The 51,672-nt window shown below is 38.8% G+C and overlaps 3 protein-coding genes and 2 pseudogenes across 3 annotated transcripts; all 5 read left to right on the top strand.

Annotated features, from left to right (window-relative positions):
* The first annotated feature begins 4,285 nt into the window (after nt 1-4,285).
* Nucleotides 4,286-6,408, top strand: LOC115747053 (cytochrome P450 81E8-like). The gene is made up of 2 exons (XM_030683084.2): nt 4,286-5,194; nt 5,800-6,408. The coding sequence occupies exons 1-2, from the start codon at nt 4,286-4,288 to the stop codon at nt 6,406-6,408; spliced, it is 1,518 nt and encodes a 505-aa protein (XP_030538944.2).
* Nucleotides 6,409-12,911: 6,503 nt separating this feature from the next.
* Nucleotides 12,912-17,554, top strand: LOC115747085 (cytochrome P450 81E8-like). The gene is made up of 2 exons (XM_030683128.2): nt 12,912-13,932; nt 16,801-17,554. The coding sequence occupies exons 1-2, from the start codon at nt 13,000-13,002 to the stop codon at nt 17,410-17,412; spliced, it is 1,545 nt and encodes a 514-aa protein (XP_030538988.1). The 5' UTR covers nt 12,912-12,999; the 3' UTR covers nt 17,413-17,554.
* Nucleotides 17,555-26,556: 9,002 nt separating this feature from the next.
* LOC115747086 (isoflavone 3'-hydroxylase-like) lies at nt 26,557-31,260 on the top strand. Its single transcript, XM_030683129.2, has 2 exons — nt 26,557-27,531; nt 30,492-31,260. Exons 1-2 carry the CDS (start codon nt 26,623-26,625, stop codon nt 31,101-31,103), a joined length of 1,521 nt encoding a protein of 506 aa, XP_030538989.1. The 5' UTR covers nt 26,557-26,622; the 3' UTR covers nt 31,104-31,260.
* A 667-nt stretch (nt 31,261-31,927) lies between these two features.
* Nucleotides 31,928-33,597, top strand: LOC125314444 (annotated as a pseudogene).
* Nucleotides 33,598-40,119: 6,522 nt separating this feature from the next.
* On the top strand, nt 40,120-49,843 carry LOC115747054 (annotated as a pseudogene).
* Nucleotides 49,844-51,672: the final 1,829 nt, after the last annotated feature.

The following is a 51,672-nucleotide window of genomic DNA, read 5'->3' as shown; positions in this document are numbered from 1 at the left end:
AAGATGAGAAAGAGAACGTAGACTCTTACAAAGATATCAACCACATTAGTCTGTGTTACTCACTAATAAAGGAGAGCCAGAAACTTATGAAGAGGTTATGTCATGCGATCAAAAGAATAAATAAATAATAAATAATTACAAATTATTTTGTGATCTACTCTTTTAAGAATTTATGACTTACAGTGAACTATTATTCTCACAATTACTCAAAAACTATTATACTAACATAATTCTTTATTTTATTGGCTAAATCACTCAAATAAGGAAGCCCCAAAGTTTCGACCAAAAAAAAAAAAATCCCAATAGCAAGAACCTGTCATTTGACGATGTTTCTTTGATCCATATTTAAAACAATATTTCCACTACATAGAATCCGGATTGCCAAGGCGTTCTTCCTAGAAACCTTCCATTTTATCTCTCGACTCTCAACTAAGTTGACAATTCAAAGTCTTTCAATCGCTACAATATGAGTCTGACCAAAAAAAGAAAATTGCTACAATATGTGGCTCGGGTCAAGTCATAAATAGTTAGACCCAAATTGGATCATATAACCTGTTTATGACTCATTTATTGTAATAGAGATTTCCCAACCTATATTGCTAAAATACTTATGCATTTAATCCAAATCTAGGAAAGCTTGTTTCTTACGATTTTTTAAAATTATTATATTGCTAAAAACACCGTAGACTATTTTTATGGCTTATAAAAATTAAAATAAAAACTGAATTTTTTTATTTTTTTCTTTTTTCATTTTCGTTTTTTAATTCTAAATCCGGTGAGGGTCGTCGATCACAAGCGAGGGCCGTTTGACCCTCTCCGATCATAGGCGAGGGCTAGCGACCTTGCGAGGGCCGTGAAGCCCTCGACTAGATGTGGAGAGGTCTTCGAAGCCCTTGCTTGTTGTTGGTGAGGGCTGCCTCGGGGCTAGCCGGGGTTCGCTGGCGACCCTCGCCATACTTCGTACAAAAAAATAAAAATAAAAATGATTTGTTTATCATGACTCGCTTAAGATGGTTAGGTAATACATTTTTAAGCTATTTAAGACCTATTAAGTTGTTAAGTAATACATTATGACATACTTGAACTTGTTTTTAAAATTTAAGGCAACTCATTTGTGTCCCACACCATTAAATATGGGTTACAATATAGGTTTTAGACCCATTGTGCCCCCTCATATAGATTCGTAGAGTTTGTCCGTAGATTCCACCATACAAGACGACGATAGATAAAATAATCTTATCAATGGAGATGATATTTTGACAACTCCATGAATGGCCTTTCTGTAAAGCCATTAAACTATCGAGTTATATTCCAAAGGAAATGGTTGATTAGCATCAATCTTGCCCGCGAGCAATTTAGCTAATTTCAACTGGGTCCACCTCATGATAATGATTGTTGATGATGACTTCGCTTGTCCTCTCACTATTGAGAATATTCAAGTCAGGCTCGATTGGCATAATCCTGTATTTGGTGAGGAATTTATGTAACCTCAACTGCGTGTCCATTCATGATGATGATTAATGACAAAGAATTATTCCGTTAGCAGCATTAGCATCAAAAAGTGCCGATTGAGTACAAAACATGCGACATACGTGAAGATTAAGTTGGTAGCTGAGGCTAGCTAATCTTCTTCTTTATTGGATTTTCTAAGTAACAATTTATTTCCATGGCAGCCCCAAGAGGTTCCCAGTTCTTACATCACTGAGGAAACGAGTTGCATTCTCTCGTGGGGACTGAAGTGAATACGCCACACATGATGGGCAACCTTCCCTGACTCCTGCGCCTGTGAGAGTCTGCAATCATGTGGCCCGCCATCTTGCAATAGTGGGCATGTGATCGCAGACATGTCTCGTTGGCTTAATGCACCAGCAGAGCTTTTAAATTGAAGGCCCCGACCTTAAGTCTGATATCCCTAAGCACGTTCAACTGCAAGAACCTGATAAGCACCTGAGGAATAGTCGATCGCCCTGAGACTCTTGGAGAATATTTTCTATTCTTTGGTTATGTACAGAAAGATAAAAATAAAATGACCATGTAGAGGAATTAACTATGTAAAAAACAGGATGGGGATTCATCCGAGCATTTATTAAACTATCAGTTACAGTTTGACACGTCACTTTATAAATGAATTTCGTAAATCCATTTTAGTTACCGAGCACTGCTTTGGCAATGTATATTATAAGATAAATATGGAAAACGAGAGTGCGACAGCACCTTTGCTCCTAGTGGAGGAATGGTGCTGCCTCCGCCGCATATTTTCTCAAGGAAACCAAACAATCGAGAAAAATGTGTGGGATTGCTAGCCTTGCAAGTGGGATATTCTAATTCGAAAGGACAATAAATCAACCAAACAAAAACTAAGGGAATAGAAAACACGCTTATTAGAAACATCATCAATATAAATACCCTTCACATTCAATGTAAAAATAAAGGTATAAACATCCTTTTTGTAAGGCAAAATAAACGTTAGGTTTACTATTAGCAACATCACCAATGTAAAACATTTTTCGCACTTGCAGTCGTGAGAGAAAAATATCCATCAATTTAACAAATGAGCAACGTTGTCAAAATATAAACTTGAATACGTGTTAGAATCTTAACTTTGCTTGCAGAGAAACTCTCATGTTGCTAATGTATGTAGGTTGTAAACGTTCGTAAACCAAGTGAAGTAACAATTATCTGTGTGCAATAAGCTTGCAAACATCTAGTACTTGGAAGCCGTGGAACACTTGCCAGCCATAAGAGTCCTTGTCGATATTTATGTTTTTCGAAGACGACTGGTTGACGTTTACCGTGATAATGTTGGTCGACCAAGATACTGATCAAGAAGAGTTGATAGATAACGGCAGGAGAGACCGACTTTAAAGATAACAATTTCGTGGGTGTTGAATTCAGGGGTGGAGGATCAATTCGCAAATTTAAGGACAAACTAACCGGGGACAATAAATCGTGGCAACATGAAGGTATGTGGCAAAAAAGTTCTGGAGATATAAAAAGCAAGGCCAAAACTGCTGAAGAACTGCTTATAAGAAGTTATGTCATGAATATCATAATACTAGTATTGGTGTACTAGAGACCTAACAAGACATGTTATCTTTCAATTATATTTCACCTCGTGTATCGTAGCTGTAGTTTCTAGATATCTCGCGGTCGATCAAATTTCGGTATGTATTTTAGTTATAGCTTTTAGATCCTCATCTATCGATAAAATTCTGACATGGTATCTTTATGTTGTTAGGCTTTGTAGTTGATTAAATTATGAAAAAATTTGCGTACTTTTGATTCTGTTCAAATGTGTTTATCGGTTTCCTCTTGTATCTCTTATATTTCCTAACGAGAGTCACCGCATAACCTATCTTCTCCTATGAAAAAAAAAAAAATCAAACAACGGCTTTTGCTGAAAGGTATTTCGTCATCGATGCGAATTCCGGCGAAACAGTTGTATATTTATTGTTATGATATATGTGATATTGAGGAAATAACGCAAACGGTCTATGTCCTTTGATCCAATGTGTAATGTTCTTTTTAGACTTTTAATCTGTTCACTATGGTTCTAAAACTATTAGTGTATGTTCTATCTAGTCCCTAGACTATATAAAAATGTACAATGTCGTCCTTTCATTAATTCAAGTCAACAAAATCTTTTAATATGGCTTCCAAAGCATTAAGTTTGAATAATAAACAACAACAAAAAGTTACGTGTAGATTATTGAAGTAAGATATTCATATCAAATCAGGATAAAATAATACACATCGTGAATAATGATGAGCATGTTAATGCCCTTTTGTATAATTTTTTAAAATAGATGGATAAAAAGATGGGACATATTGACTCATCATTATTAAAAGTCCAATTCAACATGTAATAATCAATTTCATCAAATAACAGCCGATTTGTCCTTTGATCAAATGGAAGGGCTACATTGGACGTCTACTAACACTTCATGAACCATATTAAATGAATTAAAAATCTAAAGGCGACATTACACATTTGGTCAAAGTTCATATAGCATTTATGTCATTTTCCTCTCGAGATTCAATTTCATGGCTGTTGGAAGCTGTTATTATGTGGTTTTTGAGTAGTATATGCCGTTTAAAAGCGGTAGTTCAATTTGTTGTTGCACTGAAGGATGTCATTGCCGGTTGCCCATCTCTTGCAAATTCAAACATAAGGCCACAACAGCTCCGTCAAAAATTAAGATAACGGCACCGTCATGCGCTGGTCGGGCCCTATAAATATCCACGTTCACCGCAAGCTCTCGAATCAAGCAAAAGCCAAACAAAAATGGAGAATCACAGCTTGCTAATCTTGCTGACAATCTCTGTGATGATTATCGCATTTACTCACAAGCTCTTGCGCAGATTAATCACAAGAACGCCCAAGAAGAACCACCCGCCAAGCCCACCTTCCCTCCCCGTCATCGGCCACCTCCACCTGCTCAAGAAGCCCATCCACCAGACCCTCCTCGCCCTCTCTCGCGTCTACGGCCCAGTCCTCTCTCTCCGCTTCGGAGCCCGCGCCGTCGTCGTCGTCTCCTCCGCGTCCATAGCCGTGGAATGCTTAACCCAGAACGACTTCGTCCTTGCGAACCGACCCCCCTCCAGCGTGAATAAGCTCGTCGGGTACAACAACACCACCCTCATGGCTGCCTCCTACGGCGATCACTGGCGCAACCTCCGCCGCATCAGCGCCGAGGAGATCTTCTCCTCGCACCGCCTCAATGTGTCACTCAGCATCCGTCAGGATGAGGTCAAGCGCCTCCTGAGGAAGCTGCTATTGTGCCAAAGTGGCGGCGGCTTCGCGAGGGTGGAGCTGAGAGCGGTGCTGACGGAGCTGGCGTTCAACGTGATCATGAGGATGATGGCGGGGAAGAGCTACTACGGGGAGGACATGAGCGATGTGGAGGAGGCGGTCAAGTTCAAGGACATCATCAGGGAGCTCGTGAAGTACTCGGGGATCTCATACCCCGGGGACTACCTGCCTCTGCTGAGGTGGATCGACTACGACGGGTACCTAAAGAGGGTGTTCAAGCTTGGAAAGAAGACAGACGGGTTCTTGCAGGGGCTGATCGACGAGCGCCGGAAGAAGGGGGAGAGTGAGGTGGAGAAGAAGAGCATGATCGATCACTTACTGGTGAAGCAGGCGTCGCAGCCGGAGTATTACACGGACGAGATCATCAAGGGCTTCTTGCTGGTGAGTTTTTCTAGATTTCTCTGATCAGCCCTTTCTGATTTTTCTTTTAAAGTTGCTGTCAAGTGGTGTCTTAGATTAATTGACATGGCAGCGATTCTACTCGTAAGTTGGTAAATTTTTAGGATCAAGCATTGCTTAATGGCAACCTTACCAAATCATGTTGAAAATTAAGTTTTTTAATAGAAAAATGCTTCCCTTGCAGTATTGTCAAAGATGATACAATCTCAACCATAGATCCACACATTATCATCACATGTTTGGCATAAAACACTAATTGATTAGAAGATCGTGTGGTACAAAATAATCGACCGCACTGTTAGCCCGTCGGACTAGCAGCTTTCTTTTTTATATACTACTTAACCCGTAGAACTTATTTGTTACACGCTATGTCTCCATAATTATTGATATGCATAGTTAACTATTTGAAGAAGATATGGATAGTTGTAGTTTAAAAAATTAACTAAAATCCAATTCGCTGGCAATGGATGATAATCGCCTAATATATGAGTTACACAATCCAAGTCATGATATGGTGCCTTTTCGCTAGGCTTCTTTGTGAGCCTCGAAGAGGATATGAGTTTAATGTCACGGTTTTAAATAAACAGATACAACCGATTGGTGGAACCGATGCATCATCTATTACAATTGAGTGGGCGCTTGACAATTTGTTCAACCATCCCAACATCTTAAAAAAGGCAAAAGCAGAGATTGATGCCCACTGCGAGGAGCGTTTGGTCGAAGAATCGGATCTCTTGAAGCTACCTTATTTACAGAACATTATCTCAGAGACGCTTCGCTTACATCCACCTGCGCCGCTTCTGATACCTCACTATTCATCGGATGAGTGCGTAATAGGAGGCTATGACATGCCCCGTGGGACAATCGTGCTGATTAATGCTTGGGCCATTCACCGAGACCCCAAACAATGGCCCGATCCAATGGCCTTCAAGCCAGAAAGGTTTGAGAGTGGCGATGGTCGAACGAATAGGTTGATGTTGCCATTTGGGATGGGGAGGAGGTCATGCCCCGGTGAACCTTTGGCTCATAAACTGGTGGGCTTGACTTTGGCTTCGCTCATTCAATGCTTTGAATGGAAGAGGATTGGTGAAGAGGAAGTTGACATAGGGGGGGTTGAAGGTGTGACAATGCCCAAAGAAAAGCCATTGGAGGCTTTGTGCAAAGCACGAGAAATGACGACTGGAGTTCTCTCTTAATCATGTCATGATGTACGAGTGTGGCCCTTTTACGATGTAGTTTCCAATAAGAGGTCGGTTTAAATGAAGTAACCGTGTGCTAGGATTGATTGCTTCTGTTTTACTTCCTAACCGCAGCTAAAGAAATATGCATGTTTGGCGGACATTGCAGGCCCCTTTTTTCAACAACTTTCCAGCGAGGTGGTCTCTTTAAGACGGAAATCGGAGATAGGTCAAATGTAAGGAAAAAGTACTAAAAGAGTTATAAACCTATGGTATTGGGGTATCAATTCAGACACGAACCTTTCAATTGAATCATTTAAGTCCTAAACCTTTTCACATTGGTAGCAATTGAGTTTATCCGACCAATTTATGTTAGAAATTGCTGACGTGAATGTTGATGCTGACATTGATATTTTTTAATAATTTTTTACATTTCTTTTTGATTTTTTGCCCTTGGCCGACCCTTGCCTATGGCACTCGCTCAATCAAGACCAGCCGTTCCCAGCCATGGCCATGAAAGAAAAAGATAGCAAAATAATAATAATAATAATAATAAAATAAACTATTAAAATGATAAAAAGTGTTCACGTCAGCATATATCGTGACACGTAAGATAGCCGAAATCCACATCAACTTTCGACCTAAATTGGCCGAGTGGACTCAATTGGTATCGGTATGATTGGTTTACGACTAAATTTGTCAAATTAAAAGATTTATAATTGAATTGATATCAAAGCAATAAATTTATGGCTTGTTTTATACTTTTTCAGTCAATTCCAATATTAGAGAAAGAAATCAATCAAGTCCTAGACCTTTCTTCTCAACCATGCAGTCAAAATCCTCCTACCAGATAATGACTACGTGGCAGCAGAATACTAGGTAAGTGGGTAACCCTAAAGATGGTTACGATAGGAGACCGAGAAGCGACAATTGAAAGTATCTATTTACTAATTACATCTTTTTGGGCCAATCACACCACCTGAACAATTTTAGGACTTAAATTGCATTCCATACTTGAAGCTTGAAGATTATATGAATTGATAAACTCATATTTGAGGTAAAATCAAGATAAAGAAAGAGGCCGTTTGGTTATGTTTACTTGTGTTAGTTCTAACTAATTTATATTTATTTTACTTATATAGCTTGCGAAAGTCATAATCCTGTCGTAAAATAAATAAAAACTAAATTACTAGCATTTGTACATGAATACCATCGTTCATTGATATTATTTGACGTACTCAAATATTGTTTTTAATCAGAAAAAAGGCTTAGATAAACTAAGAGCAACTTAAATGATTTGCAAATATGAAAAATGAACGCAACCCAATGGCCTCAAGATTTCAATAAGAGTCTCTCCTCGCAACGCCTCTCTCGACGTCCGGAGGTAAGAGATCAGCCTTCTCCTCCTAAATCCTTTTTGAGGGTTGAGCTGAAGTGTCAACAGAGCTGACACTTGTTGGGTTCTTTTCAAAGGTGAACCGCCACAATGGATTACTAAGCCAAAGACTTAGCGTGGACACTCCCAAGATCCATCCCAATTGCAACTCTAGAGTTTTGATTAATTAATTAATTAAACATGCAATTCAATTCATTTAGGAGCCACCAATAATATATTACAGGCCGATTAGAAACCCAAGTAAAGTATGGGAGAACATCTTACTTTGCAAACTAGAGATGTCATAATTTAAAAAAAAAAAAAAAGAAACTAGAGATTTCATAGATACATGGACTTGATTATGCTTGATAAAATCTAACACCATTTCGGTACATTTTCACTTCACTTAAATAATAGTTTGCAACCTATCCTGGTCAATTTTAATCCTAAATCACCAACATGTGAAAGGTGATCATGCTGATGCGCAACTAAAAAAGTAGAACTCAATAATCAAAACCGTATGTAAATCGCTTAGGAAGATAGAAAAAACTTGGATGTGCTAAGCAAATTATTGTACTATGGTACATGCTAGAGAAAATCTCAAATTCCACCATATATGACCAATTTTGGTGGCCAAACATTTGTAGCACGATATGAGAATCTTCCCAATCATGCTCCCCTTATCAAATGCGTATCAAACACCATTATGGGTCATTTATATAATTTAGACGTCACATTCATTAGTCTAAAATGGCCCAAAAAAAAAAATGCATGCATATGTGGAAGATAAGAATGTACAACTGATGCAACATAGTAAGGACAGTGACCAATGAAATTACATCCTCGTATATTAAAGTAAGTTTGCAGCGCTTTACTTTCTGAATTTTTTTTTTTTTTTTTGCTTGTATATAATTTATCTCTATGTTCAAGAGGAAACATACGATAAATATCATCATACAGTATAAATTTATTAACGATTATAGAAAACTAGGGCACGGAACACGCATCAGAGGCTAGCGTGGGTGTTTCTCTGCCTCACGTGCTGCCCTCATCTTCTTCCTTCGGCCGGGTGTCGCGCTCCGGTTCACGACGCGTTTGCATACGACAATTGGAAATCCATCAAATAAAGGTCAATTTTAGGCCATTTAGATCGTAATTGTCATGTTTTAGTCGATTATCAGTAGTGGGAGGCCATGTTTGCAAGAATTAATATGAAATTAAACTCGAATTTGACAAATTGTAACCGAAAATATTTGATGAACTAATACAAATAAATCTGACAAAAAAAAAGAGAACTAATAGCATTAAACTTGTATCGATAATGCTCCATTTATTTCACGAAAAATATGACGTTTTGGAAAAATATTTTCCAATGTTTGGTTGAAATATGAAAAAAAAATCCTAAAATATTTTCTATCATTTGGTATGGAAAATCGGATTTGATTTTCCTCCTTGCAATCCTTTGAACAATTTTTTTGGTTCTTTTTTTGTTTTTTCTTTTCATTTTTTTAAAAAATAATTTTTTATTTTTTATCTTTATCTTTTTTAATTTTTTCGTTTATTTTTTTTTTTCCCTTCTAGTTTCGGCCGGTCTCGGTGGTCTCTGGCTCGCCTGAGGCCTTGGAGCTCTAGCCTTGTCATTGATTAAATTTTGACAAAGTGTTATGTAATTCGTCTTTGATTAACTTCCAACAAAACATATCTATTACTTGTGATTCGCTAATTCAGTCCAGAATCGCCTTAGAACCTGACTCCTCTTAATAGAACCGAAGAACCAATTTGGTGAAAGGTCTTTTCATTGACAACCATTTTCGGCGAAACAATAACAGCCAAGCTCGATGGCACGAGGTTGTCCGGGCAAAATATATATCATTCGAGGACGTGTTCTCTGCATCTGAATCATTAGCATAAAAAGCAACGAGTTTTCACCTTCTGGAGTTATGTTCCTCCTCCTCAAGCTCAATCCCGTGCCCCATCAGAGTACCAATAAGCCTCGTCCATTGAGAGAGGTTGAATCCTGAGAGCTTCCCGAATGGAGATTTGGGTTCAAAGTAGCTTGTTGACATCTTCTGTGTTTGTGTATGTCTACCCTTGGCTAACAAAACCATTTAGGATGTATGTGTAGTGCGTATACATCTTAATGGCGTTTTCATGCGGCTTCGTCTTGGGCATTTCGTAGTTGTCCGGTGGAATGTTCATTTTCATCTCTCTGACTCTGTCTGTGCCACCGTAAGTCCCCTTGCCTGTTCTTCTAGGGATATGATTGCAGGAGCCGGGAGGTGAATGTTGAAACCAAAACAATAACAATGACTTTGGGAAATTTAGAACAATGGCACAAAATAAAGATCGAAGGGAGAAAATCTCATATTGGAATGCTTTCTAATGGATACTTAATATAACACTCGTCCTCACGTCCTCATATAACAGTAGAACACGTGAAATATCTTTCATGAAGACAAATTTTCAACACTCATTAAATGAGCCATTGAAAAACATGTTCTGACCTAGACTAATGAAAAATGTCCACAAAATACACTAACAAAAAGTCAAATAAAGATATTTTTCAACATTCATTAAATTTAACTTTTTGTTAGTGTATTTTGTGGACATTTTTCATTAGTCTAGGTCAGAACATGTTTTTCAATGGCTGTGGGAGGAGCACTAGCGATGAGCAACCCTGTGGTGGCAGCGATCACGCACGTGCTGCACAACAATCAGGAGTTCCCGTTCGTGCGAGGGATGGAGGACCTGTTGAAGAAGACGTGCTGGAGGAGATGATGAACAGGAGGGGAGGGGAGGGAAGGGGAGGAGAAAAAAAAGAAAAACAGAAAAAAAAAAAAAAGGTTAAAAGATTAAAAGACAAAAATATCCTTCAATTAGGCCTTTATTTAAAACGATTTGAGCCATTCAGACTCTTATTTAAAATGATGTTCACTTTAAATCCTTATTTCGAACTCTTTTTTTAAAATCTCACTAAATGAAATGCATAAAAGACAAGACAAACGTGGCCCTTTTTCTTCGTTCTTCAACAATAGCCTTCCTACATTTATGGTGAATAGTATTTTTTGTCTTTTTTACTATTCGTGAATAGTTCTTACTATTCATAAATAATTTTCCTACTATAGCTGCAAGAATCCTTCGTCTTTTTCCTATCTTCATTCTCCTTTCCTGGCCCTACCATGAAGCCATCAACACCTAAATTCAAAAACTGCGACAAATATGCTCAAATCCAAAATCAATTTTACTTTAGTCAAACAGCAATGGCGGTTTTTTCTGCACCACTCATTGCAATATGCTGGGCGCATTCCCAACATATTGCAGAGCTCTTTCTACAAAGCACTTGGGAATGGATCAAAGATGTGACGAGCAAGACTTCAAATCTCTATTGATAATGCTTATAACTGCTCTCTAATTTTATAAATTCTTATGTTGCCCCTATCAGATCAAATCGCGAGGTGTAGTATAATTTATAATATATACCCATCATCTAGAGGTGTTAAAATGTTTTTTTTTAACTCATTTTATTAAATATGAGTTACTCAAGATTTAAAAAATAAATTGTTAATAGGTTTGAGTTGCAAACTTTATGATGTGTGGGTTTTAAATGAGTTTAAAAACAATCCTATATTTTAACCCATTTATAACTCATTTAGTTTAAGAATTTGCTTACGTGACAGTCCCCCTATGTCAGACAGTGGGACGGTCACTGTATTGCCACACAAACTTGATTTGAATTTTGACTCCCCATTTCCTTTTTTTTCACTTTTATGTATTTATATTGAAAGCTATAATTAGAAGACAAAGTATAAAAGATAATTATGTTTCTATTTTTTTTTTTTGAGTTATTAAAAATTGAGCAAAGCTAAGATGACAGTCTATGAGAGTGTGAACTCACGCGAACCATATATTCGCATGATATACTTGTCGGCCAAAAGTCCACGTTTGACATGTACGCATTCTATATCCACGTGATATACTTATCGCCCAAAAGTCTACGTCCGACATGTACCGTTCAAGTTGCACCATTGAGTAAATGTGTGGGCCGTCTTATGATTTTGTTTTCCAATTTTAGTTAACAATAAAAACACATAAAGTAAATAAAGAAAAAAGAAAAAGAAAAATGTGGAGTCAAAATGCTGAAACCGAATCAGCAAGTGATCGATTTCCACAAATCAAAATTGTGGCCATAAAGTGACTGTCCACTGTCATTTTTTGAAGGACGATCAGTTTAGCCAAATCCTTTAGTTTATAAAAGTTATTAGTTAAGTCAACTCATTCGTGTGCCTCTTGAGCAGTTACTATATCGTATATATTCTTTTTAATGTATGTTTTTTTAATGTGTTATTTTTATTTTTTATTTTTTGCTCTTTTAAATAACAAATTAAAAGTCTGATCGGCTTGATCGCCGGCCAGCCACCGGCTGTCGCCAAAAAGGAAAAAAATGAAGAATGAGGAAAGTAAACTTGAATCTTGAGCCCCACGCCTCAACTTTGTATCATCATCTACTAAGAATATCCTGTTCCCACCCCCGGACAAACACTACACTACAAAAGGCACAAAAAGGTAAAGAAAGAGAGAAACAAAACGTTAGCAATAATCGTTTATCTAGGGACGTCCCCAAAAGGAGAGGTCATTTTCCTGTCTATCTTTTTTTTTTTTTTTTAAATGGGCACAATTATAACATATTTAAATTTTTTTGTTAATTCTCCATTTATTTCTCCAAAGTGATTGTTGAACAAAAATTTTACCTTTTTTTTTTCAATTCTTGTTCCTGCTTCAAATCTATTACCGAATTAGATAATTTGAGAATCAAAATCATTTACGAGAATAGAATTAGAGGATTAGAATCGTTGTCAAACAAGTCATAAAAATCTTACGTTACCTCGTTGCATCAACTTGATTAATATTTGTACTAGACCACCGTACCATCCATGGTGACAGTAAATAGCACCGACCACTTTGCAAATACTTTATTTTGCACCACAATTACCGAGCAAATTGATAACTACGGTGATCATTGACATCGATGAATCCTTTGTATCTTACGTGAATCCCATCATATAAAAAGAAGTCAAGATAATGAAAACTCATTTTTCAGTGAGCACTGCTTCCTAATGTGCTGCGTATTGTACATCAAATATTTTTGTGTACCTCAACTAGTGTCCGGCAAAAAAACATACTCCATCAATCTTTGCTCATCCTGTCCAAACCCTTCCAAAATTCAAAACCCAGACATGGAATTTTCTCCATCCTCCACCTTCTATTCTCTGGCTCTCCTCCTCTTCATCGCTCTCAAGCTCTTGTGGCGATGGCTAAACCAACCCAAAAGCCTCCCACCAAGTCCACCTACCATCCCCATCATCGGCCACCTCCACCTCCTGAAATTCCCCCTCCACCACACCCTCCACGCCCTCTCCCAAACCTACGGCCCCATCTTCTCTCTCCGCTTCGGCTCCCGCCAGGTGGTCGTCGTCTCGTCGGCGGAAGCCGTAGAAGAGTGCTTCACCACAAACGACGTCGCGCTCGCCGGCCGCCCAGCCCTTCTCGCCAGCAAGCACCTCGGCTACAACTGCACCTCCGTCGCCTCTGCCTCCTATGGAGACCACTGGCGCAACCTACGCCGCATCTGCACCCTCGAGATCTTCTCCACCACCCGCCTCAACGGTTTCTTGCCCATCCGGAGGGACGAAATCAAGCGGCTCCTCCTGAAACTCCGCAAGATATCATCCTGCGATCAAGCGCCTGATGAGGTCTTCACAAAGGTGGAGCTGCAATCGATGCTCTCCGAACTGCCGTTCAACATCATAGTGCGGATGGTGGCCGGGAAGAGATACTACGGCCAGGACGTGACCGACGCCGAGGAGGCAGCATCGTTCCGGGAGATGATGACGGAGATGCAGAGGTACGGCGGCGCTTCGAATCCAGGGGACTTCTTGGGGGTTCTGAGGTGGGTCTTCAGGGGATTCGAGAAGAAAGTGGTGAGGTTGAGCAAGAAAACGGACGCGTTCTTGCAAAACTTGATTGAAGAACACAGAGGGGGAAAGGATGAAAATGGCGGTCGTGGTGGTAATTTAGAGAGCAAGAACACTATGGTGGATCACTTGCTGGCGCTGCAGGAGTCTCAACCGGAGTATTACACCGACCGGATTATTAAAGGGCTTATGCTGGTACGTAGATAACTACAAATCTTTCCATCTCATTGAACCTAAGTTAAGCATGTTGATAGTCGACAAATTAAGTTCTTAAACTAAGAAGCTTTTCGCTGAGTTGGTCGTTGCTCGTTTTACTATACTTCCCTCTGCGTTATGCTTATCAACAGATATGTTGATAATAAATCCGTAGTTGAATCTTCCACACACACACACACACACACACACAATGGCGTGCGTGACTTAAATTTATTTTGTCCTTTTTCTTACTTTTGTCATTTTCCTTTTTTTTTTTTTTTGTCCATTTCCATTTTTTTTTAAATTAGATTTAGACAGCTGCCCTGCGGGTATGTGGATAAGGATTTTCACGAATAGGAAAGTCCATTGGAGATAATAGACACGACGATCTTGGCCAGAATGACCCGTGACCTGTGCTGCATTTCCTAGTTAGGTCAGAATAATCTGGAACTTCCTTGTCTTACTTTTTTTTGGTCATATCTTCCTTGTCTTACCTGAGAGGGCAACTTTCGTTCGAGGACTAGATAAGGTTATACGTGGATCCAGCAAGACAATCAATAGCATTCGGCTATTAAATAGTAAACTAGTCTACTAATAGGCTTTTTTATATAATTATTTAAGACAATAAGATAAATAATACCAAAATAATCAATCAAGAATATGTTATAAGAGATATGCATAATCAAGTAGGTATCCTAATATCGCTAGTATTCCCTCAAACACAAAGTGAATTAGAAATCAACTTCGAGTTTGAAAAAGAATATGGACAATATCACAAAATCTTGGATTAAAATGAGCTCAACGGATCCGAGGCGAGGCGATGTGTGATGACACCAGGCTTCCATTAACGAGGAGATTTCAAAATGTTGGTCGTTGAGTCTATTAGTTGTGCTGACTTCTCGAAATGAGAAGTGAAAAGTCGAGAATCAGAGAGGAAACAACAGCTGGCCGATGCGGCCGGCTTGCAAAATAGTAATTGAGTGACGCAGCCTATACGGCCGGCGTCGTAGCATCAAGTGACCTATACAGCTAGATTGAAAAAATAGTTATTAAGCGATGCGTATGGTATCAAAGAAAAGCCACCTTCGTAAAAAAGGGTCGATTGTGTGACACAACCGGTGCGGTTGGCATCGAAACACGACATCATTGAATGGACTCGACTAAGTACTTCTTCATATGGACTCATGTGCATGGAATGAATGTTATTGAGTGGCGAGATGAATTTATTTTGCTATAGGGTGCACCGAATGCAAATTGCACCTAGTACACTAGGGTTGACTCGGAGAAAATGAGGCTCTGATATCAAGTCAAGAATGGTTATGCGGAATTGAGGATATCCTCACTTAGAATCAAATGGTGAACCCCATCAAACACCAAACTCATTGACCCATATGAATTATTGATGGCAGTACCAACAAGATTTCAACTATCAAGTAATGAGAATAATAGAATCAAAGCACGTATCTCATTATCAAAGTCAATCTTAATCGAAACCAATTATCTAATATGATCGGCAACCGACGCACATTTGCCCATGTTTAAGTTAAACAAACATCACACTAAGTAGACCTTGTTGATTGCGATGTGCTTTCGTACATGTTCGACATGGCCTTCCTCAAACCCGCAAGGGTATTCTCTTTCAAGATATTAAACGTGACATTACAAGCTAACATCAGCCGAATAACACCCGATACTTGTATATCTAGTAATTCTCAATCAGTTTGCTTTATTGACTTTGGATTCTTCCAAAACAAGGGTCAGTGCAGATTCTTTTGGTACAAATAATTCTTAATTTGCATATTCCAATAACGATAATCCTTCCCATCTAATTTTTTTATTCTCACTTTTCCTTCTTTTGTCATCATCATTGCCAAACCTAGCTCTAATATTAATTGTTACGAAATTAAGAAATTGAATAATAAAATAAACATAACAAGAAAATAAATTGGACACCAAATTTATGTTGTTTGGTTAGTGTGTCCTGCATCCATAAGGAGAGCAGAACAAAATTTCATTGTTAGTGAAGTAATATAATGGAGATTACAACCACACTCGAGTCACCCAAACATTCTCACTATTTCTTAGTTCCCAATTACACCCACAACTCAATAGTATTTAACCCTTACAATTTGTTGCTAAACAATCTCTCAATCTCACAAAAGCATTATCTAAAATCTTAACACTAGATTTTCCGGACTTCAAACACTTGAGATGTAATTCACGGGCACAAACTCTTCTTGGATGCTCTTCACGAAGAAATCCCGCTACTTATACAGAAGAGAGTTGGATCCAAAATAGGAAACTTCCTTTTCAGGAAACCTATGCATTCGAGGGAATCAATGAAATTAGAAAACCTACTTAAATTCATTTTTTAGCTTGAACTTGAGACATATATTCAACACCCATCCAGCTATAATGAATAATGGTTTCCATGGTGGTCCCATTACGAGTATATTTATCTTTGCGTACCTAATTTAGTATTCATGACTCGTGAAATGGATATGATGATTAACTTAGCGTGGACATTGTAAAACTTAATTGAGAAGAACATCAACTTATGATGATTCTGAGAATGGATTGTTTTAGGATGTGCTTAACAGAGCAATGAACTCGTGTATTCGCATTCAAAAGCAATATAATGATATAATGAATACAAGATATATGAACAAACTTAATTTTGTGAATCAGCCCTAGTCTACCTAGCATCATTTTCACACTGTTATCTTCTTCTTTTTTTCCCCTTCCGGTGAATATTAACCCCCATCCACAAGGACGACAATGTCACTCTCTCGTTAGATGATAACTTGTGAAGTCTGTTCAACAGATATGGCAACGACCTATACCTCTTATATTTTCAGCATTACGCAGGTTATGATTGTAGCCGGTACCGACACTTCAGCCGTGACGCTTGAATGGGCAATGTCGGAGCTACTCAACAATCCTGATGTTCTAAAGAAAGCTGCTGAGGAGTTGGATAATGTAATTGGTGAGCAACAATTGATAGACGACGCCGACGCTTCGAAGCTTCCCTATCTACAAAACATTATATTGGAAACTCTGCGGTTACATCCAGCAGCTCCACTTCTACTCCCACACATGTCCTCCGAGGATTGCTCCATAGGTGGATACAATGTCCCTCATGACACCATAGTACTTGTCAACGCATGGGCCATTCACAGGGACCCGAAACTGTGGGATGACCCAAAGAGTTTTAGGCCGGAGCGGTTTGAAAATGGTGAAGTTGGACCCTACAAGTTGTTGCCGTTCGGGGTTGGAAGACGGGCATGTCCTGGAGCGAACTTAGCCCACCGGGTCCTGAGCTTAACTTTAGGGTCTTTGGTTCAATGTTTCGAATGGAAGAGAGTGAGCAACGAACTGGTGGACATGACTGAAGGAAGAGGCGTGACTATGCCTAAGGTGGTGCCCTTGGAGGCCATGTGCAAACCACGTACGATCATGGCCAAGATTATCGACCTGTGAGTAGCTATCGACACATTTGCTTGTCCTACTATATATGTTTTTACCAAATGTGTGATGTAATGAGACCTGAAAGTATGGTAAAATTTAATCAGACAGTGCAGCGTATTGAGACTCATTTATAACATATTGCTTAGTCTTTACAGTCATTATGACTTGGCTAATTGTCCCATTAATTAGTTGTCGATTTAATATAGGTGATTAATTAAGAAAATCTGGAAAAAAAAGCCCCAACGTAGACGTTAAATACTTCTAGATCTCTAATTTGGAATGCATTAGTCTTAGGACACTCATTCATGTGTGCATTGTCCGCAAAAGAAAGGAGGACGAGGAGGAGGAGGAGGAGGGGGGGCAGGTGGGGGGTGTGGTGGGTGGTGGGGTGACTGGTGTGGGGTGGGGTGGGTGAAGGGGAGGAGGAAGAAGGTAAATACTACAATTGTGGTGGGTGGTTGGCAGAATAATTACTTAACAATGATCATAGCAATAGGGAATTATATTTGCTAATTCAAGTTTTTATATAGGGTTAAAGATTAAACTTTTATAGAGAAATATATTTATTATACCGCCAAACATTCTATAAATATATATTTATATTATATAACAGAATCCCCTTTGAGTGTTGTTTTTAATTATGCCACGTGGGATTGTAGTTTGCCAGTATTGCCTTCTCCACATGGCAAGAAAATGTTTTACTGCTTTCTCCACAAAAGTAGCGCCACGTAGACGCCACCTCAGCCCAACATTCAAATTTTCAAGCTATTAATTTAATTCCTTTTCATATTCATAACCTATATAATGTTCATTCACTGTTCAGTTATTCTTCTCAGAAAGATTAGAAGCTTTTCTAATCGTCTGATTCTTCTCTTAAAGAGCTTCAGCTTCCCTAAAAAAGGTAAAATCAACCTTTCACCATTTCTCAATGTGCTTGAAAGCTATCTTCCTCCAGAATAATCGCATATGCAGGACAATTATTTCCTATGCAAAACAAGGTAAGAACTAAGAAGAGAGGTTTTAGGAGATTGTTATAGGTAGCATCCTTAATTTTGGTTTAGGAGATTGTTATAGGTAGCATCCTTAATTTTGGTTAAAAACCCGTTTGGGTGGAACTTATTAGAAACTTTTGGCTCACAATTTAGAGGTTCTTGATTTATTTAGGGAAAAAGACCCCCAAAACCTTAAACTATGGCCACCGTGATAAATTTACTACATTTTTTTTGTGATACAGAAAACCGCAAACTTGTACCTATATAATACATTTATCCCAAACTTGTACCAGTGTGACTTATTTACTCCAAACTTCCAAAAACTCTAAATTTATATCTATGTGACACATGTTACCTTAAATTTGGGTTAAATGTGTTACATGCCTACAAGTTTGGATTTTTGGTGTAGCAAAAAAATAATTTGGGATAAATGTGTCACACTGGTACAATTTTGATGTCACAAAAAAAGTTTAAATTAAATGTCTCACAAGGGTACAGTAAATATGTCACATGGAGCATAGTTTAGAATTTTTGGTGGTTTTGTTGCTTTATTTTATGCTTTTGTTTTTCGTAGCTATATAATGGACCTAAATATAACCTTTTAAATTTTACTTCACTCTTTAATTCCTAGTAGGAAAATGCTTAGATGACTACACTATTACTTTGCAGTCTACACCCCATAAATGAGAAAAAAAAGTTGCTCAATGTAAGTTTAAAGGGAAAAATATTAGATAATATAAAAATGGGAACTATTGGAAATCTGTTTAGAAAAGACAAGAAGGTAAGAACAATGTCAGAGGCGTGCAAGCATTTTCCTTAAGGATAATTTCACCCCTTGGAGCACGATACTCGATGGGCAAAGCTTCTAGTGGATATCCTTCCAAGATATAGCAGACTTTCTTATACATTCCACACTGAATATTAAAAAGAATATGAACAATGTTATGTGTATAACCCAAGAATAGAATAAAAGATGTGTCGAGGAAATGAAATTCTCTATCTCAATTAGAGAGTCGGGATTGTGGTTTGAAATCTAATTTATATCCAATGAAAAAGAATCGTGTTATGACCGTTAGCAGGCCATTATATGACCTATGAAAAGCCGTTACAAAACCGCTACATAATGATTGGCTTCCACTTTTGTCATAGCTACTATTAAACTTTTTATCAAATATTTCAAAACTGCTGAAATATTCAAAATTCATATAACCGCAAATATGAAATTGTATGCAGTTGATTTAATTCTTGTATTACATTTTAAGGTGATTATCTTTTCTATTATTTACTTCAATCTTCAATTACATTCTAAAGAATTATACTTTCATACTATTAACCTTTTATATGATTTTAAAAATCTAAGCTAGTAATCCCTTGGATTGGACTACATTGAACTATTTGACCAATAATTCTGATTTTAATAGAAATTATTAAGTATAAGTACTAAAAACAATGCAAACATGATTGTCTGCGTTATACAAACATGTTGTGCTTTATTCAGGTCACGTACAAGAACTGCAGTTCTCTTTTTTTTTTTTTTCAAATATTGAAGGCTATTTTCTTTTATTGAGCTTTTTTTTTTTTTTTTGTCTATGCCAGTTATACTCCAAATATGCGATGGTGAATTAGTTTTCATTTTCCACCTTGCGCGATGTCCCCGAGAACCCTTGCTTGAGGTTGCACGATCTTAGGCGATGGCAACTTGCGGTCACAGGACCCTTTGATGTCGTGCAATCTCAAGTGACAATCGCCAGTGTCAGATTTGGCTCGCTAGCAACCTGATCCCTTTGTTGGATTCTGATGAAGCGTTAGTTCATTTATTTTATATAATGAATAGCTAAAGTCCTTTATAAGTACGATTTTTTCAAATATCATTTTAACCAAAATTACTTCCTAGTTTCTAATACACTTTTAAGTTACACTCTACCAAACCCTCTTTATATTTCAGCAAACCCTTTTAGCTTAATGTCCTTTGCATTTCTGAAAAAGAAAAAAGAAATCTCAAAGTCGAATCAAACGTAGTCGGTAGTCCTAATAATTAATTATCACGAAAATAAGTTCACATGTAGAGATGGGAGAGAAACCAAGGGGAGCAGGTCTTGATTCCAGAAACTGTCATTATCTACTGTCAGCATTCAACACACGGTTGAATGGGTGCCATGTGTACACATAAATCTGCCGTGTGAGATTGCCTTTAAATTCTAATCGCACACCTCCCTTGAATTGGTTGGCAACTATTGAAAATTTTTAAATTCAATTTGATTCAAGCAAGTCGTAAGAATGATCTAAAAGCCTTGTTATTGACAAGAAAAACTGGACCAATCTTTCAATAGTATTATGACGTGGCTAATTGACGCATTAGAAAATCGTTACCTAATCCAAAAAGTCTAGATAAAAACAGTAAGAAAAACTTCACGTGCGATTGCTTTCGCAATGTAAGATATTTAAAATATTCGAATATAGAACTTGAAACGGTCAAAGGATCTATTTTCTTTTTTTCTTTTTTCTTTTTTGAAAAACACATACCAAACTTCCGTGACCTTCCACGCCTTTGAATTAGAAAAGTTGTTGGGTAATAAAATGCTTTTCTCTTTCTCATTTTTAACTGGTTTGAACCAGCCATCTACATTTACTTATAGTTCTTTTGCTTAGAAATGAACTTTTTGAGTGAGATTAATCGCAGCCCTCGCCTGCTCTCGTTGCAGACATCAAGGGCCACCATGCCCTCGCTTCACCAGATCTAGCAAGGGAGGCGAGGGCCACGATGCCCTCATAGTGGCCCTTGAGGACTCGCGATGCCCTCGCTAGCCTCAGTGAGGGGCCGCGAAGCCTCTCCCGCAATTACCGGGTGCTTCACGGCCTTGCCCATGGGCCGAAGGGGGTCGTACGCCCTCAATCATTGGTCGATGGAGGTCATCGACCCTCAACCAATGTTCAGCTCGTTGAGCCAAAAAAGAAAAAAAAGAACAAAAAAAAATCAACAAAAAATTAGCAAAAATTATTCATGTCAATACTTGTGCTGTAACATAAGACAGCCGATGTCTATGTCAGCGATTTTCGAGCAAAAATTGATAGGATGGACTCAAGTGAAAAAACATGAAAAAGTTTAGGATTAATTGGTAAAATTAAAAAGTTCAGCACTGAATTGGCAAAGATGCTTTTAGGATTTTTTGGATAACCTCCCCTTGAGATTTGCAAGCTATTAATTTAATTCCTTTTCACGTTGATAGCCTATATTAATTTCAATTCGCTGTTCGATTATTCTTCCCTAATTATAAACTTTCCTAATCATCTCATTCTTCTCGCGAAGACTACGAACTTTCCTGATTATCTGATAGAAGTAGTACAGGCACGCAATGTAAAACCAACCTTTTACCATTGCTTAAAGATTATTTTCCTCACGTACAGTCGCATATGCAAGGCAATATTTTTCTATACAAAACAAGGTTAGTACGAGAGTTTCTCAGGAAGATTAGTAGAATGACATCCTTTATTTTGCTTAAAAAACTCGACTGGGTCAATAATATTAGAAACTTCTTGCTAGCACGTTAGAGGGTCTTGATTTCTCTCTCTCTCCTTTTTTTTTTTTTTGGGTCGAGTGAGTCGATTATATTACTGATTATACATATCTTTCGATATCCCTTCTTCAATTCAGAGGGCGTGTTTGTTTGGGAGAGAACTCTATGGAAAAGAAAGGAATCATTTTTCAGGAAGACGGTTTTTTTTCTTTTGTTTGATGATGTGTTACTAAAAATGTTTTCTGGTGTTTCGTTCTCATTTAGAAAACAATTTCAAACGCACGACTTTATCCGAGGCAAAACAAAAAATTCAAATTTTTAGTTAGTTTTCATATTATATTAATTTTTGTCTTGTTGTCTTTGTGTTCTTTTTTTGCCGGTCGCGGGGACTCGGCGATAGCTGATGACGGCCACTTGAGGTCAAGCCTCAACAAATCCTGGCGAGGTTTGACCTAGCCGGCATCCTTAAGAGCTCAAACCGGAGCTTGCCGGCCTCTTGGCGAGCTCGACCTCGCGTGGCCGGTCATCGGCCTTTGTCGAAGCTGGGCAAACCGTGGAAGAAATAAAATAAAATATCAAAAATTCAATATTAACAATTTAGAAAGTGTTTTCACCTCTTTAGATTTAGGAATTCACTTTCCTAATTTTATACATGAATTTTCTATTGATAGAAAAGTGTTTTCCGTTGACTAAGTCTTGTTTGGTGAACTAAATTGGTAAAAGTCCAAAAAATCAATTCCCTAATAACAGTTTCACTCAAACAAATGCATCCTAAATAACCACTCATTTTAGCCCATGGAACAACCATTTAACTTTTCACATGCATGTCACGGATGGCCAAACAGTAGTTGTGTCACGCCCTGATCTCTAAGCCCGCAACAACCCTACCAAATCACCTCAAGTAAAAAAGGACGACATCCTAGACACGTCATCGACCCATTATTTTTATCTTATTATTAAGCGCATACAGAACGTATGCTCCCAAACAAGAAATCAAAAGCGGGGATAGAACCATAGGAAGTCAAATCAATCAACATCAACCAAAGATCACTTTTATTTTATTATCTTGTTAACCTTGGTAAAATACATATACACAAGCCTTATCTCTAGGTCACTTTCTACAGTTCTAAAAAATATATCAGTTCATGGTTGGGAGTTAACACTACTCTATACTACTCAAAAAGAAGTCGCGCTCACTTTTAGCTTTCCATAGCTAAGGCCTAAAAAATGGTTAACAATAACGGGATGAGATATAAAATCTCCGTGAGTCAACACCTAAATCCGAGTAGGAAATTGACTCGCTCAAGGCAACCTAAACAAGCAGAATAATATCGATAATAGATCAATAGCGTGCGACTCATGCCACGCTATAACTACCACATGACTAAGAATCACAGTGAATCCTCAATCACATGCAAACTTACCCCGCCTTAGTTCATACGACAAACAACAGGCAATTATTTGCATACAATCAAGGCAAATAACTAGGACACTTATCACAACTTGCATACGTAATGCACCACATGTGTTCCAATTATTAGAGGTCATTAGGCCTATCACACTAGTTAGTTGGTACTCTTCTGGCATGACCGGACATCGTCCCATTCCTTCGGCGACGGTGACTGTCAAACTGTGTGATTCCGATCGTCACGACACGGCTAACAGGCATTCCTGTAAGAAGCGTCGATCCGTCACAAGCCGCAACCGATATCCGATCGGTCCGGCTTCACGAACCGTCATGCATCTAATAAGTTGTGTGTTTCTAATCGTCATGGCACGAGCTTATCAAGTTAACTCTCGTGTGACCATACAAGCGCGCCAAATAATCAAGCCAATTTATATCTTCACATTTAATTCAATACACATACACAAACAGTCATGCTCAAAACTTGGTCCAAGGCCATTTTAATGCTTAAAATTCAATCTACACATGGTCACACAAATACACTTGTCATCCACAAGATTTTGCATCTATAAAAGGGGTGATCAATTACATCAATCCGGATAAGCAATAAACAATATACAGTCACCCAATAATAATCATATAATAATCACCCAATAATAATAACAATCGCACAGTAATAATTAATTAACAACAATTAATTATCTAGCCTATATTTAATTAATCCGATTTGATTAATTAATCCAAATTCCAGTTAATATTGCCAGAATATACATTGAGCTCGATTTCAGATAATTAATTCGATCGCGATTTAAATAAATATATCAGACACCAGTCAATTATGCTAATTGACAATTAACAATAATTAATCTTATCCTTGAACGCAGTTAACACCCTATTCAAAATTTAGGGGTTAACTCACAAACTTTGGCGATCGGTGTCGAGTCAGGCACGACGGTGACCCGTATTCGGATTCAAATCCGCGTTCAAGGTCAAGTTCAAGCCTGCAGTAACCAACGTATTCGCACATCGGGTTCTTGAATCGGCGCGGCGTTAACGATTCAAGCATCAGATGGGCACGTCGTTGGGCCGGATTGAGTTGGAGGCTCGCGGGCTGGGGTCCAAGGTCAAGTTTAGGGATTACGGATCGGGATTTCGGACCTCGTACGGAGCTCACAGCTCACGAGCAGCGGCTGGAGGCTCGGTCAGGCGAGACATGGCTTCGGGTGCAGGAGGCCGAAGGAAAAACGGTGTCACGGACCGAAGCTTGCCTGGACGATGGCAAGACGAGGGAACGGAGGAGGGGCTGTGGATTCGGATCTGAGGTGGTTGCGGGACCGACGGTTTGGTTCGTGGGTCGCGAAGGGCGGCCGTTGAGCTAGCTGGGTTGGTTCAGATGGGCGGCGGGGGTGTTCGGCAGGGCTCGGGACAGTAGGCTCGCGAGTCCAACTCCGCTGACGACGCAACAATGGGTCGCGGGCGCGGCTGTACAACGGCGGTCGAGGGACGGAGACGTCGAGGCTCGGGTCGTGGCTAACCGCGAAGGGCGCGATGGCGTCGGGATGAAGTGGCTGGCGACGAGCGAAATGGACGGCTGCAGTGGGTCTCTCGGCCGTTTGGAGTCGCGGGTTCTCAAGTGGTCTCGAGCGGCTCACGGCTCCGGGATCTCACTGGTCCGATGTCGGGGTTCGTGGTGGCCGACGCGGCGTGAACCAGAGGCTGAAACCAGGTGATGCTCGGACGGCGCGACGACAGGCGGAGGCGTAGTGGCGGTCGGTGGTGTGCAGGGGGGCGGTCGCGCTAGTAGCAGCAAGGGGCAAACGAAGAAGAAGATGAAGGTTGAATGTGAAGAAGACGAAGACAGAAGGCAGAGATGAAAAGGAGGTGGGGTCACGTCCTTGGGGGGTAAGAGAGAGAGAGAGAGAAAGAAAAGAAAAGAAACTTGGCGAGGGGGTTTGACCTCGTGCAGAGAGAGAGAAGAGATAAAGGCGAGAGGGAAGTAGTAACGTGGGGAGGGAAAAACTTGGGGAAGTGGGGATGGTGATGTCAGCAATGACATCAGCAGAAAAGGGGGGAGGAATGAGGTGACGTGGGACTGCTGGTGGAGTTTAATGGGGCCCACGAAGATTCAAAATTTTATTTTATAAGAAAAAAATCCAAGGGCATTTTAGTAAGTTGGCAAAATGAGTACCGGTAGTCATTTGGTTCAACTGACTCGGCAAAAATGATATTTTCATATTTAAAGTTCGATCAAAGCTAAATTTGCGTGCGACGACTATCGATAATACTAGTCAAAGTTTGACGATTCAAACTTGACTTTTTCTGACAACATTTCGAAACAACCAATGGTCGGCTTCTAAAACCTCAAGATCAAATTTTACTTTCTATGTTGGAATTAAAAATTTTCTTACGGACTTCAAAATTCCAGGACATCACAAGTTGTATTGAAGAAAACTCGATGGAAAATTACAAATGCATTATGCAATCGAATATGAGTCTCATCGATAGTGATATAAACATAGAGACAATTTACGTTGGAATATACAGCCAAATAATTTATAAAATTCTCACATCCATTTAGTGCCTAAATATCTTTCTCGAAAATGTTTTGTAGGGGGTCTTGTATCTTTCTGCCGGCTATCGTGCGAATGCTAAAGGGTTATGGTATACGAAATTTTTGAACCAGGACACACCTCGTAAATGCTGATGAACAGCGTACAACCTATTCGGTCATATGCCAATTTCACATGTTTCGTAAAATTTACAGGTACTCCTGCACGAGCTTGGTACTTGTACAACTTGTTGATGGAAACATTTAAGAGGTTGCACTTCAAACCCGCAGATACAAATAATATTCCTTGACCAAACAAATATGTCTCCTTTATATAGAAAGCAAATCCTATCCTTTATCTCAACCTTTCTTAAATTCTTTTCCTAAAAAGTTTCGCCGAAGCCCTGGATGATTATTTGTACAAACTGCATGTCGAATTCAATGATAAAGATGTAAATTGTCAATATAAAACTCAATCATTTCTAAACTCAACGAAAATCATCTCAAATCTTTTAAAATGCTCTCTTTATAATAAAAAGACATTGATACCTTATAGTTCTGATCGAGAACTCTGTTTCTGTACAGCTTAAAAAGTATTAAAATAATTAAAGTTGTCACCTAACGAGTTGAAATATTTATTAACCAATGTAAGCAGCCGTCCAGGGAAGTCAACGAGACGATCCGTTTCAATAAACCCATCATTATAATCCCCGGCATCATCCCCAAAAATCAACTTTGAATCAAGCAAAAACCAAACACAAAATGGAGAATCACAAGTTGTTATTCCTATTCACCGTCGCCCTAATAATCATCGCGTTCACTCACAAGCTCTTGCGCCGATTGATCGCAAGAAGTCCCAAGAAGAACCACCCTCCAAGCCCGCCTTCCATCCCCGTCATCGGCCACCTACACCATCTCAAGAAGCCCGTCCACCGGACCCTCCTCGCTCTCTCCCGCGCCTATGGCCCGGTCCTCTCCCTCCACTTTGGCATCCGCCACGTCGTCGTCGTCTCCTCCATGCCTGTCGCTGAAGAATGCTTCACCCAGAACGACGTCGTCCTCGCAAACCGACCGAAGTTCATCATGGGCAAGTACCTCGGGTACAACTACACCACCGTTGCCGTCGCCCCCTACGGCGATCACTGGCGCAACCAGCGCCGCATCGGCGCTGTAGAGATCTTCTCCTCGCACCGCCTGGACACGTCGCTCGGAATCCGCAACGATGAGGTCCAGCGCCTCTTGAGGAAGCTGCTCCGGTGGCAAAGCGGCGGCGACTTCGTGAGGGTGGAGCTGAGGGCGGCACTGACGGAGCTGACGTTCAACGTGATGATGAGGATGATGGCAGGGAAGAGGTACTACGGGGAGGATGTGAGCGACGTGGAGGAGGCAGCGACGTTCAGGGACATCATCAAGGAGATCTTGAAGTACTCGGGGAGCTCGTACCCCGGGGACTACCTGCCTCCGCTGAGGTGGATCGACTACGGCGGGTACATGAAGAGGATCTTCGAGCTCGGGAAGAAGACGGACGGGTTCTTGCAGGGGCTGATCGATGAGCATCGGAAGAAGAAGGAGGGGGAGGAGGAGAAGAAGAGCATGATCGATCACTTGCTGGTGATGCGGGCGTCGCAGCCGGAGTATTACACAGACGAGATCATCAAGGGCTTCTTGCTGGTAAGCTTTTCTTGTCTTGTCTGGGGAGGCTTTTTTGGTTGGTTGCTTGTTTGATCTCTTCCAATTTTATTGTCGGTATCTTTTTGTTTTGATGAGCTGCTTGCGATTAGGGCGGGGTCCTCCAGAATTTTTTATTTCTTATTATAAAGTATTGTTTTTGTCGGTGGGAAGAAGGGAGCGGAAACCCCAACCAATCAAGTTTTAACAATTGACGGACTTGTATGAATTTCTTACCTAAGTAGCATTGGCATTGACACCCGACACGATACGTCGTAGATCGACTCACCATCACCACTTGTTTTTTATAAAGTATTCATTAATTAGGAAATCGTGGGGTCGGAAATAATGACAATATTATTATACCGTTAAGTTAGCGGGAGCTTTCTCAAAAATAGAAAATTTCAACACATTGAAACACGTTATATATTGAATATAATTTTTTATAAATATAAAATAGGTTATTTTTTTATTTTTTTAAATAGAGAATTTACCAAAAAGATCTCTCACAAAAAAAAATTTAATGGGCATTTCCGTAATTTAACTCCAAAAGCCAGTCTTTTAAAAAAAAATGATGAAGGAAATGGTACAATAATTGTTTTCTCTCATCTCTATCACTCATTTTTTTTCTCCTTCTCCATTTCCTTTTTCGCCTCAGTCGCTCTGTCTCCCTCGCTCGCAGACGTCCTTCTCTCTCCTCTGCCCCAGATTTTCTCCCTCAGATTTGCGCTTTCCCGGCTAGAACTTCCACACGCTGTCTCATCTCTTTCTCTCTCTTGCTCTTTCTCCCTCATATTTCTCGCGGCCCCGAGACGTAGGCTCTTCCTCCCCCTCTCCCCCGATCTTTGCCCTCCTCCAGATCTGCGCTTTGCCCCGGCCATATCTGACGACGCACCGCCATAGCAGCTGTGACGACCATGGGAGCAGTCTCCAGATGCCGATGAAGCACGTGAGTAATCAGGCCGCAGTGGATCCCTTCTATTTTCTCACAGACTCGCGTGTCCCAGCATACCGCTGGCGTTGACCACGTGTCGGAAGCCTGTACATGTCCGACACGTGTCCAACACTGACATGGTTTGACGTGTCAGTGCTTCATAGTCTCTTACAACTACACTGTATGATATATATACGGTACAATAACTTCTTGATAAGGTAGTCAGTTAAAAAATGAAAATGCATGTATCTATGGATGGTATCTAGGATAAGTGCAATTTCTCCGCACTATATGGTTGATAACATTTTGCATGTGATTTGTTGAAGAGTTAATACCACGAAAAATTCTAAATTGGTACATTTATAATAAAATTTATCTCAAAATTTTTTTTTTTTCACAAAAACCCCAAACTGGTATACATGTGATAAATTTATTCTAATTAATTTTTGAACTACCAAAAATCCTAAAATAATAAATATGTTAAAAATTATCCTAAACTAATTTTTTGATCACCAAAAACTCTAAATTAGTACATATGTGATAAATTTACCCTCCTTTTAATTTCCGTTAAATTAATTTAATGCCACGAAAAATCTCAAACTGAAGTACCTATGACAAACAAAGGGTAAAAATTTCAAATTGGTATACCCATCAATTGCCATGTGTCATCCGACTCAGTAATTTGACAGTAAAATTTAATAAAAAACTAACAAAGGGTAAATTTATCATAGTTATACTAGTTCGGGATAAATTTATCATATGTGTATCAATTTGGCGTAAATTTATCATAAGTGTATCGGTTTAGGATTTTTGGTAGTCAAAAAATAGTTTGGCATAAATTTCTCACAAGCGTATTAGTTTGAGATTTTTTGTGGTAAAAAAAATTGTTTGGGCAAAATCAGTCATATATCTACTAATTTGGGATTTTCATGATATTAACCCTATATTCAAATTTTAGACCGCATTTTATTAGATTCATAAAGTTAATTCGACATTTCATATGTATGGAATGGTGCGATCGTTTCACAGAAAATTCAACATTTGAATTTTTTTTTTCAAAAATGACTAGTTATATCTTTTAGAAAAAATTAGTCAACAAAAAATATTTTCATTATCAACAAAAATTTATACTTAACTATTTTCGTGTGTAATGAAAATATTTTTTTATTCATTCATTTTTGTAAGGGATACAAGGAATCATATTTCGGGAAAATATTTTTTAAATCTTGAATTTTTCGTGAAATTAACACACCCTAACTTACAATGTGCTTTCACCATAAGAAAAAAAATGTATTATGTCTCTTTACGTCCAAATACGATACTTATCATATGTCCATTTGGCTATTTAGGCCATAGTAAGGTGTTCATAAGTTGCTAAAGGGTAGACTTAATCTTTAAATGTTTTCTTTGATAAATTGCAACTGGGTGGACTTGCTCTATAAAATTTTCTCTGCCAAGAAGTAACCCTGCTTTTGACTTTGGCAAAAAAGGGGAACCCACTTGGCCGGTAAAACCGGATTTAGACTGGATCAAAAACTAGAAAATCACGTTCTCATTATCGTTTTCACTGCGAGTTTTATCCACGTGGAGATTAATCTGGTGCTTATAGATAAAATTCGCGACCTTAAAAGTCCTTGTTTCATTGTAGTGATGCTCCTTGTGTGCTGGTAATCTTCGCTAAAACAGCCACTGCTTAAATGGCAATCTGACCAAGTTTATGTTGAAAGTTAGGATTTTTATATATTACACAGCATGTGTAACTTATTGTCACACATTCTATATCCTTTAGTATTGATATCATAGTTATAACTTCTAAAATATATATACATGCATATGGATAATTGAAGTTTGAAAATTTTTACATATATGAATTGATGTGAAGGATAAAAGCTTGCTAAAATATGAGTTACACGGTTGTGTTAAAAATGAGTTATAAAATCCAAGTAGTCATGATCCTGTGTATATAGCTCGAATTCATTGTGAGCCTCAAAGAAGACCGGAAACTAATGTGACCATTTTAAATAAGCAGACACTCTTGGTTGCTGGAACCGATACATCATCTATCACAGTGGAGTGGGCGCTAGCCAATTTGCTCAACCATCCCAACATCTTAGAAAAGGCAAGAAAAGAGATAGACTCCCAAATCGGCTGGGATCGTTTGACAGACGAATCGGATCTTGCGAAGCTACCTTACCTTCAGAACATTATCTCTGAGACGCTTCGCTTACACCCACCTGTCCCGCTTCTCCTACCCCACTACTCATCCGATGATTGCACAATAGGAGGGTACGACGTGCCCCATGACACAATAGTGATGATCAATGCTTGGGCCATTCACCGAGACCCTGAACAATGGCCCGATCCGACGGCCTTCAAGCCAGAAAGGTTTGAAAGTGGTGATGGTCAAATGAATAGGTTGATATTGCCTTTTGGGCTGGGAAGGAGAGCATGCCCTGGTGCACCTTTGGCTCATAAAATGGTGGGCTTGACTTTGGCTTCACTCATTCAATGCTTTGAATGGAAGAGGACTGGTGAAGAGGAAGTTGACATGGGTGAGGGGGAAGGTCTCACAATGCCCAAGGAAAAGCCATTGGAAGCATTGTGCAAAGCACGTGAGATCATGAATAAAGTTCTCCCTTAATCATCTATGATGTATGAGCACATTTACGTTGGAGTACAACAGGTTATTTTTAATGGTGTAATATTGTGCTAACATTTGATTGCTTTTGTTTTAGTTTATAAGTGCAGCTAAAGAAATATGCGTAATTGATGTACATTGCAGGCCCTTATGTCAACAACTTTCGAGAGAGTTAGTCTCTCTAACATGAAATTAGTCATAGATGAAATGTTCACATTCATGTTCCAATACTTCTCCTTTTTTATAGAAAAAGATTCACCGAGAGTCCTCAATTTTGTATACAAACTAGTGTCTTTTTCGATTCGTATAATTAAGCCTAAAAGTTTTCTTCAAATTCATGCAGTCAAAGTCTACTAGAGAATGCCAATGTGACAGCCGGAGATTTGGTATGTGGCAACCTCAAAGAGTGTTATGATTCGAGATCGCTAGGCTCTAATCGAAAGTATTTAATTGCATCTTTTCAACAAAAATTAGGTCCAATTGTACCAACTGAGAAATTTAAAAATTTAATTGCAATTCATACTTAAAGTTAAAAGATTGTACGGATTGATAAACATATGTTTGAGGTAAAACCAAAATAAAGTAAGAAGTCATTTGGTTACATTTACATAAACTGTTTTTCTATTCTTGAGTGTAAAAGAGGAATTTTTTTACTTGAAAACACAGTTTGGAAAACTATGAATAAAATCAATTTCGTCAAAAATAAAAACCGACGTAATCCATTGTCATATTTTTTTAATAGTAGAAAAAACAAATATACATCCATCGCTCAAAGTCAGAAAGCCATCGATGCCAACCAATAACCTTTTCTTCAAGTTCAACCACTCATGGAGGAACAGAACGTGCTAGTATTAATGTTAGTCATAATCTCTCTTATAACCATCGATTGCATTCACAAGATCTTGGCAAGGTCAATCGTAAGAACGCCCAGAAGAACCACCCTCTGAGCCCGCCCTCTGTCCCCATCGTCCGCCACCTCCTCGGCCTCAAGAAGCCCATCCACCGGACCCTCCTCGCCCTCTCCAGAACCCACGGCCCCACCATCTCCCTCCGTCTTGACATCCACCACGTCCTCGTTATCTCCTCGAAGTCGCTCATTGAAGAATGCTTCACTCAGAACGACATTGTCCTCGCCAACCGCCCAACTTCCTTCTCGGCAAGCACATCAGCTACAACTACTCCACGGTCTCGGCCGCCCCCTAGGGCGACCACTGGAGCAACCTATGCCAGTTCATCACCACCCAGATCCTCTCCTCACACGGCCTAGATGCGTCCCTCAACATCTGAGGGGAAGAGGTCGGGCGCCTCCTCCGAAGACTCGGGCGGAATGGATCGGCCAGCAGCTTCATGAGAATCGAGCTGAAGTCGACCTTGACAGAGCTGATGCTCAGCATGATGATGAGGGTCATGGCAGGGAAGGGGTACCACGGGGAGGACATGACAGATGTCGAGGAAGCGAAGGCATTCAGGGGCATGATCGAGGAGGTTATGAGGTTCGCCATGACGATTTATCCGGCGGATTATCTGCCAGTACTAAGGTGGATTGATTGGCAGGGGGGTGAGAAGAGGGGGTCTGACCTTGAGAAGAAGATGGATGGATTGTTGCGGGACTGGTCGACGAGCACAGGAAGAAGGAGGAGGAGGAGGAGGAGAAGAGCATGATCGATCACCTCCTGTGGTTGCAGGCGTCGCAGCCGGTGCATTACACGGACGAGATCATCAAGGGGTTCGTGCAGGTGAGCGCTCTTTCTCTCCCTCTTTGCTTAGTCTATTATGATTTGTTTGGCTGTTAAAGATACAGTTTCTATTGCTAGGGCTGATTAAGATCGAGACATGAAAACCCAATAAATATCATTTTTGAATGGCCAGACAATATTATTTGCCGGAACCAATACATCTTCGGTCACGATGGAGTGGGCACTCGCTAATTTGCTTAATCACCCCCAACATCTTGGAGAAAGCAAGACCAGAGATTGACTCTCAAGTCGGTCAAGATCGTTTAGTTGACGAATCACATCGTTCAAGGTTTACTTCATGTTCAGAATGCCATATCGAAAACTCTTTGATTGCATCCACCAGCCCCACTTCTTGTACCGCACTACTCATCGGAAGACTGCGAAATAGGAGGCTACAGCGTGCCAAGAGGCACAATGGTACTAGTTATTGCTTGGGCCATACATAGAGACCCGGAACAATGGTCCGACCCGACAAGCTCCGAGCCTTAACGATTTGAAAGTGGCGATGACAAAATGAATAGGTTGATGTTGCCTTTTGGGTTGGGGAGGAGAGCATGCCCTGGTGCACAGTTGGCTCATAAAATTGTGGGCTTAACTTTCGCTTCGCCAATTCAGCCTTTGAATGAAAGAGGATTGGGGAAGAGGAAGTGGACATGGTCGAGGGTGAAGGGTTGACAATGCCCAAGAAAAAGCCATTGGAAGCACCGTCCAGACCACATGAGATCATGAACAGAATTCTGTCTGAGTCATCTAACGATTAATGGACCATGGCGGCTATTACATTGGAGTTTTCGATAACGGGTTGGTTTTAATAATGTCATGTGGGGCATTTTTAAGGGATTAATATTAGTGTAGTGGTTCCGCTTTGTTGTAATCTATAATTGTTGTTAAAAAATATGCATAATTGATGTACTTTGCAATTTTACCACTTTCCGAGAAGAATTTTTGTTACGTGATATTAGACTAAGGTTAGATATTCCAATTCCAATGCTCCATGTTACTGTCATTGAAAAGAATTTACGAAGAGTCTCAAACTTCGTCTCTGGAATATAAGCGTTTGTAGTTCGCAATAATAAAGTTCTAAACGGTTTTTTTTTTTAAATGTGCAATCTAGGCCTTTTGCTAGAGATTGCTCGAATGGCAACCGAGAATTGTGCATGCTGTAGCCTTAGAAATTGTCATGGTAGAAGAAAGAGAAGTGATAATCTGAAGTGGTTGGTCTGCAGGGTTTCAAAAATAATTGGGAAGAAATTGCATCACTTAAAAAGTTTAGGGTTAATACCATGGAAAACTCCAAATTATTTTTTTGACCAAAATAAGCCCCAAATTGGTACACATGTGATAAATTTACCGCAAACTATTATTTTGACTACCAAATATTTTCAATTGGTACACTTGTGATACATTTATCCCATACTAATTATTTGACCACCAAAAACCTCCAATTGGTACATTAATGACAAATTTATCCTCAGCTAGTTTCCGTTAAATTGAGTTAGTATCAAGAAAAATCCAAAACCTATGCACCTGTGATAAAAAGGAGAGTAAAAACTCCAAACCGATACACCTGTCAATTGCTATATATCATCCAACTCAGCAATTTCACGATAAACTTTAACAACAATTAACGGAGGGTATATTCTTCATACGTGTATCCGTTTGGATTTTTTTGTGCTCATAGTATGCGGTAAATATATGACAGATGTACTAGTTTGGGGTTTTTAGTAGTAAAAAAATAGTTTTGGATAAATTTGTCACAGCTTTACCAATTTGGGGGTTTTTATGGTCAAACAAATAGTTTTGGGTAAATTTGTTACGATTTTACCAGTTTGAGATTTTTTATGGTAAAAAAAATAGTTTAGGATAAATTTGTTAGGATTTTTCGTGGTGTTAACACAAAAGTTTAAGACTCAATTACGCCACATACCTAAAGCATGGAGATTGTACGAACACATAAATGCATAGTTGAGGTAAAATCAAATTTAACTAAGGTTTCAATCATTTCGCAGAAAAATGGGGTGTCTCTGAAAAATGTTTTCCTAGAAATGACTTCCAGGAAAATAATAATGTCTTTCGGTGTTCGATTGAAATCTAAAAATAAATTGTAAAATATTTTCTGCCGTTTGGTATGAGAAATCGGATTTGATTTTCCTCCATGCACTTCTTTTAATAATTTATTATTTTATTCAATTTATCTTTAAAAAAATCAAATTTTTATATTTTATTTTTCTTTTCTTTTCTTTTCTTTATCTCTTTTCTTTCTTTTTTTAGTTTATTTTTTCTTTTCCTTTCTTCTTTGGTTGGTCATCGATTGACTGCAAGCATGCTTGCGCCACGGCACGAGCCTCGCCTTGTCTCGCCTCGCCTTACCATGTCTTGCGAAACTTGAGCTCGCCAACCACGGGCGAGTGGCGAGCTCGTGCCTCTCTTGTGGTCGGTCACCATGGCCGATGACCAATAGAGGAAGAAAGACAAAAAGTTAAAAATAACAACAAAAAAAAAAAGGAATGTGAAGAAGTGGAGGGAGAGAAGATGAGGGAAATTTTTTTTCTTTTCTCGAAAAAAGAAATCATCTTCTTAAAAAGAGGAATATTTTCTCCACTTTTGAAGGTGTTCTTTCCATGAGTAGAAAATATATTCTTTGACTCATTTGTTTTCCATAAACTAAATACCGAAAAATTCCGAAAACATTTTCTTGGAAGTTGTTTTCCAAAAAATGGATGGGGCCTAAAATTTGAATACAATTTGCTTTTATTCAAATAGATTCAAGTATAGCATACTTCCATCAGTATTACAATTTCCTCTTACCACAATTAGCTTTCTATTATTTAGGCTCGTGCTTTTTCCATTTCCCTTATGGATTTAACACTCCCTTTTTTAATGTGCTTTGACAACCATCCTTTCCTTTGTGTTGCCCACCATTTATGGTACAATTTTATATGATTCCTTTTTTCTGCTAACTCTTTATTTCGTTTCTTCTTGTTTTCTTTGCGGGTCCCACTTTCATCCTTTTTCCTTTTCTTCCTTCCCAGACCTCCACTCGTCTCTGTGTTCTCTCTCTCCTGCATAGCATTTCCTCTCTTCGCCTCACCCCTTCCAAAACCCCACAACGTTGTCTGTTTCACCTTCTTCCCCTTTTTTTTCCCTTTTCATTCTTCAATTACAAAAGAAAAAGCTTTGATTCCACCGCCTGGACAACAGGGAAGGAAGTTACGGTGTCGGCCCATGGAGTAAAGAGGTTACAACATCTTATTACTCAAAAGCAAATTAGTCAAAGACAGGTTATTGTCTGCGTTTTCCCCTTCTGTTTATCCTATTTTTGGGGGAACATGGCAAAGTGGCGAAGTTATTCGACACCCAAAAGCTTGAGCTAGGGTTTGGAGCTACATCGCGAGTGACCCAAGTTGTGCGGAAAGAGAGAGGTTTGGAGTTTGGCACAAAAACCTTCCTCCAAAGTGGGTTATAGTTACAAGTAATTTCTCATAAACATAAAAAAAGTTGTCATTTGCATATGTCTTGCTGCTACAACATTGTCGGCATGGCAACATTTGGTAGCCTATTTGAGGAAGCTACTTTGTCCGACCTCCTTCTGAGGCTATTGATGTGGTTTTGAAACATATGTTTTCAAAGAAGATGAGTGAGCTAGCGGCGACTTCTTGGCAAGCTCCTCAGAAGGCGTAATACTTGGTTTTCGTTTTTAGGTAATTGCTCTCGTTTGATTTCCTCGACCACTGACTTGTATGATCAGTTCGCCTATCTTCTCGCTCTGGAGCCAAAACTGAACACGCAAGAGGCTTACCAGCAATGTGCGTAGCATGATTCTACTTTTTTATGGGGGTTTTTAAAAGAGGAAAGAGAAGGAGACGTAGAGAGAGAATGACCTGCTAGAGAGAAAACAGAGAGGCGATTCTGAGGTGTGGAAAGGAAGAAGGCGGCGGAGTAAAGTGGGATCCATAAGAGAAAATAGAAGAAACAAAATAAAAGACTTGATCAAATAAAAAAAATCATATAAAATTGTATCAAAAGTGGTGGGCCACACAAATGATAAAATAGTCAAAATACACAAAAAAAATTGAGTGCCAAAGCCATAAGGAGAGTAGAAAAAGCGTAAGCCAAGATAAGGGACCACTTTTGTAGAGTGGTGGGCCACATTAAAGGTAATATGGTCAAAACACAAAAAAAAGAGTGTCTAAGCCAAATGAAGAGTGAAAAAAACACGATCCATTAATTTTTATGATTAATTTACAAAACCTATTCCTAGCAAAATGGGTCATGCTTTTTTCACTTCTAGTTTGGCTAAAACACTTTCCAACAAAGTGTTTTGACCATTTTACCCATTGTGAGTCCCAATTTTTAGCATCCTTTGCATTTTCTTAGTGTACTTTTTTCGATTTCTTCTTTTGCAGTTCCCACTTTCTTTCATCTTCATCCTTCTCTCGGTCTCTCTCTTTTTGCTTCCTTTTCTTTGGCGTTTGAGCTGGTTTTCCGTCATTTTATTGGTGGATGCAGAGTATTGGTTAATGTAGAGTAATGTGGTAATTTTCCTTGGGATGGGTTCGCATCAATGAAGTCTGGAGTCGTTTTTTCTTCTTTTTCTTCATTGATCTCTCTTTTTTTCCTTTTCCTTTTTTCTGAGAAAAGTGGATATTGAGGATCTTTAGTGAGGCCTTTTGGCATTGCTGAGTCGCTCTCCTAGATATTCTGTTATTTTTTTATTTGTCTAATGGGGATTATGTTAGTTGGAATTTTTATGAATTTGTGGGAAAGAGTGCAAAGAAGAAAAGGGTCTTGCCCGATGCTAAAGAGTTTTGCTTTCACCAAGTGAAAAAAGAGTTTATCATCTCATTAACTTCTAATTGTTGGACTTATTGATTTCTTTAACCCTGTTGGGATAGAGTATGCATTTGATTTTTTGAGTGAATTTTCAGTTTTTTTTTTTTTGGAAATTTCACCGGACTAGTTTCCATTGACCTTCTCCTTCTCTGCAACCTATTTACCGAAATGATTTCAAGACGCGCATGTGTTATATCCCCATAGTATTGGTCTAATTATGGTTTGGACTCAGTAAAGGATGAAGTTCTTTTTTTTTTCCCAAGAAATTTCAATTTTCTTCTCATTTCATTAGATTAATTGAATTATTTTACCATTTTATTTTTTATTCTTGAGAAAGTGGAAAACCAGTGGGCATGCCAAATACATTTTTGCTTATTAGCTGGTAAAGTCTATTGTGTCGGTGCAAAGTATGGTTGGATCCCTCCTGTATATTATATTGGGTTGGTTTTGAATGGAGAAGGACTTCCATACTTTGCCTAGCCACCAATTAGATCGAGAAACTATCATTCAACTAAGTTCTGTGCTTTTTTATGGAGGTGATTATGGTGGCATTTTCTCTATAAGAGAGAGAAAGAGAGATGCTGAAAGTGTGATGAAGAGGAAGGAAAGTGGGACTCGCAAAAGAAGAAAAAAAAGACACCAAAGGAAAGCCTAAGATGCTGAAAGGTGAAAGGTGAGACCCACAATGCGTGAATTGTTTATAACACTTTGATGGGAGTGGTTTAGCCAAACTAGGAGTGGAAAAACCGCCACCCCTAGAAAATCTCTAAATCCCAGAAATCTGAAACTCTTACCTAATTTTACTAACAAATCTCTAATGGATGTTCATGAAATAATAGAATTACGCATATATTGGTAACAAAACATAAAACAAAAAGATATGCACGTGATTGATCAAAAAATTATAGCAGATAAAATTCGATATCGTTCTCAAATCACTTTTCTAAATTTAAGTTATATTACATTATAATTCTTATCACTAAAATGAAAACAAAAACCTGCATCGAGTTTTCTTAGTCGACCATTCTTATTACTATTAATAATATGCATTGGATAGTACTACAATTAAATATATATATTTTAAAAAAGAATAACATTGCTTTATAAATTCTGCATCAAGATTCTATTATAGGTTGATTCTTATCACTATTAATAAGGCTCGTTGCATAGTAATACAATTAATCATCGCAGGACAAACTAAATTAACCAAATCACATCCCTTATAGCTGTTGAGCGAGCTAAGGCTAAAAGTTGTCACTTAGCTCTCAAGTGACAATTTGTTATAATTATAAGAAATTCAACCAGGCTTGAAACAAAACCTCTCCTTAGGAGAATAGGTGGAGCAATTCAAGTGAGATCCAATGTATATCCAATTTTCTATTCATTCGTTGGATAGGGATTGTCCGGGGGACCCTCACGGTCTTCCCTGATTGTGCATATCTCAAAATTAATATTTGAAAATAATTTTTTAGAGATATTAAAATTAGGTATAAGATAAATTTTTAAGTGAGAACAATCATTACGAATTTTTTTTTAAAGAGAAGATAAATGTTTAGATTGTGCCCTATTTAAAAAATATAGCTTAAACATAACTTTTAAAAGGAGTTTTATAAGATCCTAAGTCTGAAACTTTTAACTGTAACAAATTTTTTATTAAGAACAAATAAGGTTTTGAAATATGTAAACATAATTGTCTATGCACTAGATAGTACTATATGCAGTAGATTTGTGGTGATGATTGCCTTTAAAATCTAAAATCTAAATTTGCTACAATAAGTTCGATGATGCATCGATAGTAAAAGACTTTCCAATTTATTGTTAAAAACACATAAGTTCACCGTTAGTATAGAGAAGTTTTCACGACTTCCCCATTAGATGACTAACATATGTTTTTGGATTCCGGCTTCAATCGAAAAAACGTAAAAAAGTTTAAGATTCAATTAACAAAATTGAAATATTTAGAATCGAATTAATAAAAGTGAAATAATTTTTTTACTTGTTAAATAATTTTCCGTTGCAGAGTGTCGAGATTGAAGTTCTGTTGTTCTTTCTCTTTCTATTTTCAGCATGTATGTTTAAGAAAGGGGAGGAGTCGTTGAAAATTTGAAAAGTGGGTCTGTATGTAAGGTGTCGAGAAGATTACTCAGATCTGAAGAAGATAAGCTGTTTTTTTTTATTTTTTTATTACAGCTCTCCGATCGTCTCTTTTAACTACTTTTCAGGAGAACCTCCAGATGGATCCATGGCCTCTCTTTCAATTCAGGCTGTTTCAAGGGGGAAATTCGACATCATGCATATTCTTCCTTTTAGGGCGTGAAATGCACTTCTTCTATTCCTGAAAATTTGTAGATAGAAATAGATTTTTCTATTTCGGGAAACTGTATTTTTAAAAAAAATTAATTATTTAACTAAATTTTTTTTTTCTTCAATTGTTCTAGTTTTATATAGAAATGGAGGTATATTATTGGTTTTTAATTTCCCTTGACTGTGGGGTTGAAACATTTTAGGCTTTTTCCATGATAGTTGTCCTTTTCTCTTCGTAAAGATACCATTTCGTTACTTACTAACTTTCACACATTTTCGGAAAAAAAAAAAATGTAAGCGTTTCATAGAGATTTGTATCTTGTCTTGAGACGCTCATCTGTCATTTTATTTGATATCGTAATCGTAGATCAGAATGGATTGTCACCTGGCGTGGGAATTGTTTGATATTCTTGACGTTTCACATTCATAATAAAGTCAAACATCATAGCTGCTTCCTTAAAAAAAAAAGAAAAAGTCATAACTTAATCATCTGAATTCTGATTACTCAACGGCCTCTCCTCCATTGCCAGAGGACTTTGATGTTAAATCAAGAAGGCCCTTTTTCTTCCTCATAAATCAACTCATGTTAGCCCGAATCAAACACACATGTAGGAGCAAAACGTACTACTTTTGTTGTTAACATCCCTTGTAATCATCCTCTTCACTCAAAAATTAATCACAAGAAAGCCCAAGAGAAACCTCCCTCCGAGCCCGCCCTCTCTCCCCATCATCGGCCACCTCCACCACCTCAAGAAGCCCGTCCACCGGACCCTCCTCGCACTCTCCCAAACCTATGGCCCCATCATCTCCCTCCGCATCGGCGCCCGTCGCCTCGTCATCGTCTCTTCCAGGTTTCTTGCCGAGGAATGCTTCACCCGGAACGACATCGTCCTCACCAACTGTCCCCAGTTCCTCATGGGTGAGTACCTCAGCTACAACTACTCCACCATCATATCTGCTTCCTACGGCGACCACTGGTGCAACCTCCGCTGCATTGGTGCCGCTGAGATCTTCTCCCCGCACTGCCTCTATGCGTCACTTGGCATCCGGAGGGACGAGGTCAGGCGCCTCCTCCAGAAACTACTCGGGCGACGCGATGGACCTACTGGCAGCTTCACGAGGGTGGAGTTGAAGTCCGTGTTCACGGAGCTAACCTTCAGCGTGATGATGAGGGTCACGGCCGGGAAGAGGTACCATGGGGAGGACGTGAGCGACATGGAGGAAGCAAAAGCGTTTCAGGAAGTGACAGAGGAGGTCTTCAAGTACGCGGGAACAACGTATCCGGGGGATTATCTGCCGGTGCTGAGATGGGTTGATTATCAGGGGTATGTGAAGAAGGTATCCGAGCTCGGGAAGAAGACGGATAGCTTTTTGCAGGGATTGGTCGAGAAGCATAGGAAGAAGGAGGAGGAGGAGGTGGAGAGTAAGGAGAAAAAGGAGAAGAGCATGATCGAGCGCCTCCGCTCATTGCAGGCGTCGGATCCGGATATAACACTGACGAGATCATTAAGGGGTTCGCGCAGATATTCATTCCCTGTCTCACTTTGCTTACTTTTATTTAATGTACTCCAAGGAACCACGGATACCCTCCAAGAACCTTCGTGTCATGTCAAACACCGACACGTGTCCGATACGTGACCGACACGTGGTTAACAGGTGCCGGACATCTAACATGTGGTCAGCGCTCTAAACACACCAGTGACACGAAAACCAGCATCCCGACACACCATTTCGACATGCACGAGATCAATTTTAAATATTGTCAATAAATTAGGAGTGAAAATGTAAATCTATCAAAAATATATATATACTTAAGTCATATACCCAGCCACTTCAACATTTAATATACCTAGCCGGCCCCAAAAACTAATCGTGGATCCCTAATAGAAGAAGATGAAAAAGAAGAAACTCAATGCTGGTGTTTTTACACATACATGATACATTTATCATGTCTATATAAAAATATACATTTAACATATAACGTGCCACAACGTGTTGGAATTCCCTATACTTTGAGAAATGACGTATCGACATGTTGTATCGTGTCGCGTGTCGGTGTCGATGCTACTTAGATGTACTCAATTTTTGTTTTAACCAACCATTGCCATTTAACGCTAACTTCTCATTATTGGTCGATGTTATATTTTTATGATCATTGCTTCTAAATATTTTCAAGTTTATTTGTCAACACTTCTAGATTTTAATTGCAGATCTACAACCCATGGATTTTGAATAAATGATTGTATTTGCAAATTTACGGTTGTTCATTATATGTTTAGTGTAAGGTTTATGAAAAGTTACCATTGTGGTTATCTAACGAGGCAGGTTAAGGATATTACATAAAAACTCGTGGACATATTTGTGACATGATCTCGTCCCAGTACCATCCTGCACAACTTGTAGGCTTGTAGCCAGTGTTTAACAAATTTTTCCACTTTATTATTGTCGTACACATAAATCATAATGTTGAGATATCATTTTACCAGCCTTGATATGTCAGGTATATATCATGACATTAACTTGGAATATTTTTTTTTTTAAATGAGCAGACAATACTAGGGGTGTCAATCGTTTAGTTCAATTCGGTTATTTTGAATAACCGAACTGAACTGAACCATTAGAGAATATGCTTGAATTGACTCAAAATCCGTCCCGAATTGAATCGAACTGAACTGAAAAATTCAATTTTCGAATTTCGGTTTTTTTCCCTCTTGCTCCATATCTCACCCTTCACAGCCTATTTGCTATTGAAGTCCAAGTGAGTTATTGAGTGATTACTGAGTATTAACATGTTTTGTTAAGGATTTCACAGTGACCAAACTCATTGGTGATGGAACTCCGTGTTCCCACTTCAAATCAAAGATTCAAGATGATCATCAACTCAGAAACATATTATGTTACTTTTTCTATTAAAGAGACTTCAAATACTTCCAATCAAAAGTACTGGAATCATGTAATCATAGGACATACGCTCTTTGTGCAATTGGCAGGCCTAAAATGGTAGATTGGAATAAAATTTCATGGTGTGAATTCAAATATCTCAGTCTATTGCGCATCAGAAGCTTCTGACTTTGTTAAACACGCCGTGAATTGTGCTTTTTATCTGGGCGGCTGGATACGCGAACTGTCTATGTGATCGGGACGAGTGTTCAAGAAGTCGGCAGGAACCAGAACTTGTAAGGACTATGTTCATGTTGGGCCTTTTTTCTATTAATTGTTCCGGCCCATTTGTTTTGTTTGAAAGGGTCTGCTATATCTAGGGTAATGCAGCAGCAAAAAGAACTTGAGAAAACGCAGCAACAAGAACGTAAAAAAAGAGAGCAGAAGACAGACGTGGGACAGCAACAGTTTTCTGAAAAACGAATCTGTCCAGCGGCGGTCAACTCGATGATAGGAGGTTCATCCGTGGTCTGATCGGGCTGAAATTTTGTCAGCAGCTTCAGGACATATTGGTCTTGATTCTGGACGGTTGGATCGTGATTTTAAGGTGTCTACTGTACCTTTTCGTGGGTGACTTCGGACTGCATTTTTTGGGGTGTTTTTCATCTGTTTCTCTCGTTAAAGGTAATGTTGATGCTTGATCTTCACTTATAGTTTTTGGGATTTCATTATTGCTGAATTCAGCTAGGTTTTGTACCTAAACTATTGATAGTGGAGATTCAAGTGGACTCCACGAGGGGTCTCGTGGTTTTTATCCTTCGTATTGAAGGAGTTTTCCACGTAAAAATTTTTGGTGTCATTTTTTCTTTCAGTTCATATATTTCCATTAGTTGTGCTCGATTCATTTTTTCACAGGTTTAGTCAAAGAGGGAAATCTATTCGCTATTTTTCCCAACATAGTGGTATAAGAACGTTGTTTTTTCACCGAACGATGGAAGTGATTATGAGCAAGATGGTTAGTTTGAATGGAAAGAATTATCATGTATGGAGAGGAAAAATGGAAGATCTTCTATATGTGAAGCGCTAGCTTTTATCGGTTTTTGCTGATGCTAAACCCGATAATATGACCAATGCTGATTGGAATCTTGAGCACAAAATTGTGTGTGGGTTTATTCAACAATTTGTCAATGATAATGTTTTGAATCACATCGGCAAAGAATCACATGCTAGGACTTTGTGGAATAAGCTGGAGTCATTATATGCACGGAAGATCGGCAACAACAAAATATGTTTGATTAAACAATTTATGGAGTTGCATTATAAAGATGGCTAATCTATATCGGACCATTTGAATGAGTTTCGGGGAGTGATAGATCAACTTTCTGCCATGAACATTAAGTTTGATGATGAAGTGCAAGGACTTTGGCTGCTGTGTACCTAACCGGAATCATGGGAGACATTTCGTATGTCTTTGATTAATGATGCACTTGATGGTATTGTTACCATGGATTTTGGGAAAAGTGTTGTTCTGAATGAGATGAGAAGAAAAACACATGGTTCTTCCTCTCATTCAGAAGCTTTAGTTGTTGAAAACAGGGCCGGAAGTCAGAGTAGAGGTCCGAAAGGTAGATACAAGAGCCGAAGCAAGTCAAGATCATGGAAAAAGACTATTGAGTGTCATCACTGTGGCAAGATGGGCCATATTAAGAAAAATTGTTTTCAGCTGAAAAATGAGAAGAGGAATGAGAAGAAAAATGCAATGAGAACCACGAGAAAAGAGATAACAGTAGTGATGATCGGTGGCAACTGCAATCGATGAATTTGTCATTGTTTGCTATGATGACAATGTTAATTTTGCCTGCGATGATTCAAAATGGGTTATTGATAGTGGAGCTTCTCTTCATATCATCTCCAGGAAGGAGTTCTTTACATCCTACAGGTCGGGAAATTTTGGCACCTTAAGGATGGGGAATAATGGTTTGGCTATAGTTGTGGGTATAGGAGACGTATGCTTGGAGACTAATAATGGAGCAAAACTAATTCTAAAAGATGTTAGGCATGTTCCGGATATTTGTTTGAATTTGATTTCGACTAGTAAGCTCGATGATGTAGGATTTTGCAGTACTTTTGATAATAGACAGTGGAAACTCACCATAGGCTCATTAGTTGTGGCTAGAGGCATGAAACAATCTTCCTTGTATTTATTTCACGCCTAGATTTCCAAGGACATGTGTAATGTTGTGGAAGATGAGTATGCAACTGCATTTTGGTACAAGAGGCTTAGTCACATAAATGAGAAAGGTATTGGTTTGTTGGCTAAAAAGGGTTTACTCTATGGAGTAAAGTGTACACATTGTTTAGCAAGAAAACAACGAAGAGTTTCTTTCAAGAGTCATCCGCCTTCGAGAAAATCAGAGTTGCTAGAACTGGTGCATTTAGATGTTTATAGTCGAATAAAACCACTAACACTTGGTGGTGCAACCTACTTTGTAACCTTCATTGATGACCATTCAAGAAAATTATGGATTTATTTTTTGAAGACGAAAGATCAAGTGTTAGGTGCATTCAAGCGGTTTCAAGTTTCGGTTGAAAGACAGACTAGAAAAAAATTGAAATGCATTTGTTCGGATACGATGGTGAATACATCGGACCATTTGATGAATATTGCAGGAAATATGGGATTCAATATCAGAAGACACCTTCTAAAACGCCTCGATTAAATAGTGTAGCAGAAAGAATGAATAGAACATTGGCTGAAAGAGTTAGATGTTTGATTTTAGATATAAAATTGCCAAAATCCTTTTAGGGTGAGGCTTTGAGATAGTGGTACATGTTATCAACATTTCTCCCACCGTTACTTTGGATGGTGATGTTCCGGACAAAGTTTGGTTCAGAAAGGATATTTCGTATGACCATCTAAATGTGTTTGGCTACAAAGTTTTTGTTCATGTTCCTAGGGATGAGACGTCCAAGTTAGATGTTAAGATACGAGATTGCGTCTTTCTTGGTTATGGTTTTGATGAGTTTGGCTATAGACTTTATGATCTAGTTGCAAAGAAAATTATCAGAAGTCGAGATGTGGTATTCGTTGAGAATAAGACAATTTGGGATATTGGGAAGATGAAGAAGACAAATTCTCGTGATTCTGATATGTCAATTGATACTAACTCAACCCCACTTTTTGAGTTGCGGGAACAATTGCATAATCAAGTTGAAGATGGTGTTTAAGGTCAAACTCTATATCAGCGGGTTCAGGGTCAGATTCGGAATGATCGACATTTTCAAGATCGGACTCGGTGTGATCAGCAGCATTCGAATGACATTGAGGCTCAAGAGATTGCACCATTAGCTCCACCAACCACTGGTTTGAGGAGGTCTACCGGAGACCGCATCCCATCTACTAAATACTCTTCTAGTGATCATGTTCTATTGACGGATGCGGGTGAACCCGAAACTTTTGAAGAAGCAAGAGAAGATGAGAATAAGAAAGAATGGTTTGATGCAATGCATGATGAGATGAAGTCGCTGCATGACAATCATACTTTTGAGTTAGTGGCATTACCTAAGGGCAAACAAGCTTTGAAGAACCGATGGGTTTACAGATCGAAGCAAGATAAGACGACTTCGCATCTTTGATATAAAGCCAGATTGGTTGTTAAAGGCTTCAATTAGAAAAAAGGAGTTGACTATGATGAGATCTTCTCACCGGTTGTGAAAAGGTCTTCAATTCGAGTTGTTTTGAGTCTAGCAGCTAGTTTTGATCTCAAGGTTGAGCGGATGGACGTGAAGACCGCTTTTCTTCACGGTGATTTGGAGGAAGATATATACATGGAGCAGCCTGGGGATTTCCAAGTAAAAGGTAAAAAGAATTATGTTTGCAAACTAAAGAAAAACTTATGTGGCTTAAAGCAAGCACCGATGCAATGGTATAGAAAATTCGAGTCTTTTGTGGGGGAGCAAGCTTATAAGAAGACTACTTCTGATCATTGTGTGTTTGTGTAGAAATTCTCTAAAGGTGACTTTATTATTTTATTTATATATGTGGATGATTTGCTCATAGTTGGTCAGAACGCTTCAAGGATTAACAAGTTAAAGCGAGATATGAACAAGTCTTTTTCGATGAAAGACTTGGGGACGGCTAAGCAAATTCTTGGTATGAGGATCACTCATGACAGACAGGCAAAGAGATTATGGTTATCTAAAGAGAAGTACATAGAAAAAGTACTTCAAAAGTTCAAAATGGATAAAGCTAAAGAAGGAAGTACACCTCTTGCTATACACTTTAAGCTTAGTCATAAACAATGTCTGTCTAGTGAGAATGATCCGAAAGACATGGAAAAAGTTCTTTATGCTTCTGTAGTGGGTAGTTTGATGTATGCAATGGTTTGTACAAGGCCGGATATAGCTCACACGGTTGGAGTGGTTAGCCGTTTTATGTCAAATCCAGGTAGAAAGCATTGGAATACATTGAAATGAATTCTAAGATATTTTCGAGGCACTTCTAGTTTCAGACTTTCATTTGGGAGTGAAAAGCCAATTCTTGTAGGTTATACTAATTCGGACATGGCAGGGAATATTAATCCAAGGAAATCTACTTCGGGTTGTTTGATTACTTGTTTAGGGGGAGCTGTGGCTTGGCATTCAATATTGCAAAAATGTATTGCCTTATCGACGACAGAGGCAGAATTCATCGCAGCAACCGAAGCATGCAAGGAATTGCTTTGGATGAAAGAATTCACATAGGAACTTGGTTTCACTCAAGAAATGTATGTTTTACTTTGTGATAATCAAAGTGCTATACATCTTGCAAAGAATTTCACTTTTCCCGCTAGGTCAAAGCACACCGATGTAAGATATCATTGGATACGAGAAACTTTGGAATCCAAAGGGTTAGAACTTGATAAAGTACACACAGAAGATAATGCTTTAGTTATGATGACAAAGGCTCTCACCAAAGAGAAGTATGAGTTTTCTTGGCGCCAGGCCGTCATGGATTTCTGTTGAGTTCTTTTGTATCGAAATCTCCCTCAATGGGCTGGAGGGGGAGATTTGTTGGGCCTTTTTTCTATTAATTGGTCCAACCTATTTGTTTTGTTGGAAAAGGTCTGCTACATCTAGGGTAACGTAGCAACAAAAAGAACATGAGAAAATGCAACAACAAGAACGTAAAAAGAAGAGAGCAGAAGACAGACGTGGGATAGTAGCAGTTTCTTGAAAACGAATCTATCCAAAGAGTGATCAATTCGACGATCGGAGGCTCATCCATAGTCCGATCGAGCTGAAATTTTGTCAGCGGCTTCAAGACATATTGGTCTTGATTTTGGACAGTTGGATCGTGATTTGAAAGTGTCTACTATAGCTTTTCGTGGGTGACTTCGGATTGCATTTTTTGGGGTGTTTTTCATCCGTTTCTCTCGTTAAAAGTGATGTTGATACTTGATCTTCAATTATAGTTTTTGAGATTTTATTGTTGCTGAATTTAGCTAGGTTTTGTACCTAAATCATTAATAGTGGAGATTCGAGTGGACTCCGTGAACGGTCTCGTGGTTTTTATCCTTTGTATTGAAGGATTTTTCGACGTAAAAATTTCCAGTGTCATTTTGTCTTTCGGTTCTTACATTTCCATTGGATGTGCTTGATTCATTTTCTCACGGGTTTAGTTAAAGAGGGAAATCTATGTGTTGTTTTTCCCAACAGTTCATCTGCGAAAATCTTTTGTGGGGATGTATTGGCCATGTTAGCTACCTTTTAACTGGAGAACTTATAGGGAAAGTGAACTAGCACCATGTCGCGTGTTTCAGCGTACTTAAATGTGAAAGATATCTCTCCGTGTTGCCTACTTCATGGGTTGTATGGAATCTATGGGACGACGACTTTCCGAGATCTTTGTTTAGACCACTTGAGATCTTCATCCATGGAAGAACATGTGAAAAGCAAGAACACATGTAACATGTAAGAAGCGAGGCATCGCGAGGCTCGATTCCGGGAAAGGAAAGTCGGGACTCAATGTTTCTTTGTGGAAAAGTAGGAACACATGTAAGACATTGAGTTTTTAGAAGCCCAAGCACCCAAGTGTTGTTTGGTTCGATTAACCGAACCAAACAAAAAGAAAACTGAACCAATAAAATAATTGTGGTTCTTTCTATTAACCGATCTGAACTGAAAATGTATGAAATTTTAATTTAGTTCGGTTTGGTTTGGTTCTTGGTTAGGTTCGTGATTCGGTTCCGACGCCCATAGACAATACTGGATGCTAGAAGTGAAACATCATCATCCACAATGGAATGGGCATTCGCAAATTTGATCAACCATCCTACCATTTTGGAAAAGGCAAAAACAAAAATTGATACCGAAGTTGGCCAAAACCGTTTAATTGATGAGTTCGATCTTTCTAGACTGCCTTATATTATAAATATCATCTTGGAGACCCTTCGATTACATCCACCAGCCCCACTCCTCCTACCCCATCACTCGTCGGATGATTGCACAATAGGAGGCTTCGGCGTGCCACGTGGCACAATTGTACTAGTTAATGCTTGGGCCATTCACGGAGACCCCGAAAAATTGTCCGATCCGACAAGCTTCAAGCCCGAAAGATTTGAATGTGGTGATGATAGAATGAAAAGGTTAGTATTACCTTTTGGGTTGGGGAGGAGAGCATGCCCTGGTGCAACGTTGGCTCACAAATTGAAGGTTTTGACTTTGGGTTCACCGATACAATGCTTTGAGTGGAAGAGGACAGGCGAAGACAAAGTCGACATGGTTGAGACTGAACGGCTGACAATGCACAAGGAAAAGCTATTGGAAGCATCGTGCAAACCACGTGAGGTCATGGACAAATTTTTCTCTGAATCATCCGGTAATATCCGAATCCGGCCCAATATATCTCGACATAGTAGGACAATTTTGGTTATGGCGACCATGCACTGCGACGTCGATTGCTCGGCTCCTCCTATTATCAAGTCATCAACTTCCATTGTAATACGATAATAGGGTGTGAAGCATTGCTCACTTTGTGTGTGTTGCGAACCGTTTCCTAACATCAAGCTTTTGAGAAGAATAGTTTACAAGGTGATATTACTATACTGGTCGGATGTTCCAAATGGGCTTTTCCTCTAATTTGCCATTTTTCCGATACTTTTCCTACATTTTTTTTTTTTTTCTCGTAGTGATCATGTTCACATACCATAAAAAAGACATTGTGACGGCATATCTATATGGCTCATTAGACTCTGATATTTATATGAAAATTCCCGAGAGATTCAAAATGAATGATGCATGCACTCCCCGCAACTTATTCTCAATAAAGTTGCAAAGATCTTTGTACGGGTTGAAGCAATCCGATCAAATTTGGTATCAACGCCTACATGAGTACCTAATTAAGGAAGGGTACAAGAATGATCATATATGCCCATGCGTGTTTATTAAGAAATCAGAAACCGGATTTGCTATTGTAGTAGTTTATGTCGACAATATGAATTTAATTGGAATTCCAGAAGAATTAGCTAAAAGTGTTGAGTATTTGAAAATGGAGTTTGAAGTTAAAGATTTGGGTAAAACCAAACTTTGTCTTGGTTTAGAACTTGAGCATAAAGCAAATAGAATAATTGTCCATCAATCAGCATACATTGAAAGATTACTTAAACGCTTTAACATGGACAAGGCTCACCCATTGAGCACACCTATGGTTGCAAAGTCTCTAGATCCCCAAAAGGAGCCAACTCGGAGATACTAGAATGGAGTTAAACATATTTTTTGTTATCTCCGAGGAACCATAGTTTTGGGATTATATTATTCCAAGGATTCCACTACCTCTCGTTTAGTTGGATATTCTAATGTTGGATATAGATTTGATCCACATAAGGCTCGCTCTCAAACCGGTTATGACGGCACTCGCCATTTCTTGGCGTTTACGAAGTAATCGCTAGAAGCTACACCTTCTAACCACTCTGAGATTAGTGCTTTATATGAAGCTGGAAGATAGTGTGTTTGGTTAAGATCCATTATAACGCATATTCACAATTCTTGTTGTTTAACACCACTTACAAATTCTGCCGCTATAATTTATGAAGATAATGCTGCTTGTGTTGCACAAGTTAGGGGAGGATATATCAAAGGTGATAGAACCAAGCATATCTTGCCGAAATTTATCTATTCTCATGAACTCCAAGAAAGTCGACAAATTGATGTTAAATAGATTCAATCCCATAAAAAATCTTGCAGATCCTTTTACCAAATCATTGCTAACGTCAACTTTTGAGAAATTAGTATATGGCATTGGTATGCAGCGAGTTCACAAGATGCAAGATTGACTAGCCCCAGCACTGGCTATATAGCTCAATTGAGGGGGAGATATTATGAACTATGCATTGCACTCTTTTTTCCTTCTAACTAGTTTTTTTTCCACAGGGTTTTTCCGACTTAAGGTAACGAGGTAATTAGTGCATCTATAAAAAGGAGAGATTATAAGATTTGTGCTCTGTAGTCTTTTTCCCTTTTGTCCGGTTTTTGTCCCATTGGGTTTTTCCAGCTTAAGGTTTTTAATGAGGCGGTATCATTCAATGTACATTCGTAATATAATGTATACAATGAATATTTAAGGGGGAGTGTTATGAAATACATGAATGAATATTTATTATATTCATCCTATCTAATGTACCTATTATGGTACATTTGTATTCCACATTCTAAGTACATCTCCCTATCCAATGTATGTTCATCTCCCTATCCAATGTATTTATTTATTCAATACATTGATATTAATGATTAGTGCATCCTTGTTCTCCTATAAATAAGAGCTTAGTTTTGATCATTTTGGA

The sequence above is a fragment of the Rhodamnia argentea genome, chromosome 1 (genome assembly GCF_020921035.1).
Source record: "Rhodamnia argentea isolate NSW1041297 chromosome 1, ASM2092103v1, whole genome shotgun sequence".
Lineage (NCBI taxonomy): Eukaryota > Viridiplantae > Streptophyta > Magnoliopsida > Myrtales > Myrtaceae > Rhodamnia > Rhodamnia argentea.
This window is presented reverse-complemented; position numbering and strand designations above follow the sequence as displayed.

What these genes read in the sequence shown, in the direction of transcription:
- LOC115747086 (XM_030683129.2), top strand. Translation starts at nt 26,623, where the DNA reads ATGGAGAATCACAAGTTGTTATTCCTATTCACCGTCGCCCTAATAATC. An exon ending in TCATCAAGGGCTTCTTGCTG is followed by an intron (nt 27,532 to 30,491) that starts GTAAGCTTTTCT and finishes TTAAATAAGCAG; the next exon opens with ACACTCTTGGTTGCTGGAAC.
- LOC115747085 (XM_030683128.2), top strand. Translation starts at nt 13,000, where the DNA reads ATGGAATTTTCTCCATCCTCCACCTTCTATTCTCTGGCTCTCCTCCTC. An exon ending in TTATTAAAGGGCTTATGCTG is followed by an intron (nt 13,933 to 16,800) that starts GTACGTAGATAA and finishes AGCATTACGCAG; the next exon opens with GTTATGATTGTAGCCGGTAC.
- LOC115747053 (XM_030683084.2), top strand. Translation starts at nt 4,286, where the DNA reads ATGGAGAATCACAGCTTGCTAATCTTGCTGACAATCTCTGTGATGATT. An exon ending in TCATCAAGGGCTTCTTGCTG is followed by an intron (nt 5,195 to 5,799) that starts GTGAGTTTTTCT and finishes TTAAATAAACAG; the next exon opens with ATACAACCGATTGGTGGAAC.